The 72,089-nt window shown below is 45.7% G+C and overlaps 1 long non-coding RNA gene and 1 pseudogene across 1 annotated transcript; one reads left to right on the top strand and one right to left on the bottom strand.

The window, feature by feature from the left end:
- The first annotated feature begins 37,865 nt into the window (after positions 1 to 37,865).
- Positions 37,866 to 66,872, top strand: LOC142769079 (uncharacterized). The gene is made up of 3 exons (XR_012885643.1): positions 37,866 to 38,132; positions 47,380 to 47,593; positions 66,688 to 66,872. It is a non-coding gene; the product is annotated as an uncharacterized LOC142769079 (long non-coding RNA).
- On the bottom strand, positions 38,853 to 66,696 carry LOC142769078 (uncharacterized; annotated as a pseudogene).
- Positions 66,873 to 72,089: the final 5,217 nt, after the last annotated feature.

Here is a 72,089-nt window from a genome sequence, read left to right as displayed (position 1 = left end):
TTTCGTCAAATATTATGGTATCAGAAAGGCGATCTCTGCCCGGCATGACCTTCTTTGTCGGCCAACCCTTTTCGCCTCATTTTTAATGTTCCGACTCGAATGAAATGCTTTCGTTAAACCTGCAAGGAATATGCATACATAGATGATACTTACTTCTCTGACCATTGCATCGCTGAGAATGGCAATGTCCAGAAAGTCGAGGACCGCCGAAACGGTGTACGTAATGGAAAGCACGTGCTCCACCGTCCAGAACTCTTCGACGAAATTCAGGTAGATGCCGCTGCAGGAAGCCCAGAGGACCATGGCGCCAGAGACCACTATAGCATGCTGCCAGGTCTCGTTTAGACTTCGCTTGATGTGCGAAATCGCGCCTAGGTTCAACCTGACGTTTTCGACCAATCGTGCTCGCCTTTCCGGGCCGATGTAGTCGTTGCCGCCGCTTCGCACGATGAGCCTGAGTACCGCGTGCTGGTGCTCAATGTACAGCCGTATCACTTCGCAGCAGGGCCTGATGACCAGGAAGGGAGCCGCATCGACCACGTAAAACACGAAGTTACCGGCGATGCAAGTGAGCTTCAAGGTAGCGCCCAGCACTGGGCCGCAAGCCAGTTTGTCTACGAATTCGAGCGAAAGGTAGCTATTAGTGCATACGTTCGCAAAAAGTGCTGCCAACAGCAGGAAACGGATCAAATAACAGGCATTTGTCGCCTTGAGACCATTCTTGGGTGCAACGAACCGGACTCGCTCCTCGTACTTGTGCGATTTGTAAAAGAATTTCTGCAAGCTTCTCGCTTTGAAGAGCATGAGTGTTGCGTTCAGCGCCATCTTGGAACTGTCGAAGGCGCAAATGAGTACGTACAGGTTCGTTGTGAAAATTAGTTCGTGCACCAACACAGTGATCTAAAGCTCGTAAATATAGGCGATCTCGTTGATTGCGCACAGAAACATGCAAGCGGCGGAATAGATTAGGTAGAACTTGTTCCAGGAAGGGACTTCCTCTTCGGACTCCGAAGTCCTAGAACTGCGCAGGATCAGAAGGCCGAAATATTTGCAAATCCTTCCGTACCCCTTGAAGTGGCGCCTCATGAAGGACGACATAACGATGGCTTTGACAATTTTTAAAACGAGCGTCCCCCCCCCTTTTTTTTTTGCAGAGAAGTTGAGTGTGCAGTCGATGACCGTATAGCAAACCGCAGCTTTCTGACGTCACACTGGTACTCTGCCAAAGGAGAGAGAATGAAAATCTGAAGAACTCGTGACGTAATATGCTGCTTTTTTAGCACGATACCATACTAAATGTGAGGTCTACTGAAAGTATCAAATGTTTACTGATGAGCTAGTCTGTGAGCTATAATAATAACGAAGCAGAGCGCAAAAAAAGTTGTGCACGCACTGATAGATGGAGGACGCACACAAAAGCCCACTGAGTCAACTGTAAGGTACTTCTTTCGTTAAATAAAGGACAGTGTACAAATACATTTGCGTGAAATCATTTTCATTTTGCGTTCATGGAGCTTGTATACTTTTTAAGTATACTTATTACCTAACGCTTTTTCAGAAACGAAAGGCATCCTAAATAAATGAATGTAGCAGATAAATTATTCAGTAAAGGGAATTTCACTTCTGATGATTTATCTGTATTGGCTTTGTCTTGTTGCGAACGACGGACCGATCCCACCGCTGCCACCACTGTTGCGAAAGACGGACCGATCCCGCCGAAGCCACCACTGTTGCGAAAGACGGCGACGCCAACACGGTCCCGGAAGGCGCCACTGCTTTCAACTCCGCCGGGAAGGTCACCAGCCGTTTGGTAGCGTATGTTTCTCAGCTCGCGACTGCTTCTGCGCAGAGCTGATAAGACGAGCGGACGAGACGACGGTGAGTTAAACAAGGTTTATGTACAGCATATTTACAGAGGCGTTACAATTTCGGCACTGGGGCCGACAGAGACTCGAAGAGCCGAGCTCTCCTCTCTAACACATAGGTCAACTTTTCGCCTAAGACCCCTGACTCATACACATGTCGGCTCTCCGACATGGGGACTCCTCTCTCATAGGACTGCCGATCGCGACGTGCCGCAGGGCTTCTTTTATTTACACCGGGTCCAACCAAAATGTCCAATCAGAAGCGCCGCTGGTCGTCAGGGCAGATTCCTCCAATGGGGGTCGCCGCGCCATGCGTCAGACCACCAGACACGAGGACGCCGGCTCGCTGTCACGTGCGCAGCTGACTCAATGCACGTGGGCCAGAGAAGCGCCGCGCGTGTTCACGTCGTCGAGTTGATCGCGCCAGGCGGACTGCGGGCTGGCCTTGACCCAGATTGCCTTTTTCAGAGGCACGGACGTTTGACGAGGACTCGCTGGCATAACAGCACCCCCGCCGCCAGACAATGCACCGGAAAGACGAGCTGCTTCCACGGGGCTCGGATGTCAGGTGCGCTCGTTCGCCAGGTCCCTCCAGGTTCGCCTCCAGGGCCATGGGGAGAATACAGCTCCAGACTGTTCCGGGAACACGTCCCATTTTTGACGACGGATCCCAGCTCCACTGGCTTGTCGCCACAACTTGTCGACCAGCTTCACTCGTCTCTTCTGACCATCTTCGGTTTCAGCACTTGTCGATGGTTCTGCAACTTGCTAAGAACGGTTCGACAACAGACAACACACGACACACGCAAGTGCCTTCGGTCACCCGACAGAACACCAGACAAAGTATAGTACAACATATCCCTATCTACGTGTCTATCGGAATTTTGTTCCCTCTACATCAAGAGGCACATGTGGGACACAAGACTCTTAAAATGACAACTCAATTTTTTTTTCCCACGTACAACAACGTAACGAATTAGAATACCACAAAGTTGGCCCCTTGAGATTACTCTAAACGAGAGCGCTCAGCCCAGGTCGTGATGAGGTCAAAATTTTGCCCCGAATCGCCAGCCAGAAACCGAAAGGTTGAGAAGGTACTAACTAAACGCACTGCTCAATGCACCTGCATTAACGTTTACCATTCCTTTTTTTTCTTTAGCGAACGTCAAAGTTGCGCTGTGGAGCAACATGCTCCACCTCAGTAACCGGCCACTTTTAGGCGACGATACCTATGCGGCACCAAGAGCGGCTCACACTTGCGACGTTGCACAGGGGAACAACGATACGACTTGCTACTGATTGACTCCTCACCGCTTAGCTCGATATCGTGTTCGATCACCGTCGTGTCTCCGGGACGGTCCGACAACACATACCCAAACTCGGAAACAATCTTTCTCAGGTCCTCCTTCTCAGGTCCTCCTTCACTTAAGCTAGGCTCTAGGTTCAACTGCTCCCAGATTACTTTCGATCCCCCTTCGATTACCTCACTAGTACTCAAAACTTCTGCTCCCTCTTCCTCTGAAGCATTCAACAGCTGATTTACGACTGCTTTCAAGTTGTAAATTTTGTCCGGCCGCCTTCCTAATTTTACTTCATAATTTGTATCGCAAGGTTTCGATAATACTTTGGCGGGCCCTTCCCAATCAACATCAAGCTTGTTCCTTTTGGACGGCTGCAGCAGCATTACCTGATTATCAACTTCAAAAGCGCGCTTCTTCACCGATTTCTCGTAGTGCTCCTTCGACAGCACTTGTGCCGCGTTTTTCTGGCTTTCCACTCGCGCTTCAATTTGGCTTTCCACTAGCGCTTCAATCGAGAGATCCTCACGCTGCTCTCGAATGAGCGTCTCTCGATCAACTCTCGGCAGCTTGCTCCAACTTTCCGCTACAGGCGAGAGCGTTGCAGCCCTCTCGCTCTGACTCAATGGCGCCATGTCGTCTCCCTTTCCTACGGAAACCGCGCTGGTCGGTCCGGCGACGGGCCGCTCGCGTGACTGCTCACATGACTCATGCGGAAACTTTCCTTTCTGGGGTTCCGTCGACCCGCCGACAAGGTCACTTGAGAGTTCACCGCATGGAACCAGGTCCAGCTTCCGCGAAAGCTTTCGCGCTTGCGATCGCGTGAGGGCCATGCACGCAAAGTTGGGGAAGAACGATTTGCCCTGCTCTTTGAGGAGCTGCTCCGAGTTGTTGGAGAAAAGATAAGGAAAACGATCGTTCAGCGCGGCAGACACAGCCGCTTCGGTGCGAAGCTTACCGAACGGGCCTTCAATGACAACGGTGGCGATTGGTAAGCGAACACTCTGCTCCTCGGCGACTTGCCTGATCCACGCGCATTCTCCTGTAAAGTCATCCGGAGACACCAATGAAGGATGGACAACGTCCATGGTTGCTGCTGAGTCTCTAAGTGCTCGGCACGTTTTCTCATTCACCCTAATTTCTTGGAGATACGGCTCCAACAACCGCATGTTTTTTTCTGATTCTCGGATTGTTGCGAAGGCAAACTTTTCCTGACAGTTTCTCGCGATGTGTCCTTCCTTTTTGCAGTTGTAGCAGATTAGCGGCTTCCGTTTGTTTTCCGATTCAAATGCCTGTGTGGTAGAAACCTCACTCGATTTCTCCGCTTCTGTTTGCCCTTCCCCTACACTGTCCTTCGTAAGAGACGGGTCCTTTTTGAAATTGCGGTGCGGAACGGGTTTCCGTTGATCAGGTTTCCTTGAAAAGCCCTCTTTTCTCTCATCCTTTTCAACGCGCACTGCCCTGCTGTGCAACTTTCGGCGAGTATAATACTCCTCAGCTAACTCTGCTGCCTTGTTTAGCTGTACTTCCCCAAGTCTGTCCTGCAGCCAAAGTCTGACATTATCCTCGATGCAGCGGTAGAATTGCTCCAATGCAACGCATTCCACCACTTTATCGCGGTCGTCATAAACACCTTGGCCCTTGAGCCATTCAATTAAATCGGCCTTAAGACGAAACGCGAAGTCAACGTGTGACTCATTCCCCTTTTCAGCATACCGGAACCTTTGCCTGAAAGCCTCGGGTGACAACTTATAACGTCTCAAGAGCACTTCCTTAACCTCGTCATAGCTCTCAAACGCTTCCCTCGACAAGCAAGTTATCGCGTCGGACACTTCGCCGGGAAGAAGAGCTAGCAGGTTCCGCGCCCAAAGAGACTGCTCCAAAGCATTTCGCTCACAGACGTGTTCAAACTTGACGAGATACTTCGCCATGTCCTCGCCTACTACGAACGGTGGCAGTTGATCCCGAATTCTAATACCGCTGACCTGAATCGTCGGAGAAGCTGCGCTAGGCGCCTGCGAACACTGTAGGATTGCCAATTCTATTCGTTTCATCTCGAGGCGCTCCTGTCTCTCGGCCTCCTCGCGACGTTCGCGCCTTTCAGCTTCTTCACGTTCGCGAGCTTCGCGCCTTTCAGCCTCTTCGCGAGCTTCGCGCCTTTCAGCCTCTTCGCGAGCTTCGCGCCTTTCAGCTTCTTCACGTTCGCGAGCTTCTCGCCTTTCAGCCTCTTCACGTTCGCGAGCTTCTCGCCTTTCTTCACGTTCGCGAGCTTCTCGCCTTTCAGCTTCTTCACGTTCGCGAGCTTCTCGCTTTTCAGCCTCCTCGCGGCGTGCTTTGATATCCACCCAGGCCTCATCGACTTCCTCAGCCGACACTCCCTCATCCTTCATGATCTCAAGGATCGCTTGCTTTCGTTTCGCACGGCCCAAAGTAATGCCGAGTTCCTCACAAATTTCGATGAGTTCCTTCACTTTAAGGTTCTCCATCGTTCACACTAGCCTCTTGCTGTTTGCCCCTGTTAACAATTTACTTGCCGTACCCACTATAAGTCAACTAGCAAGACGCGCAAGCAATTTTTCACTCTCCCGTGTTTACCCCCTCCGCATTAACTTTGGTTTCAAAGCGCTTCGACTTGGCTTGAAACCATCAAAGCTCCCTTCAATGCTTCACACAGCCCTTCTCTAAACTACTACAACCTGAGCTAGAGTAGTCTGGTGAACTGAGGGGAAAACATCAGGCACTCACCGCATCGATGTCGCTGGCGCCGGCCGATCCCGCAGCTGCCAACCACTGTTGCGAACGACGGACCGATCCCACCGCTGCCACCACTGTTGCGAAAGACGGACCGATCCCGCCGAAGCCACCACTGTTGCGAAAGACGGCGACGCCAACACGGTCCCGGAAGGCGCCACTGCTTTCAACTCCGCCGGGAAGGTCACCAGCCGTTTGGTAGCGTATGTTTCTCAGCTCGCGACTGCTTCTGCGCAGAGCTGATAAGACGAGCGGACGAGACGACGGTGAGTTAAACAAGGTTTATGTACAGCATATTTACAGAGGCGTTACAATTTCGGCACTGGGGCCGACAGAGACTCGAAGAGCCGAGCTCTCCTCTCTAATACATAGGTCAACTTTTCGCCTAAGACCCCTGACTCATACACATGTCGGCTCGCCGACATGGGGACTCCTCTCTCATAGGACTGCCGATCGCGACGTGCCGCAGGGCTTCTTTTATTTACACCGGGTCCAACCAAAATGTCCAATCAGAAGCGCCGCTGGTCGTCAGGGCAGATTCCTCCAATGGGGGTCGCCGCGCCATGCGTCAGACCACCAGACACGAGGACGCCGGCTCGCTGTCACGTGCGCAGCTGACTCAATGCACGTGGGCCAGAGAAGCGCCGCGCGTGTTCACGTCGTCGAGTTGATCGCGCCAGGCGGACTGCGGGCTGGCCTTGACCCAGATTGCCTTTTTCAGAGGCACGGACGTTTGACGAGGACTCGCTGGCATAACAGTCTGTTGGAGTTCACAATAGTTTAAACAACCATTAAAGTTTGATGCCGATACATGCTGAGTTGTGTTTTTCAGTGTGCCGCGTACATTAGCAATCAATGCCGGGATGCAAATTTCTTCAGGTCCTACCTAAACTTGTACACCTATATAAGCTGCGTCGCACGACACGTTAAACAACTATAGTTAATTTTTCTACCATGTTGCCAATTGTGAGTTAAAATAACTTGACAACTGTTAGCTGGATCGGGTCACCACTTACCTGAGCACTGACTCACGACTCTGCAAGTGCCACTTGTGCGCGCTTATTTCATATTTGGCAGTTTCCAACACACCATCAACGATGCTCTTTCGGAAGTTTTCACCAGCATCAAACTGCCGCCCGATGTTCTCGTGCATGTCGGTCGTCCTTGACTCGGTTGCGTTACCGTGGATACCATACTTATGACTTCTTACGAGTGCTTTTTGAGTTAGCACAAGTGTTTCTCTCCCGTGGCTGCGCAGGCCAGACCGCAGGTCTTTCGCTGAGAGTATAGGATCTTTAACGCGCAAGAATCCCATCGATTTCAGTTGTCGCTATGCGTTTCGCGGAATGCGTTTTCTCGGCGCTCAATACGTGATGGGGACTGCACATTTTATTGCCTCAGGAGACGCCTTTTGTGTGTGTGTGTGTGTGTGTGTGTGTGTTTGTGTGTGTGTGTGTGTGTGTGTGTGTGAAACAGCTTTATTGCGTGCGATATCTGAGCGCGCGTCCGCGTTCGACAGTTCGAACACCTACTTACTCGTTAATGACGTCTAACACGCGAGGCAGTATTTGATGGGGCTCTCCATTATCGCTTCTAATTGTTTTGCCGATGGAGCTACATGTGCGCAAACGCACGGGTCGTACTGTCAGATTTGGCGTTAGTGAGGCGTTTACCATGTCTGCAAAGAAGATAGGCGCGTAGGTCAGATGCGATAATAGAAGAAAAGCGGCTGCTCCGCCACGTGTTTGTTGGGTAAACGTTCGTTTCATGCGCCGGTCGTAAGTCTCCATAATATGATGTTGCTGTATACAGGACGGGTCTGTAAAGAAAAAAACAAAAGAACACCTATACATAACGTGATCTTTTCAGACCGCTGGCATGATTGCTCAGTTTTGTTTCCCGCTAAAACTGGGCCAAAACGCTTGTGCTTTTACCCTCATCCCACCCAAGCCTAGCTCGACACAAGCAAAACGTTTGTCAAATCGGTGTATTTTTGATGATGCATGCGGTTTACCCGTTTTTCCAAACGTTATGCGAGCCTACCTCAGCGTTTGTCAAATCGTACGGTCATGAACGAGCGCTCAATCAAGCGCACGTCCCCGATTTCAAACGGTGGTGTGAAATCCCGGCGCAAGTTTGTCGCGACTGAGAGCGCGCAGCGAAAAAAAAAATAGTGACAATTTCTCAACAAGGGCGAATCATTGAATGCGATAGCAAGAAATCGTAATCCTATACGAAATGAGGCTGGCAGCTAACTCTTTAGGATTCAATCTCACGCAACTCTACGAAACGCTGTTTTAAGAAAGCACGACCGCTCCAAGGACGCTATTCGCACATTCTCCTCGCGTTGAAAGCGCAGCGCGTATACAAGGGTATGCGAGCCGCCTGCAGCCGAGATAGCTAGATAACGATCGCGCCAGCGTTACCACGCTCGTAAAATCAAAGGTCGCAGTTGGGGCTCGAGGGACCCATTCCCTCCGATCCCGTCTTTTCACGCTCGATAAAGACGGGCAAGGGGTTTCCTGTCTGCTTGAGCATTCGACCACCGTTTTACCAGCCGCTGGGATCTTATCGCATGTGCCTGAGAGTGATGGATATCGGCCGGTTCGTTTGATTTCCGCTTCAGTCGCACCCGCTCGCGTGCTATCACCAGCGTGTAGAAAGTACGATGCGCTGGGGCCCTGGGGGATCTTATCAATTTCGACTTTCTACGTGACATGACAGCGACAGCAACGGCAAAAAGCCGTGGAGATGGTACATGTCATTGCTATCGCAATAAAAGAAGCACCAAAATAATCGAGTGTGCCTCCTCTCCCCCTCAAAACGACAGCTGTGACGCTAACGAGAGCTCCCGCGTCAACACTGGGCAATTTCCAGAACCATTTTGAAGGGAAGCATGGTACAATGTCGAGTAGCGCCACGGTAAGCGGTAAGTGATGAAGGCAAAACGGAATGCAAAACTCAGCACGGCATACCAGTTATGACCAATAAAACATATTGTATATACCGTGCGCACGCGTTGTCACTCATTTACGTGCGCATGTGGACGGGTTATAAAGCTCCCCAGTTCTTTGCTCACTCGTCATGTTTCACTGCGGGGAGATGCCTGGATTACTTTTTTTTCTTACCTTGACTTTCAAGAAGCGAAAAAAAAACTGGACTCCTGGTTATCGAACCATGTCACGACCTCCTTTTCCTTACATAAGAGGTCGTGCGGACTAGCCCACTGGTCCCACGCCCTAGCTTGAGGAGTCTTTAATTCCACGCAACTGCAGTGTCGCAATGCTGTAGCACCATTAATAAGCATGCGTGCACCCATCGGAATAAACCAATAAGGTAGCCGGCCGACTCTCGGTACCGAATCCGGCACCTCCCGCAAGGGAAAGTGATGCCCGGCCACTTTGCGACCACCTTAGTGGAAATAATAATGAAAAACGTTGTGTCAGTCTAATCAAAGTGGGACGGCCCCTCAAAAAAATTTGGGTGTTTAGAGGTTGTATGCAGGGGTGTAGCCAGAGGGTGGCACACCGGGCACGTGCCCTCACCCTCCCCCAAATATTTTTTGATCATTGCATAGAGAGCGAAAAATGGCCATTTCAAGTGGGTGCCTCTTGCCAAATCAAGGTGGCGCACCCTCATCCCCCGAAAAACATTTCTGGCTACGTGCTTAGTTGTACGCATTCCTTTTTTTTTTTTTGCAAACTGAGACCGACAGCGGGAAACAAACACTTCACTCTTCCAGCACTGCACCAGCAAAGATAATTTCTTCGAGGTGGTCTGAGCATCCATTTTTGACCCGTAAGTGAAATTAAATGCTTCATTCTCATGTATGAGCCCTCGTACGCACAGCGCAACTTTCAGTTGAATCGTTACCAAAAAGATGGAGTTAAGGGAATACTTTTAAAGAAGTAAAAAAAGTTTACAAAAATTTTTTTATAGTCAGCTAAAAATTGCTCTAATCTCTCTGCAAATAAAGGCCACAAGCTCAAAAAGCACTCGTCACAGCCATTGGCTGTTTTGAGCATGGCGCGCTCAGTCATTACTGGGGCTGCAGCGGGAGGCCGCGACTTGCCCATGCGTACGTGCGCGATCGCACTGAAAAGCCGTGTGTATCGGAATAAAAACGAAGAGAAAAAGTGCTCATAGTCACTGGCGTGCGTGGCGTATTTTCTTTCCCTGTGCCATCCCTCCCTGCTTAGCTTTCAGCGCTTTCGTCAACTCTAGAAGAGAGAATACAGTGGCAGCATGCGACAAATTTTTTCAACTCCGCTCGTACTGGGCGGATTCTAAAAGTAATTTTCCGTTTTGCATTGCTCAATTACCGTTTTGGAATATCTACTGGAAAAACATTCTCGGTTACTAAGGGTATTGATATTGACAGATATGTGGAATTCAACGCCCCGAAACCACCATACGATTATGAGAGACGCCGCAGTGGAGGGCTCCGGAAATTTCGACCACCTGGGGTTCTTTATAACGTGCACCCAAATCTGAGCACACGCGCCTACAGCATTTCCGCCTCCATCGGAAATGCAGCCGCCGCAGCCGGGATTCGATACCACAACCTGCGGGTCAGTAGCCGAGTACCTTAACCAGTACCACCACGGCGGGGCGGTTACTAAGGGTATAGACATGCAAATATGTGTAGAGACAAAGAGGAAAATAGAATTGTTATATCTGCTTAGACCACTGAAGGTAAGCCTTCAGTGAAAATTTCTTCTCTGAAAGGGATGCTGAAGGGAAAAACGATTTTCCGTTTTGAATTGCTCAATTACTGTTATGGTATCTCTTGCTGGAAAACCACCCACTGTTATTAATGGTATACACATGCAAATATGTGTACAGACAAAGAGGAATATAGAATTGCTATACCTTTTTAGACCAATGAAGGTGGTCTACATAGACATAACAAACCAAAAGTTGCTATGACAAGACGAGTGTCACATGGCCCAAGGGGTCTATCAACATGCAAGGGGTTCAGATTTAGTGCCTACTTTCCAACCATAGGTTCTGTCTAGCAAGCGCCAATGTGTGCATGCGGTTTCCAAACTACTTAATACAATATCTACTTTTTACATCTGTTGAGACTAGGCTCGTGCGAATAGTGAATTTTAAGTTCGAAGCGAATAGTGAGATTGGTCGAATAATTTCGAATCGAATTCATGCAGTATATATGACATATACAGAAAAATGGGCATACTTATCAATTAACCTGCACAATAATCAAGAAGAATGAAATAAGGCTCCTATGCAAATTCTTTTTTTTTCTTTCGAAGAAAGGTAAAACAACTGTCAGTAGTACCAGAATTACACTTTTGGTAGATGTAAGTGATAACCTGTCAAATATGTAACATCAAAATTTTTTGTGTACTTATATGGAATATAAGCCGACATAACGAGCTTTAATATATATGGTGAATCGGTTTGTGGGCGATATGTTCATTTAAAGGAGCCCTGCAACACTTTTTCAAGAAGCCTTGGATTCACTAAGGAATCTTATTGCCTCACGAATTCACCACCGTAATCTTTTATAGAATCCGTCAAGTACGAGCGAAATTGCGAAAATTCGCGTGCTGCAACTGTATTCTTTCTTCTATAGTGCCGACGAAAGCGCTGAAAGCTAAGCAGGAAGGAATGACACGGGTAAAGAAAATACGTCACGCACGCCTCGTGACCTGGAGCACTTTTAGGGGCGAAGCTCCTCTTGGTGTGGGCCTGTCCATCCTCCGTTTGTGTATGTAGCCACTGGTGGCACATACCCGCTCCAGAACGGGTATGAGCCACAGGGGATGCGAGATGGCGGTACTTGGAGTGTTCACTATATGGACGCACGGACAAACGCATGGGCGGGCGGGCAGACAGACTAGCAGACGGGCGGAAGCGCGGAGTGGATATGTGTCACAGGGCATCCGACATGGCGGTACTCGAGTGTTATCTATATGGACTCACGGACGGACAGACTAGAAAGCGGACGGACGCGCGGACGGATAGACGCACAAACGGACGGACGCATAGATGGACGCAGGGATGGTCGCGCGGACGGGCGGAAGCAAGATCGAATGGACGAACGGAAGCACGGATGGGCTGACGGACGCTTCGCCCCACTCATCATTCACTCCGTGGATATGCTGCGATTTTTTTTCTTCAAGTACGCGGCTTTTCAGTGCGATCGCGCACGTACACATGGACAAGTTGTGGCCTCCCGCTGCGACCGCAGTAATGACCCAGTGCGCAATGCCCAAATCAAGCAATGGCTGTGACGACAGATTTTTGAGCTTGTGGCGTCATTTGCAGACAGAAGAGAGCAATTTTTAGCTGACTTCGAGGATTTGTTGTGAATTTCAGGCCGCGCGCTGTGCCAAAATATTAGGCTCGCGTGATCGGTAGCCTCGACTACCGATCGGCAGTGACCATGCACAAGAAGTGTTGCGCGGCCCCCTTTTGGTACTCGGCTGCTGACCCGCAGGTCGCGGGTTCGCATCCCGGCTGTGGCGGCTGCATTTCCTATGGAGGCGGAAATGTTGTAGGCCCGTGTGCTCAGATTTGGGCGCATGTTAAAGAACCCCAGGTGGTCGAAATTTCCGGCGTCCTCCACTACGGCGTCTCTCATAATCATATGGTGGTTTTGGGACGTTAAACCCCACATATCAATCAAATCAATCAATTGCAGGGCCCCATTGAAGTAGAACTACGCGGCAGAACGGATTTTTCTTAGTTAGATGCCTTCACGGCTTGTCACCTCTACACCTCAGTGAAACCACTTTTACAGGAGGTTACGTGCAAAATAATATACACTTATTTGTTCATTGCCAATACTTCGAAAGTTTCAATACTTCAAATTCGAATCAAAGCAGATTCGAATACTCTACTACTATACGTTCAAATATTCGCAGTATTTGAATATTCGCACAAGCCTAGTTGAGACTATGAAGCATAATATCTGTCTAGTGGAGGTGTACATCACTCTATTGATCACATATGCAGCATTTCATTCACATTGTAAAACACTTTGTTGCCCTCTGTCACAGAACGAGCGCTAAAAAATGGGCGCGCCGCCAAATTCTTGCGATAACGCGCGAAAGAGACGCAGCGAGGTCAAAAGAAAAAAAAGAAAACAAACATCCAAGGTTCCCCGGGGCGCGCGCTCTCCTCTCGGAAGCGTGGCTTCGCCGACGAACCTCCTCACCCCACAACGGCGGTCTAGCAAGCGCTGGAAAGTTCCAGAAGGAAATAGGCGTGGCCATACCGAGCTGAGTCATCTGCCGCGGAGGGCGTTCCAACCGCCTCGCCCTCTTCCCAGCCTTCGCTGCGTATCGCGCCGACGAAATGATGAGAACTTTCTGGAATGTCGCGCGGAAGGTATTTAACCGAGCAGCGGAGATGAGAGATGAGGAGGAGACGGAAGTTAGCGCCAGAGCGCGTAGGGTATACCGCCGTGTAGTCGGCGAAGGTTTTGACCGTAGAGACGAAGCGGGAGAAGACGATTTCCACCTGAGGGGTGAAGGCTCGAGCTACAGGCAAGAGCGTGTGTTTACCGCTATCGAGCGAAGACGCGTGGCAACAGCTGCGTGTGGGAAGCCGACGTGTTTCGGGCGAAGAAGTTTGAAGCTTGGAGAGTGGCCTATTGAAGACGGGAGGTTTCCTGGAAGAGAAACTTCGAGGGCGCGGAACGACAACAACGCTGGACTTTGAGTGAGTGATTTTCGGAAGAGTATCATCCAGACTTTTGTCCCAAGAACTTTGGACTGGATAGGTTTTCTATCTCTTTAGTCTTTAAGTGTCTTGGTTGTTCAATGCATGCGACTGCATTGTAGTGCGTATCGTTGTCTGTGTCCGTTGTTTTGAGTGTTTCTGATTGTACTGGGTAGTACGTTGTTTGATTGGTGACGTATTGTATGTAACTATTGTGGAGTGTGCATTCTTGTGTGTTGTTTTCGATCTGCCATTTTTGAGAATATAATATTTGTTTTGTTTATCAACTCTCGGCTCTGACTTGTTCTTTGGGCCACAGCCGGCGTCTGCTGGCGCACCAAAAAGGACCACTTCTAAATTGTCCACGCTTTCGTGGTGCGGTTCGGGGGGCCAATACTTCAGCCCTTGGAATTAGCCCGGCGATCGCCTCCCTAATTAACGGGACCCGTGTGTGACAATTAATCTGGCGTCCGCGACAGGACCTTTTGGTGCACACTGTGTCCAAAGTAGTAAAAAAGAGCCTCGAGTTGTTGATACTGCTATCGGAACGATTTTGTGTGTTCAGTGTTCTCGTTAACGAGTGCAGGGGAGTGTTCCGATAGACTGATTTAGGCAGATACTTTTTGCACGCGGCAAGGTTTTATTTGCGAGACACCATGGATCTCGAAAAGTTAGTAGCTCTTGGTGAGAAGATGGGTCTTTCTGGCGCCGAACTACGGAAGTGGGTCACCCAGAAGGAAAAAGAATAAAAAGAGAGGGCCAAAGAAGAAAAGGCAGCTGAGCTGGAAAAAGAAAGGTTGGCGGTCGAAAGAGCCAAAGCGGAAAAAGAAGCTGAGGTGGAGAGAGAGAGGTTGGCAGCTGAGAGGGCCAAGGAAGAAAAAGCAGCTGAGTTGGAGAGAGAGAGATTGGCAGCTGCGAGAGAGAGGGAAGAAAGAGCGGCAAAGGAGCGACAGCTGAATGAAGAAAGAGAGCTGCGATTGAAGTTGGAGCTGGAGAAAGAAAGACTGGCAGCTGAGAGGGCGAAAGAAGAAAGAGAGGAAAGGGAACGGCAGCGACAGCACGAGGTGGAACTCGAGCGGCTCCGTTTGCAACAGCGAAGTGAAACTCCCGTCCAAGCTAGAGTTGAAAGCAGCGAACGGGAGGACCACGGCTTCCGCTTGAACCCAAGCAAGCTGCTCGTAGCGTTTGATGAAAGGAAGGACGACCTTGACGCGTACCTTCACCGATTTGAGACGATTGCGAGGAGCCAGAATTGGCCGGAACATCAATGGGCAACTGCTTTGAGTGCTTGCTTGAGTGGTGAAGCGCTCAGTGTGTACGGTAGGCTGACGCCGACCGATGCAGCCAACTATGCAAAGGTGAAAGCTGCTTTGCTGAAGCGATTTAGATTTACTGTAGAAGGATTCCGGGACAGATTTCGGACAGGAAAGCCAGCTGATGGTGAGACGGCTACACAGTACGCCGCCCGACTTAGCCATTATTTCGACAGATGGATTGAACTTTCAGGGACAGCGCAGGAGTACGATGAACTTAGAGAGCTCCTAATTAGAGAACAATTTCTTACTAGTTGCCACCCAAGCCTGTCGCTGTACTTGAAAGAGAGGAGAGCTAAGTCACTTGAAGACATGCTTGAATTAGCTGATCAATTTTTGGAAGCGCAAGGTGGCACTAATTTGGCCAAAGTCAAGAAGGAGTGTCCCGAAGATTCGAAGAAATCGGCTCCCGAGGAAAAGAAGCGTGCACCGGAGAACATTCCGCGATGTTTTCTGTGTAACCGAGTGGGTCATCGCGCGAAAAACTGTCGAACGATGTTTACGAGCCCTACGGTAGTAAAATGTTTTAAGTGTGGTCAGACCGGGCACAAAGCAGATGCATGTCGAAACGGAGCGAGTCAAACTCACCAGGTATCCTGTGTGCAAGCAGCACCGAAATCCGATAATAATGCCGTCACCGACGGATTCGTAGAATTGAAAAATGGGGAGAAAATTCCTATTGTTGGTGCTGTAATGTCAAAACAGTCAACCGGTGTTACGAAGCGAATGCCAACGCTGCCTGGAAAGGTTGCGGGTAAGAAGATTACGGTTCTAAGAGACACCGGTAGCTCCACGGTTATCGTGCGGAGAAATTTGGTACGGGAAAGCGAGTTGACCGGCAAAACGAAACCGGTTTGCTTAATTGACCGTACAGTTCGGATGCTTCCCGAAGCAGAGATCGAGGTTGAAACTCCGTACTTCAGCGGGAAGGCTACTGCTTTATGCATGACGAACCCTCTGTATGACCTCGTCATCGGAAACATCGACGGGGCGCGAGGGCCGAATGATCCAGAATGTTTAGGAGAAGACCCTAAGATAGTGCCCTCGCCAACCCAGCGACCGCGAGATACAGTGGAGGAGCAGCCCGTGACGGATCTCACTGGAGCCCAAGGTGAAGCCGCGGCGCAAGAGACAGCGAATGAGAAGATGATCGTGTTGAATGAGTTCACGGGCCGAGCAACTGGACTTACGTCGGCACGACCTCAACCGACCGACAGTGTAAAGGAGACGGGGTTGGCCAGCCGGGCAAAATGTAGAGACATGATCAAGCTGGTAATTAAACAGACAGGACCCGTCGAATGTTATGACCCTTTAACAGTGTCATAACTGACAATGATGGCTGAGACGCCGCCTCAGATATCGTCGTTGGAAAGGGCTCGCCGAAAAAGAACGTGGAAACACAAGAAGAGATCGAGCGAGCACCGCAAGAAAGGGCGCAAGCGCCGCTCGGAATGCACCGGATAGGTGTCGAGGTCGAATCTGAATGTGTTTGGCAGTGCTGAGTGCCATATGTTGTGTTAATTTCCTTGTTGTCCTGTGTCGCAAATGTATGTTGAGTGAGTAAAAATGTTTGTTTCGGTAATATGATGTATAGTAATGATGTGAGTATAGTAATTGTTGTAATGAGAGAACTTTATACATTTGTATTGTTTGGAATGTGTGATGAAGTGTTGTAGTCATGTACCTATGGCTATATTTCATGTGTCGTGGAATTGAACTACAATGTACAGTTGTATTGAGGATCTATTGTGAATGTGAAGTGTCATGAGCGATGGTTTGTGTTACAGTCTTTCAGAGTGTGTGTTGACTGTTCGCGCTCGTTTGTGTGGTTTGGAATATTATGAGATAATATTCTTTAAGTGGGGGGCAGTGTCACAGAACGAGCGCTAAAAAATGGGCGCGCCGCCAAATTCTTGCGATAACGCGCGAAAGAGAGGCCGCGAGGTCAAAAGAAAAAAAAGAAAACAAACATCCAAGGCTCCCCGGGCCGTGCGCTCTCCTCTCGGAAGCGTGGCTTCGCCGACGAACCTCCTCACCCCACAACGGCGGTCGAGCAAGCGCTGAAAAGTTCCAGAAGGAAATAGGCGTGGCCATACCGAGCTGAGTCATCTGCCGCGGAGGGCGTTCCAACCGTCTCGCCCTCTTCCCAGCCTTCGCTGCGTATCGCGCCGACGAAATGATGAGAACTTTCTGGAATGTCGCGCGGAAGGTATTTAACCGAGCAGCGGAGATGAGAGATGAGGAGGAGACGGAAGTTAGCGCCAGAGCGCGTAGGGTATACCGCCGTGTAGTCGGCGAAGGTTTTGACCGTAGAGACGAAGCGGGAGAAGAAGACGATTTCCACCTGAGGGGTGAAGGCTCGAGCTACAGGCAAGAGCGTGTGTTTACCGCTATCGAGCGAAGACGCGTGGCAACAGCTGCGTGTGGGAAGCCGACGTGTTTCGGGCGAAGAAGTTTGAAGCTTGGAGAGTGGCCTATTGAAGACGGGAGGTTTCTGGAAGAGAAACTTTGGCGAGGTTTCCTGGAAGAGAAACTTCGGCGAGGTTTCCTGGAAGAGAAACTTCGAGGGCGCGGAACGACAACAACGCTGGACTTTGAGTGAGTGATTCTCGGAAGAGTATCATCCAGACTTTTGTCCCAAGAACTTTGGACTGGATAGGTTTTCTATCTCTTTATTCTTTAAGTGTCTTGGTTGTTCAATGCATGCGACTGCATTGTAGTGCGTATCGATGTCTGTGTCCGTTGTTTTGAGTGTGGCTGATTGTACTGGGTGGTACGTTGTTTGATTGGTGACGTATTGTATGTAACTATTGTGGAGTGTGCATTCTTGTGTGTTGTTTTCGATCTGCCATTTTTGAGAATATAATATTTGTTTTGTTTATCAACTCTCGGCTCTGACTTGTTCTTTGGGCCACAGCCGGCGTCTGCTGGCGCACCAAAAAGGACCACTTCTAAATTGTCCACGCTTTCGTGGTGCGGTTCGGGGGGCCACTACTTCAGCCCTTGGAATTAGCCCGGCGATCGCCTCCCTAATTAACGGGACTGGTGTGACACCCTCATAAAAAAATTTAATGCCTTCTTTGGGACGTATTGCACTTCCTATTTGGACCCACCCCTCCTGTTATGGGAAACGTGTTTTTTATTGGAGGAGCATAAATTTCTATTGTAATTTTCCTTCAGGTTTGCCTTCACTCTGTCCGTGTGGAATTCAAGCAGATGACTTCACGTCACAATTGTCTGTAGACACAAGTTGCACTGGAAAAGCTTGAGGCTATGACAATTCCAAAAAGTTGAAGCCTTATTCAGGTACTGAAACTTTTGCGAACAAAGTCCATTGGCACAAGACTCTTCCCGACTGTGGCAGGTGCTTCCGTATCTTCTACCGTGCAAGCAGAGTTCGCTGTTAATCTGTGTCTACCTTGAGCTTCTATTACGCCATCATCATCTGCTTCTTCATCCTTTCGACTGCTGGTCTTCAGTAAACTTCTAGAAGCTAGAGGCATCGCTGAAAAGAGGTCAAAAGACAAAATAAGCTTCACTGTTCCAGTGTCGGGAGACTGGAATGAGAGAATATAAAGTATCCGAGGAAGTGTAATACAATATTTTTGGTGTTTTGCATATTGAAACTATACAAATATGAGGCACGCTGTAGTGGATGGCTCAGGAAATTTCGCATACTTTCTTTAAGTACACTCAAACCTCGATATAACGAACGTAGATATAACAGATATCGGTTATAACAAAGTGAATTAAAAATAGTCTTGCAACAGCTGTAGTGTTAGGATTATACCTTTATAACAAATTTTCGGATATAACGAAGTTATTTTCGTGTAACATGCAAGTTTGTTATAATGAGGTTTGAAGTACATAAGCCCCTGCTATTTTCGCCAGTATAAAATATGCAACCGCTGTGGCTCGGATCAAAGATGTAACTTTCGGGTCAGCAGGTCGGAACGCTGAGGACACATGCCAAGGTAGTGGGCAGACTGGGAACGCTGAAAACAATCACACGGACCCTGGCGAAAGCTTCCAATTCTGCAAGTCTAGTAAGTCCTGGTGAAGACGAACCAAACTGCACAATCATCGTCAGAGTTGTGCATGCTCACCACATCATGACACACCAGCTTAGAAGTGCACATAAGCGCTGTCCTTCGTCTCCATCGCATAACGAACACCACCTTATCAAAAAACATAAATCTAGGATCGCCAAGATTGTAATAGCCACTGTGCACTGCTGTAACGTTGCTGTGGCTCATCACCGAGGTACTGATAAATGGAGTAATTACACAGTGAGGCATAGTCAGTCCCAAAACACAACCTCGGGTTTTGGTGTGTCGTCACTAAGGCACAATCTGCTGATGCTGAAGGCTTTCAGCTCTTCCTTAATTTTCCCTTCACATTTAACGGCCACTTCTAGGCACCTGTGGCTAACTTAAAATCAACAGAAGTCATGATCATGTGGGAAACTACTCACTGCATGAAGCCAAAGGTGCAGGTGCCCCTCCCCCTTCTTACCTATTCTAAATACGTATATCATCAATAGAGCTGTTCCCTTGCACCACAGGATAGTTGCCTGCGCATGCAAAACCTTTTTGATGTCACCAAGTGTTGCTTAAGTAAACTAAGCTTTATCTAAGTGATCGCCTCTGTCGGTATTGATGGCTAGTGATGTGGATGGCTGGACAATCCCACGTCGTGTCTAATGGCCTCTTCTCCTTTCTCATATTGTTGAGACCCACGGTTGATAAGGTAGTGTGACGTTGGACCAAACAATCTTTTGTGATTGGGAGAAAGATTTAAGCCCGTAGACTCAAGGTTTGCGTGAACCATGCTTCTGTGTTCTTGCGTAAATACTCTTCAATGTAAAGGGGGGGATGAGGGGTTATTGAAAGTTTGCAGGCCGCTATCCCATCTATTTCTATGGGAGCGTGGCCTGGTAGCGTGCCCCACTCCCCCCTGTACATATGAACATTCATCAACATTTCGAGACAGTCAGGTTTTCAAGACTTCACAGCGGTGCTCATAGCCACAACTTCAAAAACTCTTATGTAAAGCACATGTTGAGTTTCATGTTCCACGAGAAAACGACTTAATGACTGTCTAGTGATAAAATAGTGTATATTGTTTATATGAAATGGTTGTACTGTGGGCAAGAAATTTTTCGCATACTTTTTTTCTTTTCTGGCTTACCAAGACTCCACTTCTGGCTTACCAAGACTCCACTTCTGGCAAGACCTGGTTTGTGGTGGACCCTCAGTGCTAGTCCATTGTGTACGTTTGTTCGTCTTGTCTATTTTGAACTGTCTTCAGCTTTTGCAGCTGGTTTGTGGAATCTCACAAGTGCATTATTCCGATATGTAAAATGACTTAACGTGGGTTTTCTAGACAAATAAGTCGCCAACATTCTCGGCGGTCATTGTGGGTATATTTTCCCCCTAACATTTTTAATAGATTGCAGCAGAAGCTTTCTCCTGGAGATTTTTTTCAGACAGTGCATAGGCGTTGCCTGGAAGTTCATCACTTAGCACTTATATGGCAACACAAGCCATCGTTAGCTAATAATATTAATAAAAATATTCATTCTTGGTATTTCACATTTCAAAACGACGACATGGTGAGGGACGCTGTGGCAGAATTTCCAACACTTTAACCAACACAACCCCGCATTTAGCCATTGTTTATGCAATGGCTAAATAATATGATTATAATATTAAGCATCATAAAATAATATTAGCCATCATTATCTATCACTATGCAAGATCAGCCAACTCCAGTCAGAATTCCTCCACATTAAAATCATTCAGCTACTGTGTACAGTTTTCGTCATCTACCAATTGTATCCACCCAAAGTATGTGATACGATGACTTGCCAACCCAATTGTATGCTATGTTTACGTGGTGTGGCCACGGTGTACTGTCCTGCTTTCTTTTTGCAACAGCTGTGTGATTTGCTTACCACAGCAACACTAGTGGCTGACTTCTTTTTTGCACAGACCGTTCTTGGTGCCCCTTTCACACAATGACAAACACGAACGCATGCTTTTCTGTGGCACATGGATGTGACTGCTAGATGCACAGTGGTGTCTTACGTACGATTAGCGATGGCGGTTATGGCGATCAAGAAGTATCGTCACTTTCTTAGAGACCTTTAAACTGCGTTCAGCTTGAGACCTTGGGAGAGTATAACTTGGCCTCAGAGATGCCTTTGCACCATGTGGTCTTGTGAGCAACCTCTTTTCGAATGCAGCACTGTGTAAACGCATTGATCCCTTTCAAAACTTCTGTGGGTCCTTTGCTCCATGTGGTCTTGTCAGCAACCTCTTTTCGAATGCGGCACTGTGTAAACGCATTGATCCCTTTCAAGACTTCTGTGGGTCCTGTAGCCACTGATCTTTGTCCTCTACAATCCAAAGGAAACTGCTTCATAACCTACAGACAAAGAGAGGTAAGATGTCACAACAAACTGGCAGCACATTACAAATGAATCTCAATGCACAATAATAACTGTGGGGGCCTAAGGCTTAAGGTTACTAAGCCACGATATGGTTGTGAAAGATACCGTAGTGCATATGTGAATATTAACCGAAATTGAGCCAGGCAGAAACGAGCCTTGTCCGTCACCCTTAAAGGGCCACTCACCAGGGCCCTTACCAAATTTTAGGTACAGTGGAAGTTGTTGGTTGTCCGATGAGGAACATTTTGCCACAACAATTTTTTTAATCGATTCATCACAAGCGGAGAAAACGGGTTTTTTGAAGCGACGCGAAACGAGGATGAGAGGAGGCGACTTGAAACCCTTACCGCTCCTCTGTGTAGCCTTCGCAAGCCAAAGCTCTTCCCCACCCTCTCAGGCATCCGACCAAGAGGTCACGTGCGCATGACGTCCCCAAACAAGTCCAAACCCTGAGCACGCGAGGGGCGTTGCTTTGTTGACCAGCGTTATTTTGTGGTCTTCTGCCTGTTTCTGCGGGATGGTTTAGAAACGCTGGTTTAGACGCGGTAGGATAGATGAGCACAATGAGTGCGCAAACATGTAGGAGCGTTCCACGGCAGTCTTCTGCTCGATACGCTGAACGCGGGTACATGAACACATGCAAAACACTGACACATTAGCCTCGCATCTTGTTGCAATTCACGGAAGAAAAATGGAAAAAAGACGCTCACATTACCTTATTGCGTCTCATTATTTATCTAGAGCTTTTTAATCTCTTCAAGCAACAAATTGCACAAACTAAGCATGCCGTGTTAAATAATTTTCGCCATGTCATGTGCCTCTGTTTGCAACGTCAGAGCAGATTCGTCTACATAGAGGGCCAACGTCACTGCATTGACGTGTACGCAGGGCCATTCATACGCGCACGTCAAGCCCTCATTCTCTGGGCGCGCGCCGGCAGAAGGGAGAGGGAGCAGCTTTCATCTTGAAATTTGACCCATTTCCGTGGCGCATAGCGTTGCGAATTTTGACAGACGTGATCATGAACGCCTCGTCTACACATAGCGCTTGTCAGCTAAATATTGTCAAACCTGTTGAGTGGCTCTTTTAAACAGATTACCCTCAACACCCCTTATGAACTACAGCGCAGCACAAGGCATGTAACAACGCGAGCTCCGGTGGTACCTTCTACCCAGGAGACGCCAAGCATGTGTTAATTCCCTTGTAGAAGGAGAGATGCGGCAAGGCTGAATAAGTGCCACTTCAACATGTACATCCCTAATGCACATTGTCCACTTCAGCACTGGTTTTACTATGCACAATTGTTCTTATTCTAGCAATAAAGTTATTCACTGCACGAGCCCGACTCGAACACACCCGCCATCCTGCTTCATCTATGGTGATTGCAATGCAGTATTTTAGGCAAAAAAACTCTTCTTTGATGCAACCAGACTTTAATCAATACTTCCGATACGCCATGCACTGCCTAGTCAACCTGTCATATGCTTGATGTACTACTGAAACTGGACCTCGTAGCTTCATTACAAGAAGTTAGGGTAGTACTTCACAGCATTTGAACTGGGGACCTGGGCTTGCATGTCCTTTCATTTGCAAGATGTACTCGCCCCTCCCGCTTCGCTTAATTGCGTCTCGTTCGAGTGAAGGAGCATTCGTATGGCAACCGCTGATCTGTTTAAGAAGCTGATCTATGGTGGCTCTCCTGAAGAAATAAAAAATCTTGAACAGTTAGCATTTTCATCAATTTCCCTCGCTCAAGACCATTTCGTGTGCCATTGTTCACGCTGCAATAAGAACAAATATTACTTTCAAAAAACAATCTATCTAATCAAATGGCAAGAACTATATCTGCATACGAAACTTCGGAGATCCGCAGACCGTACTCACGTTGGTGCTAAGAGCTAGAGCATCAGCTTGAAGCCTATGTTTCGTTTTTTGTTTAACAAGTAAGTGTGTATATATAACGAAATTTTAACAGCGAGTTGAATTTAAATAATTAAAACGAAATGCCAATATGTTCAAATTTTCATTCATTATTTTACAGAATACTTAGACTGCCTTGAAGGCATCATGGCAAGGGAGACAGTTCAAGTACAACACATTCCATTTCTTTACAGTAATAAGCATGAAAACTCACAAAAACAAGGTAAAGAAAGTGGAAAAAAACCACAGGTTAACATTCACAAAGCTCACAGAAAGTTCGAGCAGAACCAATGAAATATTTAAACAATTTTACCTACAAATTGCACAACTGACTTCTGCAAGAAAATTTTTTTCACTAACCAAAGATGAAAACAGTTTATCGTACAGCAAACAATGTAGAGATACTCCAAATGTAATGCGGAGCACGCAAGCTGCGGCCAATCTACGTAGAAGTGAATGTCAGTGCACGCTATAGAAGAAGACGTTCTCTATTGTTATGCGCAATGGGCCAGAATATAGTGCAATCATTTCTGTATGAAAATAAGGAACCACTTCTTTACTGGAGCGTGGTGGTATTCACTCTTGTGTAATTTGGCCACAGCTCGCGTGTTCCGTATTACTTTCGCAGCACCTATACAGGAAATTTCGACATTAGATGGAACTATGTATTAACAGAATACTATATGCAGCTATATGCCGAGTTGACTGGCGGAACATGGGAGAGGCCTTTGTCCTGCAGTGGACGTAGTCGGGCTGATGATGATATGAACTTATTTCAAGTTGTCACAGAGGATGCCTAGCTGCTTGACACGTTTGAGAAGCAGTGACACTGTCATGCCTGCTACCATGCCCACACACATGAAAACAAAGACTCGCTAGACACAGTATAGTACCGACGTGTTGATCTTGAAGTCTCAGTTTAGTCCTCTAAGCTTCCTTTCTCAAGTGGGTGGAGCAATGAAATCTCGTCGGCACGGTGTTCACAGTGGGTGCATCCTTTCGGGATAACTCTGGAGAATGCTCACATATTTCTTAATTTTTTACAGTAGCTTGCCCACTTGTTTCAGTAGTTCTCTTCAGTATGATTTCATCGCTTTAATGCAGCTCACTCGACCGCACACACAATGCCATGCTCTATTCGTTGCACTAGTAGACTGGTACGACGTTTTCGACAGAGCATCGGGTAGGGGAGGGGCGTTGATTTATGCATCAAATTCTTCAAATTTACAAAAAGTATGCAGTTTTTCTGCAGATTTTAATGCTTGTTATGTAGTTCTGGTTCTGTATTGTTTGAATTCTAGAAGTGCGATGTAAATCAAATATTTTAGTATTAATTGGCACATCTGAAGTTCGAACCGTAATAATGCGGAGAATCATGTCGTTAAAGGTATGCAATTATGATGCATACCTTATGATTTCACTCCTGATGATGATAATACTAATATGCATAAAGATGCACCTTTGCTCGTCAGTGCCACTTTCGGTGATGAGAAGGCATCGTGGAAACCTTGCACCTCTTCGTACTGCGTTCATGCAGGAATCCTGGGAGTGACTATGTTGGCTTGCGTAGGTTTGGACACACCCTTCACACACGATGTGGGCTGGTCACGCTATATATATATATATATATATATATATATATATATATATATATATATATATATATATATATATATATATATATATATATATATTGTAAGATGGCGTCCAGCACCCTCAAGACTCTTCTTTATTGTCTCGAGTATGTGCCCCACAGCCTAAGCTTGTCTAGTGATGATGAGTATGTACAGATGAAAAGATGGGACGCATAAACAATGCTCACACTTATTTTCCCCGCGCACGTGAGCGGCCGGCCCGGCCGAGACTTAGGCGGGAAATGTACGGCGAACAAAGGGTTTAAGACGTCAAACGTGGACTATCTCGGAGGCACGGTAACGACGGTCCGAGGAACCTTCGACGGGAGTGACAAGGTAATTGACAGGAGATGTCCGTTCAGAAATAACGTAATGTCCGAGAAAGCGTGACTGAAACTTTTCACACAATCCTGGAGTGCGAACAGGCGTCCAAAGTAATACTTCATCTCCAGGACGGAAAGTGACGTCTCGACGAAAGCTGTCATAGCGTTGCTCGCGGTCTTGTTGACTGGCCTCCGTGTTGAGTTGAGCACGTTGCCGTGCCTCAGAGAGCCTGGAAACGAAATGTTCTGGCGTAGTCGTGGACGTTTTTGTCGTTACATTGAAGAAAGTGCGTCAATGGTGAATGTCGGCGCACGACCATAGACGAGGAAGAAAGGTGAATACCCGGTGGTTCGTTGAACAGCGGTGTTGTGTGCAAATGTTGTGAACGGCAAGATTTTGTCCCAGTTATCATCATCATCATCATTTATTTTACCCTTAAGGGCCTCTTTCGGGGCATTACATAAGGGGGGGGGGAACAATCCAAGTACAAATTTCAATGAAAATGCAGTTCATGGTTACAGTTTTTGAATTACTAAAACATACAGGTAGCAACAAAAAACAAAAAGAAAACAGAGCATGTCAAACGAAATATTCAACAGTCAACTCGCGGTCCAAAATATACAGGCGGCAGAGAAAAAACAACAAAGAAAGACAAACAGCGATTAAGAGTCAAGGGTAGCTAGTAATAAATCTCTAAATTTAAAAGCAACTTTTTCGCTGACAATAGCATCCGTCAAACTGTTACACTCATCGATAGCCGTAGGAAGAAATGATTTATTAAAAGCGTTAGTAGAACCGAACAGACGTTGGATACTCAGGGAATTAAATAGGCGACGAGATGTTCGGACAGGCGGAAGTAAAAGTGAGCCATGTAGGTGAGGAAAGCTGTAGTAAAGTTTGTGGAAGAGACAGAGACGTGAAATTTTGCGTCGAGCTGACAAAACAGGGAGACCGAGGGATGATTTGATTTGACTGATGCTTGCTCGTTTGTCGTAATTTGCGGAGATGAATCTGGTGGCGCGATTTTGGACGAATTCAAGAATGTTAATTTGGTATATCTGATGAGGGCTCTAAATTGCAGATGCGTATTCCATTTTAGTACGAACAAAAGTTTCAAAGGCCAATTTGCGAAGGGTTGCAGGTGATAATGACAATGATCTCCTAAGATAGCCAAGAGTTTTTGAGGCATCGGCAGCTAGTTTGGTAATATGCTCGGTCCAGGTTAGTCTGCTTGTAATTACAACGACCAGGTATCGGTAAGAATCCACTTGGGATAACACTGTTGAGTTTAATGAATACGGGTGGATGACGTTAGTGTGTTTTCGTGAGACAGGCATGAACTTACATTTGGAAGTATTCGGCCTCATCATCCACTGGGCGCACCAGTTATCAATGATGTGTAAATCTTGCTGTAGTATTAGCTGATCTTCGGGAGTTGATATACGACGGTAGATGACGCAATCGTCAGCAAAAAGCCGAACCGTTGATGAAATGCCGGAAGGAAGGTCATTTACGTAGATTAAAAAGAGGAGCGGGCCGAGAACCGAGCCCTGAGGGACGCCAGAGATTACTGGAGTAGTATCAGAATGGGCACCACCAATAACAGTGAATTGCGACCGGTGGGTTAGGAAGCACTTAATCCATGATAAGGTCAGGGGATCGAGGGAAAGTGAAGAAAGTTTGTTGATTAGTCGTTGGTGAGGGATGAGATTGAAGGCTTTTGAAAAGTCGACAAAAATAACATCAGTCTGAAATGACGAATCAAGGTTGAGATGAAGATCAGTCGTAAATTCAAAAAGTTGAGTTTCGCATGAGAGCCCTGAACGAAAACCATGCTGCTTATGAAAAAAGAAAGTGTGATCATCGAGGTGACGAGCAACATGTTAATATAATATGTGTTCCATAAGTTTGCAAGCGATGCACGTTAGTGAAATGGGGCGATAATTAGATGAGTCAGATCGCTTGCCAGACTTGAAAACTGGTACAACCTTCCCAAGTTTCCAATCATCTGAGATGAAACCTTCAGAAATGGACTGTTTAAAAATTATCTCCAAAAATTTGCTAGAAATGCTATTAGTAGCCTTTAAAACTTTGGCAGGAATATTGTCAGGTCCGGGGGAGCTGGATATTTTTAATTTCTTTATCAGATTGCTGATGCCTTCGGAGGTAATGTCAATGGGCGGCATTTGTGAAAAATTAGATCTCGGCATGACTGGAATACTATGAGGTGGTTCAGAAGTGAAGACTGAAGTGAGGTAAGTATTCATAACGTCCGCCCGCTGTGGGAGAGGAACGTGAGAACCATCGGAGTTGGTTAAGGATATATTGTGCGTGTTATTTTTAGGGTTGAGAAGTTTCCAAAACTTCTTTGGAATAGTTCGGGCAATGTTAAGCAGGTCATCATGAAAAAATTTCTTTTTGGAGCGCGTCAACAAGTGAGTGTACTCACGAAGGCATGCGAAATATCTGTTCCATTTTGATATTGACTCAAAGTTTTTAGCAGCGCGAAAAAGACGCTTTTTCTTTTGAGATAGTTTCTTTAGGAGATTAGAATACCAGGGTCGCTGAGCATCGCCTGGAACACGAATAAGGGGGACGTGGTTATCGATAAGGGTTAATAATTTCCGCTTGAACAATAACCAGTTTTGGTCAACTGTTCGAGTAGAAGCAGACAGGGTGAAGGAGACCAAAAATGTGTTAAGTTCTGAGTTAATCGTCGAGAAGTTGGCGTTGTTAAAGTCGCGTATTAATTTTTTCGAAGGTCTTCGCGAAGGTAAGGCAATGGACAATGAAAACAATACAACATTATGGTCACTCAGACCGGGAATGCATGACACTGACTGAATTAAATCTGGGTTGGAGACAAGAACAAGATCAAGAGTGGTTGTGCCACGAGTTGGCATTGTGACTGATTGCGATAAGTTAAAAAGGAGACACAGTTCGAGGAAATCTCTGGATTGTCGTGAATTAGCACACAAGTTGTCCCAGTCAATATCAGGGTAATTAAAGTCCCTGCAAAGCAAGAAGTTTGCGTGAGGAAACCGGGATGTCAGATCAAAAAGAACATTTTGAAGGTCATCTGTGAAAGAGTGGTCGCAGTCGGGTGCGCGGTAACAGGCTATAAGAATGTTTTTGCACGTGGGAAGGATTATTTCAACGCAAAGAATTTCAAAATTCGTAGTGATTGTCACAGTTTGGGAGGGTAGGCTGTCTTTCACGAAAACTAAAATACCACCCCCTCTGCGTCTGTTCCTATCAAGTCTGTAAGACGTGAAATGGGTGTTGCTGTGACGTAATTCATTGTCGTGAATATCAGGGGTTAGCCATGACTCAGTTAGGATTGCGATGTCGGTGCTGGTGTCCTCAAGGAGAGTTTGCACAGCTTCCTTTTTGGGCATATAGCTACGGATATTCGTAAGCAGGATAGATGTAGTTTGATAGACTGGAGGAGCGATTCTAGTTGGAATGGACTCGAAAGGAGGGGAGGACGGAACCCTGGAAGCACACAGTGAACGCTATGCTTTCAGTTCTATAACTCTGTCCGATTCAGCATCATAAACGAAAGGCTTTTTGTCAACGATAAGCTTGTCAAAACGGATTTTGAAGGACACGAATTTGCTTTCCTGCGCATACAAGAAAAGCTTCTTCCTTGCCAATCTTACACGCGCTGAATAATCCTCGCGTAGAGAGAATAACGAGTCCTTCAGTTCCGGGCCAGCGGAAAGTATTCTAGCCTTATCCTTAAATCTGGACAGGGTGACTATAATCGGGCGGTTTTTATTGACCAGAAAGCGGCCTAGTCTGTGTGCTCTTTCAATATCTACGGAAGTAATTGGAACTTCAAGTTTTTCGGAGCAAAACGAGATTATACGCGATTCTGATTCGGTCCATGTTTCGTTAATGACGTCGGGTATTTCAAAAAATAGCAGGTTGCACCGGCGGAGGCGATTCTCTGAGTCATCGCATTTTTCGGTTAGCGTTTTAATGCTGGAAGAAAGGTTAGATAGGGTATTACCATTCTCGGTAGTGGCATCAGCGGCACGGGCTGCGTTAATTTGCTCAAGAGCGTCAAGACAGGAGGAGAGGCGATCGACCAAGCCTTCCATTTTTGATTGTGTTGCTCGGATAAGGGCCAATTCAGAGAGTACTGTGTCTTGCGATTTTTCAACGCGAGCGATGGCTTCAGCAATACTTTCAAGTGTGGGGGAAGGACCAGAGTTAGATTCAATGTCTCCCGCGAGCATGAGCAGAAGGCAAACCAAATGGGCATTCACGGCGAAAGAACACAATGATTGACACAATGATCTACGCCACCTACGCCAGCAATCAAGGATGTCAGGGGGGCACGACACCGCAAGTTGAAAGGAATCACTTGATCGAAAGGAATTAGCGTGTTGCAAGTAACTGACCTGCATTAGGAAGGGCATTTTCATGATCGCGTTCGATGCGGTGGCATGCCCCAACTGGCATCCGGGCGAAGGCGGCTTTTGTAGGGCTGCGGCGCTAGTAGATGTCCGAAGTTGCCAGGCGATGAAGTGGTCGGCGACTGAAGGTGGCGGATCCGGTTCGGCTTGACATTTGTCGTTCTCGTCGGTGAACAAAAGTGGCGGCTTGTTGGTGAGGTAGGCAGGAGGTAATCCGGGAGGACTTTCGGGCAGCCGGAAAACGCAGGATGTAGTCGAGATGAACCCGAGTAGAACAACCTGCATTAGGAAGGGCATTTTCATGATCGCGTTCGATGCGGTGGCATGCCCCAACTGGCATCCGGGCGAAGGCGGCTTTTGTAGGGCTGCGGCGCTAGTAGATGTCCGAAGTTGCCAGGCGATGAAGTGGTCGGCGACTGAAGGTGGCGGATCCGGTTCGGCTTGACATTTATCGTTCTCGTCGGTGAACAAAAGTGGCTACTTGTTGGTGAGGTAGGCAGGAGGTAATCCGGGAGGACTTTCGGGCAGCCGGAAAACGCAGGATGTAGTCAAGATGAACCCGAGTAGAACAACCTGCATTAGGAAGGGCATTTTCATGATTGCGTTCGATGCGGTGGCATGCCCCCATCGTGGTTCGGTCCGATGTACATGGATATCATGTTGATTAGAGTCCGGTGGAATTGCTCTGTGAGGCCATTTGTCTGCGGGTGGTAAGCGGATGTGGTCTTATGAACTGTGCCACAAGTTTTCAGGATTTCATCGAGAATTGTGGACAGGAAGGCCTTGCCTCGGTCACTCAACAACGCGCGAGGTGCACCATGACGCAACACAATGGCTTCTAAAAATAAGGCGGCAACGTCTGATGCAGAGCTAGTGCGTAGAGGAGCAGTCTCCGCATATCGTGTGAGGTGGTCGACAGCTGTGACGATCCAGCGACGGCTCGCTGGCGTTACGGGAAGTGGCCCGACGAGGTCTATTCCGACAACGACAAAAGGTGTATTGGGACATGGAATGGGTTGTACTAATCCAGCAGGAGAAGTTGGTCGTTTCTGGCGTTGACACAGTGCACAAGAAGCGACATAATTAGTCACAAAGGTAGAAAGAACAGGCCAGGAGAAACGGCTCCTAACGCGGTTGTAGGTCTTCTGAAATCCCAAGTGTCCAGCTGATGGATCCTCGTGGAGTGCTTCGAGAACTTGTTTTCGCAGTGAACGGGGAAGTACTGGCACCCACCGATGCTCATCCGCATTGTAAGTATAGCGCTGCAGGACATTGTTGTCTAGCTTGAACTGCCGTAGCTGACGACGTAGTCTGGAATTAGGTGGAGAAGGCGAGTCATTCAAGTACCCGATGATGCGGTTACAGTATGGGTTGTCACGTTGGCACGCGGCCAACTGAGCGCTGCTGTTTAAAGATAGTGGCCCAGCAACTTCCAGGGGTGATAACGTGAGTGCAGAGGAAGCCGCTTGTTCACCTGAGGGGCATCGAGGATGCGTGGTTGGAGATGAAAGTGGCAAAGGCCAGCGAGAGAGAGCGTCGGCATCCTGATGCTGTTTGCCAGACCTGTACACGTCAAAAGTGTACTATTGCAAGCGGAGTATATATATATATATATATATATATATATATATATATATATATATATATATATATATATATATATATATATATATATATATATATATATATATATAGAGTGGGAGTAATAATTCAATGGGCCAGTTAGTCTTCGTGAAGGTATGGAATATGGCACAACGGGAGCGTTGTCAACAAGGATAAATAAATATATTTATTTCCCAACAGTTTCGGGAGGGGTCCTCCCTTCATCAGGGGATGAGTTATACTGACGTGAACTTCCAAACTTCGTTGCTGCCGCGTCCCTCTCGCCTTGAAAGATGTTTGCGAGAGTGAGAGGGAACTAAAAAAGAAATAAAGAAAAAAGGGAAGAAAAAAAGACGAAAAGAAAAAAAGAAAAAAAGAAAGAAAAGAAAGTGAAAAAGAGGAAGAACCACTGTCAACACTGAGAACGAAACCAACTGTCCGTGTACGTTTGGTTCTTATCACGTGCTGGTCAGTTCTCGACGTGTGTCGGGCCACCCAAGATTGTCGCAGCGGTGGCGGGGAGGTGGGGGGGGGGGGGGGCCGTGAAGGCGTGCGTAAAGAAAGGGTTTCCCCTTAATGGGTCGGTCGGCTCTTTACCTTTAATCTTCGTCCGTTTCCCTTCAATGGTCATCAAGTGGTAGGCGAACATAAACACTTTGTATGTGCCTGTGAAAAAAAGGAAAAGAAGAAAAACAAAAAACAAGAAAGGACAGTGTACACGTACGAGTCAGTCAACAAAAAGCATGGTCTCCAGCTATCAATCTTTGTCACCAATTTCCTCCTGGCTTACTTCTCGGAGGCAGGAGAGTTTTCCGGGGTCCTCGTCGATGCCGGCTACTAATGTTCGAAATTTGAAAATAAAATATGCCTCACGCTGTTCACACTCGCATCTGTTTGAGAAACCGGACAGCAAAAGAGTTACGCTGATATTTTCAAAACTGTGGTTTGGCAGGCGCAGATGTCTAGATAAAGGTAGCTTCGGCAGTGAAGTGGCGTGGTACCGGTGATTATTGAACCGCAGCCGAAATGGCGTGTCTGTTTGGCCGATATATTCTTGTCCGCAGATGTTGCAATGTAGCATGTATATTAAGTTACTGGAGTCACAATTAAGACTTTCAGTTATGCAGAATTTGAAATCCGAGAAATTCGCTTTGGATTCACGTGTTGTGACCATCTGTGGGCATACCTTGCATTGAGCTTTTCCGCAGGCCGGATGGCACCCTGATTGAATTTTGGGGGTGTTTATTTTTGCTCTGACAAGAATGTCCTTCAGATTTTTATCCCTGCGGTACACCACGTGAGGTGGCTTCGCGAAAATAGAAGTTAGTTGTTTGCTTTGCCTGATTATGTTGAAATGGCGGGAAAGTATGTTGTTGATTCGTGGCGCTGATGAGGAGTAAGTTAGTACAAGGTTCGTTTGGGAAGTCGTTTTAGATACTTTGTTTGGTCCCTTAATTATATCATTCCTGTTCACGTTGCGAGCACGTAGTATGGCATCGTCAATAATGTCTTCCGGATAATTTTGTTTCAATAAGGAATGCTTTAGGTGTTCCACGTGTCTGTCCAATTCCCGCATATCGGTGCATATTCTTTGGTACCGGTAGGCCTGAGAATATGTAATATCCGTTTTGCAATGCTTTGGATGGCTGCTGTTGAAATGTAGGTACATTTGACGGTCTGTAGGCTTTTTGTAAAGATTTGTTGACAAGCGGTCATTTTTGACCATGCCAGTGACGTCCAAGAAGTCAATGCTAGTTTTGGAAACTTTGTGCGTAAATTTAATTGACGGGTGGCACTTGTTAAAATCCTCTATGAAGCGGAAAAGACTTCCCTCATCATGGTTCCATATCATAAAAATATCGTCTAAGTATCTTCTGTAGTAGAAAGGTTTCAAGGTGCGTCCCTCAATGAATGGGATTTCAAGTGAAGCCATAAAGGTGCTCGCGAAGTTTGGGGCCATTTTCGTGCCCATTGCAGTGCCACTGACCTGAAAGAAATGCTTGCCATTAAACTCAAAATGGTTATAATTTAGTACAAGTTCAAGAAGTGTAAACAGTACCTCGCCACTTACACTAGTTGATGAGTCAGATTTTACATATTCAGAAACCATAGCCGCTATTCCGTCATGGTGGGGTATGTTGGTGTACAGTGAGCAGACGTCCATGGTCACCAGAAAACTACCGCCTGGGATGTCGAGACTTGAAGTTTCGCAGCTGAAGTGGTTTGTGTCCTTTAAGTAATAGGGAAAATTTGGGGGGATGTTTTTTATTAAGGAATTGATGAATTCTGATATATTTTCTGTCGATGTGCTGTTACTGGATACTATCGGACTGCTTGCCTTGTGTATTTTGGGAAGCAAATAGAATCGACCGGGAACAGAATGGGCCGGTAACATTGCTTTTAACTTGCCGGTAATTTTCTCGTCCCGGCGGAGATTGTTTAGGGTTACTTTTATCTCCCTTTCAAATTCGGGAGTCGGGTCCGTTGGAAGATCTTTGTAGAATTTTGTGTCTGATAGTTGTCGTTCCCCTTCTTTAAGTAGTCCGACGTGTTTAGAATTATTATGCATCCCCCTTTATCAGCCGGTTTGATGGTAATTTCAGTGTTTTTTCGTAGTTCATCGAGTGCCCTTCGTTCTGACTTTGATATGTTGTTTCGAAATGGCCGATTTTTTTCATACGCTCTGATGATATCTTTTTGAACTGCTGATATATACATATCGAGGTGTTTGTCCCCCTGCTCACCTGGACACCATGATTTGTCACCACCAATCAATCTATTCTCGTCCGTACAGTCCTTGCGATCATGAAAGTATTCACGGAGGCGGAGATTACGCGCAAAGTTATCGAGGTCGTGGTACAGTTCAATTTCATTGTATCTACCGGATGATGGACAAAAGGTTAAGCCTCTCGACAAAAGTTGAAGCTGAGTGGGTGTGAGCGTTGTGTTGGACAGATTGAGGACATTTTACTCATAAGTTTTTGGCTGCTCTTGGCTATCACGTGGCACGGGAGTGTCAGCGTCATATTGGAGAGTAAGGATGTTTTGATTAGGATTGCACTGTAGTTTCGAGTTCCCATTTTTCTCCTCAAAGTTAGGTTGTGGTACGGGTGGTCCCTGGCGTTCTTGTACGGTCTCATTCCTATTTTCCTGTTGGAGAGCAGTGGAGCTTCTGCAGTCCCGCTTGAATTTTCTATCTTTTACTACTGAAATTTCGCCTCTCTTTTCTAGTTCATATCTTTCCAGTTTTCTTGCCTCATGCTCTCCGAGATTAGATACCCATTTCTGCGTGGCCTCCGTCACACTGTATTCGGCGGCCTTACGCTCACTATGGTCCGCAATGACCCGAGTCAGTTGCAAGGACGCTTCTAGTAATATTTTTTCCCACTTCCCCCTTTCTGCTTCACTTAGTGTAGACATTGAGGGGTTGCAGGCTAGGCGGAGGCCCTTAGGTGCAATTTCGTGAGATAGATATTTGCTTAGTTGTTCCGCGTGTTTTTCGTATTGCACCCGCTTTTCAATGATTTTCCTCATCGATAGAAATGAGTGGGACCATGCATGTTTAAGACTGCCCGTACCTTTTGTTTCCCCGTGTCATTTGGAAGCCGCCGCCTTGGTCTTCGCCGCATTCGTCCGCCTGGTGTTGCAAGGCTTCGCTGGTGGGAGTGGCGACGTCGTCACTGCTGGGACCCTGGATGGCTCTTTGTGTCCCTCGGCTCCCTGTTGTTGAGTGGGTTTGGCACTGGAGTTTGCCGTGCAAGCAGTTGCCGCCGATCTCTGACTCACTGGTGGGAACCGCTGGCTCGCTGGCCTCGCTGGTGGTAGTGGCAACATCGTCACTGCTGGGGCCCTGGATGGCTCTGTGTCGCTCGGCTCCTTGTTGTTGAGGGGGCTTGGCACTGGAGTTGTCCGTGCAAGCGATTGCCGCCGATCTCCATGCCGCCGACGTCCATCGCAGCTGCACCCTCGTGTGCTGTGCCAGCAGCGCGACTCCCTCGAAACTTGCATGCAAGCCGTCAGCAGCCAGGAAGCGGCGCTGTTGGGAAATAAATATATTTATCCTTGTTGACAATGCTCAAGAATGTATTAAGCTGTAAAAGTAATTTTCACAAGCTGAACTGGAAACAAATATGCCTGAACCTTAGCCTTTAAAGGGGCCACAAACCACCCCTTGCACTTGGCAGAACAACATTTTGAAATGAGTTGTATGCCTTCTAAAAATACATAGGCGAAATAATGTTTCATAAAACTATAGTAGTACTGGAGATACAGCGATCGCTATATGTGCCTGACTCATTTCTCCTCAACTCACTTCATTGCACAGCGCCATTCACTGTGCTACGCATTACGTCATGCTCCCACTGCATTACATCACCTCGCTTAAATGTTATGTGGTTTCCTTTCTTCATAACGTGGTGGTGCTGACGGTTGCTGCTGTCGACTCATAGTTCCGATTAGCTGCTTATCGCTGCGCTACAGCAGCTGTGCGGTCTGTTTCGGTGTCTCCACTCGGGGAACAAAATGGCGCTACAAGCGCGCGCGGGTGACCTTGCTGTTTGGTCCCGGAAGTGACCGTGCGACCACTCGTTCGCTGTTGGTGGGCGATTGTTTGTTTTCTTTAGTTTTAAACAATGACTGTTTGTAGTGCTGAGAAGTGCTCAAGCTGACTAAGAAGGTCTTCAAGGAAGACATCTCACGAGAAGGTACCCCAAAGTTGCATCAAGTTTCTTGCTCGCACTACTAGAAAATAGGCAGTTAGGTGTAATTGGCAATTGCCTGCATTTTTGCGAGATCCCCTACAAATAAACTCTAAGTGTAGGCTGAGCACAATCCTTGGCTGTCACCATATGTTGGCAATATAGCTGGCTGCATCGCAGGCATTTTGTGTAAGATTCTGCAGCAGTGGATCATGTGCGCAATGTGCCACTGGTGGAGCATCAACAGCATCGGCATTGCATGAGTCAAGAAATACGTTCAAGTTTCCTCACTGTCACAGGTGACACGACGCATGCACTTATTACGGCATACTCTATTGGAAAACCCGGTGGCACTATCCCAGTGCCAGATATAATTATTGTACCAGTGTGGCAGGATGCTTGGAGGCTGGCACACTCCGCGATGCACGCTCAACGCTGGCGCATGGCACCCCCGTATTGGGCCAAAATCAAGCTTCCTAATTGTTTTTGAAAATTGCGGTCATTACCTGATCGTAAACAAGCACTACAACAAGAAAAAACACAAGAAAAGGAAAAGAATTATGAGCGAGTGAGGCTCGAACCCACGACGTTGAGGCACATAGCAATGCGAAGCTGACATGCTACCGCAGCTTGACAAGACAAGGTGAAACAGCAACTTCACGCTCCGCTTATAGCCTTTATGTGCACACACGGCTGTAATATTTGGCTCAACAGTTCGTAGCAATGGCGGCTTTTTGCAGGATGTATTTTTTTAGCAAGCCAAAGGGGTGCTTCATGACCAGCATTAAGTATAAGAATGTGTCAGCATCTACACAATGACTGAGAAATACTGCAATGCCATTTGTCAGACGCACTTAAATGAGTCCAATGGACAGAATCAAATAATTGTTTTGGCTTAACATCCACAAAACAACATTGGCCACATGCATGCTATGAGGATGACGAAGCATATATGCACTATACAGAAGCCAGAAAGGGAAAGGAGAATGCTCTGGCATGCTGTTTTAAAAAACCAACCTGCTGCTTTCTTTGTCGGTGCATTACGACCTCTGCCTTGACGTCGCTTCAATACGATCATGAGGGACGCTGTAGTGTCGGGCTTTGGAAACTTTGACCACCTGGGCTTCTTTAACAATATGCGCCTAAACCTAAGTACACAGGCTCCCAGCATCTTTACCTCCATCGAGAATGTGACAGAGATTCGAACCCGCGACCTTTGTCAGCGCAGTAAAGCACTATAACCACTGCGGAAGATACCCCCCCCCCCCCCCCCCAAAAAAAGAAACATTCAAGCTTAAGGGACACGATTTCTTGCTTTTCTGATCTGGAATTATTGCTTACGCGAAGCCACAACCTTCGAATCGGCGGCAGTTCTCCATTTGAAGAGCATTTCCCGCTCAACATTCTCCAGAAATCCTCGCGAATTATCCTGCAAGCAAATTCGCAAGAAACATGCGTCGAAGAGGCCCCAAGCGACGCGATCGCGCTAAACGCTGCCAAAGGATACAAGTACCACGAACATGCCCAACACTTGAACGTTGTAGTAGGTCAGGTAGTTTATTTCTGAAAAAAAACAAAAAACTCGGGAGCTTTCGCTAAATAGCGCAAAGTTTAGGCGCAACGGTCATATATCACACACATTGCACGAACGGCCAAACTCCAACCAACGCCTCGTTGCTCCAACGAAAGTTAACCCACACTGAAACCTGACGCCGGCAGCCTCCGCTAAAGCACAGACCCGGCGGCGAGTTTACAAAGGCGAGTGGATAGAGCCACCCACAATGCGCCGCGGCCCAGCGCTCTTGGAGGCTATGCATTTCCGCCAGCCTAACTGTGTCATTGCGCTGTCGCTCCCCGCACTTTCGTACTAAGTTAGATACTCGTGAATAAAGCGTGTGCCCCCCCCTCTCACTGTCGCAAAGCCGCGTTAATCAGGACGCAATAAAGCCGAGTCGCCACTACGCCTGTTGCCAAGTGCTCGGAAGGAAGCCCTGCGCCGAGTAGGATACTCGCGAAAGAAGCGTGTGCCCCACCTTTCACTGCCGAGTCGCAAAGCCGCGCCGTTCAGGGTGCATTGAAGCCGAGTCGACTGACTACGCCTGATACACCTAGGCCTGCTGCGAAAAACGCCGCACCGGAGATTACTGAACTCCACTTGGTGAGTTTTTGTTGATTATCAGCATGCTGTTATTGAAAGCGCGTTTCTGATACTGTCGTTTTAAATAAGGCTACGAACTGAGTTCGGGCAGCAAGGACAGAAATGTAGTGGTGATACATGCGTGCGATCGTAAAATCCTTGACAGCATGCTGTTATTGAAAGCGCGTTTCTGATACTGTCGTTTTAAATAAGGCTACGAACTGAGTTCGGGCAGCAAGGACAGAAATGTAGTGGTGATACATGCGTGCGATCGTAAAATCCTTGAAAGCCTGCGCGCAAAACCTTGTCGTGCGTCACTACCACAATGTCGAAGCTAAAAGTAAAGCATGCAGCCTCAAGACATTGTCTTTAGTCGAACTAATTTGAGACAAGAGAATTAAACTTATTGGAGAGCTCTTCGCGGATGTTTTTTTTTTTTTTTTTCATGGCTTCACTGCAGTACGGCCCCGTGTTCAGGTGAAGGCAAGTTAGATCGCAGTTATCCTCGACCGTTTGTGGTTGTCGCTCTTTTTTTTTCGCCCCACTGTGTTATTATGTGAGCTAAAAATAATCTGCCACCCTTCTCTATGAAACTGTCGAGTGCACTCCATGCGGCTCTACTCTGCATGATGTCTCCTTTGAGAGGCTTCTTCAATAAAAGAATGTATTAGGGCAAAGCTTACTAAAATCACAGCTGCCAACGGTTGTAACCACTATACCCATGCAAAAATAAATATACAATACATGAGATAATAATTTATTAACATGAAAACTGTCCCATGAGAGAACACTGAAGGTATTCACAGGAGAATGGCACAACAAAGATAACACTTCATGCGTCAAGCATAGACATACGTGAATGTATACATTGGTGAGTTCATGTATGAACAGTCATGGTAATAACTTTGAAAAGCAAAATGAACTCTGCTTGCAGTGCAAGCTGAAGGGAAAATGAGAAGGGAGACAGGAAAGAGCGTACTCTTTCCTGTCCCCCTTCTCGTTTTTCCATCAGCTTGCACTGCAAGCAGAGTTTTCAAGTATGAAACCAACTAGTCTGCAAAGAAGTATTGATTCAAAAAGCACAAAGTCTTTGTTAGAATTTCAGTGGAAGCGGCATAGCAGGCACGTATATTAAATGGACACTATCGACACGATGCTGTCATGCCAATGTGTGTAAAGTACACAGATGAAGCATGGTGCATACACAGGCAATATCAATTTCACTTTCTGTTGACCAGAAAGCACTATACTGCACTTAGGCTCAGCCATCTTGAGACTAGAGTAGGGCTCTGTTGTTTTGAGCTAAAATTGAAAATGCAAGTGGCACATCGGTACTAAAAATGTGGGCTCGGTAGTTGGCCATCATATAATGATGCACTGGATGATGTGGTGTTCACAGAAGGGCATACTATTGCTGACAGCACAGGTAGTTTGCCGGGTTAACACATAAGTGTGCATTGCAGGGAACTTGGTGGTGACAAGCGGTGTTCTGGTACCGTTTTATACATTGAGTGATGTGGGCCGACAGCACTGAGGACCAACCCACCACATCTAGTGGTGACCTGCAGGTTACGGCATTGAAATCCCGGCCGCGGTGGCAGTCTCGATGCAGCACATTGGAATGAAAGAAAAAGGATGAGTGCACTATACAATGGGACGGCGTGTCATAACGCAAAATAGCTCAATTGGCCGCTATCAAGCAAGGTATCAAATAAGAATAAAAAGCAAACAACAAAATGGAGAAGAATAATTAAAAGAAACCATGCTAAGTTGTCAATACACTGTAATGTTGCTAATTAGACGAGTCGGAGCAAGAAAAATACGGTTAAAGTCTAGAAACGTGCGCGACTACACTTTCTGGAAGCTAATAGCAGTTTCTTGAGGTGCCTTCTGGGAGAACCTCATAGGGTACTTCAGTATTTCGCTGTAAAACCTTGTAAGGCCCGAAATAGAATCATAGCCCAAAAACCTTCTCCGAAAATATGTCTGTGCCCAACGGGTGTTTCATAAATGATATTGTTACTGGTAGATGACTTAAAACAGGTATATTTACAATATATACAGTCACAGTAATGCGGGTAAAAACAACTGCGATAGCGAGAGCAGGCACCACCTAGTCCTTCACTTTTTCGTCCTCTCTATGTGAGCGGCACATATTGTTACCCTCCGGCGGTGAAGGCACCGACTCGGTGCAGTCAGAGAAAGACGGTATAGAGGTGGTTATTATACATGTGCGTTGCGGCAGCCCGGTGTATGACATGACTTCAGACGTACAACGTAAACGATGTTGGTACGGGGTTGAGTCGACGAGGACAAAGACAATTCAATTTCTTAAGTCACGACGGTCACTTGGTGGTGCATAGGGTACGGTCCCAGGGTGTCTACCAACCTGGAAAACCTGGAAAACCTGGAAAAGTCAGGGAATTTGAACACGCCTGGAAAAGTCAGGGAAAAGTCAGGGAATTTCTGAAAAATCCGGCCAGGTCATGGAAACTGACTGTAGTCTTTCAGATCGTCACGAAAATATTCATTAGCATTAATCAAAGCTTTAAAAATCGCTCCTTAAACCACACAGAACAGCTAAGCAGAAGCATAGTTAAAAAAAAAGCAGTGCATAGCTGGCGCTTCTACTTTCCGAGTACAACGTTACTCACGCGAATAAAATTGTGCATGTTTGTCTTGGCCGCGATCTCGGCTCGGCTTGAGGGTTTTCTGGTTAGGCTGGAAGTGCCATCAGCAGAGGGCAAGGTGCACAGAATATGCGAGTCGTAATTATTTTTTTACTGAAATGTGTAGTTTACAGGTGCGTAAATTGGACTGGGATACAAAAACAGTAGTAGAGCAAATATGGTAATCCAGATCGGATCCAATCCAATCCAATCCACATATCAAGATGCCTGGGCTGCAGCCATATTGCCATTCTTCTTGTGATGCCATGAGCATGCAGTGAGTTGCTATGCCTCTTGCTACAGTTTACTAGAATAGAGGCAGTGTGCTCACAGGCGGCGGTGGGTGACCCACTTCGTGTCGACGCCGAGAGGCGGCGCGGTTCGCAGCGTCACCTGAAACTCCTTTGCGCTCCGAAGTAGAGAGCTACAGCGCAATTGTTGAAATGCCAGAAATTATGCAACGTTCGCGACATGCAATGCACGACACTTCTTTTGGGGCATCTTATCAGTGTGCAGGGCGTGAAGCAACTGATATTGTATTATTTTCCGGCCGTTTAAATGTTCAAAGTGGTTTCGCTAATGCAGCGGTCATGTCGACTGCGGTTCCGAGGTGCGAAAAACACTACGCACTTTTTTTTCGCAATGTCAGAATTAAAATTTTGGAGTTTAATGGGCCGAAGCCACACTTCCGCTATGAGGTGCGCCATAGCGGAGGGCTGCAGGTTAATTTAGATCCCTTTAGAATTTTTAACGTCAGCCGAAATGCCAACACACGGCTTGTTTCGCTTTTCTCCTCCGTCAGGAGAACAGCCACCGCGGCTAGGATCGAACACGCGTCCTTGGGTTCAACAGTACAACGCCTTAGACAGCCTCCACGCCGGGTTTTTCTTGATTACGTGCCTGCAGCAGGAATGCGCGCCCTAAACCCAAACTTTAACCACCATGACAACCACGCACGACGTTTAACATTCTAGCATCGCTGCTTCGAGAATTTAGGTGATGATTGGAGTGTGGCGTGATTCTTGCTGTAAACAAGACGTAGCATCATTATTATCAACAGCCTGTTAGGTCCTGCAGGACGGAGACCTCTTTCATTGATTTACACCCGCTCCTGTCCTTCACTGCCAGAGTCCATTCCATTCATTGCCTCTGAATTTTCATATTTCGTGTATCCATCAAGGTAATGACGTAGCAAATTAAAAAGAAATGATAAAAATCCATGTAAATTGATGAAATAATGTTTATTTACAAATAAGTGATGAAAGAATTTGCACAAGAAATATTAGGGTAAAAGAAAGGCTGAATAATGGCAAATCGAGACATTTACACATTTATATGCACCATTACTTGAAAGGAGTCTTTAAACAATAACAAAACGACAAGCAATGCTCGGGCTCCGCTGGAACGTCATCCTGTGTGAAGTCGCAGTCCTCCCCTGAATCACCAATAGCAGCCCGTGGAAATTCAGTACAGTCAGTCTCGAGAGCACTTCGGCTCTTTTTCTTTGCGGCTGCATGGTCATTTTCGAACATCTTCCTTTTAGCTCTCGGTTTTGGCATCTTCTTCGTGAGGTACTGCGGCAAATTTGGAAGAATCGTGGGGACAGAGTTTTCCGACAGCATCGGTTTATCACGAGGAATGCGTACCTCTTTGCCATCTATATGGTGCACGAACTCCTTGATAACGAACCTCGGTTAGAAATGCAGTTCGCAGACCACAGAAAACTCATCCAGTTTCTTATCTGTACGGTGGAGATTTCTTTCCCACTCCTTCCGCCGTTCTTCATCACGCGGGACGCTGAACAAAGACGCCTGTGGCGCATCCTGCACACGACTGTACCCGGTTCGACAACCGGGCGCAAAACAGTAATTTCGACGGCGGTTAGGCATCTTCACGAACACATACTACACAATGATCCAAGCATAAAGCACAGAACACGCACACGGGGTACCCACGTTCATCCAATCGAACCGATCGAACTGAACTGAGCGAACCAGCCCCATCCGCCAACACGGCCAACACGAACCAAGAGAAGTTTTTCAGGTGCGTCAAGCGTCAGCGACCCTGGTGGGCATCGTGAAAGTCGACACAGAGTGCGCTACGGCGGAGCGCCGCAAGGATAGGGCAGTGAGCACACTGCCTCTATTCTAGTACACTGTACCTCTTGCGAAGAAGTGTTCGTTTAACCCTGATTGGGTGAACGCGGAAATATCCGAGCACGCCTCATGGATTAGAGCAGTGCCGAACGATACAAGTAAGGCTCACTGTGCAGCATGCCAGAAGACTTTCTCGCTTAGCAATATGGGCATCGCTGCTGTCTCCAGTCACGCTGTGAGCAAGAAACACCTAACTGCTGTGAGCATTGTGCAAAGTGCTTCCCAGACAAAAATCCGCGCGTTTTTCGGTGCTGGACCCAACTTGCCGTGTTCCATGACTGCTACGTTTACGAGTGAATGTGTATCGACTGTGCCAAGCACGAGTGCTGAAAGCGTGCCTGCTAAACCGGTGGCCGTCGCGCCTGACGGGAAGGCATCCTTAAATGGGTTTCTGGTCAAAAAATGTGTCACGAAAGCAGAAGTTGTTTGGTGTCTGAACACTATAGCGACCCATGGATCGTTTCGTTCAGCAGCAGCGTCAGCGGCGCTTTTTCCCATCATGTTCCCCCCGTGCGACGTCGCGAAGAAGTTGCAACTTGGTAAGGACAAAGTTGGCTATACAATTTGTTACGGTATAGCCCCGTACTTCCGAAACAGGCTGCTATCAAAGCTGCATAGTGTCCCACACGTGGTCGTGGCTTTTGACGAGTCCCTGAACAAAATTGCTCAGAAAGAGCAAATGGACGTTTTGATCAGGTTTTGGGACCCAGCTGACGACGTTGTCAAAACCCGCTACCTGACGTCCTGTTTTTTAGGACACACTCGCGCAGAAGATTTAGCTGCCGCTTTCAAAAAGGCCACTGAGAACATTGAGCCGGCAAAAATACTTCAACTTTCGATGGATGGTCCAAACGTCAATTTGAAGTTGTTGAAGTCGTTAAAGCAAGAGCTTTCTGCGTCTGCTGGAAATCAGAATATTGTGGACATTGGAAGCTGCGGACTGCACGTTGTGAGTGGTGCATTTAAAACAGGCCACAATGTGACAAAGTGGAACACAGTAGTGTTTCTTAGAAGCTTGTACAATTTGTTCAAAAACGTCCCTGCACGCCGAGCCGACTATGTCAATTTCACAGGGAGCATACTGTTTCCGCTAAAGTTTTGCTCAGTGCGCTGGCTGGAAAATGGCAAGGCTCTTGCTAGGGCACTGCAAGTCCTCCCAAATGTGGTCAAATATGTTGAGCATGTCAAGAAAGAAAAGAAACTTCCAGCGTGTGGCAGCTATGCTCATGTCGAGACGGCTGTGAAAGACGAGATGCTGCCAGTAAAGCTGGCCTTTGTGCTTTCAGTTTCAGAAGAATTGGAGCCATTTTTGGCTGAGTTTCAGACAGAAAAGCCGATGCTACCTTTTCTTGCAACAGCACTGGACGGCCTGTTGCGGTCACTGCTGGGACGAATCTTGCTAAAGGAAAAGCTGGCTGCTGCAGGCACATTTTCAAAACTGATAAAAATTGATCTGGAGAACCCAAACAACATCATTGGTATAGCTGCCTTTGACATAGGCCTTGCCGCCAAAAGTGAGTTGCGAAAGATCACTAAACCATCTCACACTGCGGTGGTAAGTGTCAAAAAAGAATGCATCTTATTTATTAAGGCCTGTTCAGCAAAGATAATCGAAAGATCACCTCTGAAATACAAGCTGACAAGGGGGGCCAGTTGCTTAAACCCAGCAGTTTGTGCCGCTTCTGTGGAAGCTGGCCAGAAGCAGCTAAACATTGCACTTGAAGTACTTATAGAGCATGGGCGCCTTACAGGCCTACAAGGAGAGAGAGCAAGTAGATCATATGTACAAGTGTGCTCGAACAGCACTGCACAAGTGCGTTTGCGAAAATTTGATCGTGCAAGAGAGCGCTTGGAGAAGCTGTGGGTGGAACTCTGTGCAAGTACTCATGAGGAGCTACTGCTGTTTGTGAAGATTGTGTTGTGCCTTTCACATGGAAATTCTTCCGTGGAGCGGGGATTTTCAGTGAACAAGGAATGTCTTGTGGAAAATATGGAGGAGGAGTCACTTGTAGCACAAAGGTTAGTGTACGATGAGGTGTCTGCAGCAGGTGGTGTTGCAGAAGTTGACGTAACAGACAAGATGATAGACATGGTTCGAAGTTCCAACATCAAATGGAAGGAAGACCTGGAGAGGAAAAAGAAGGAACAGTTGGACGTATTGGATGCTGAAAGGAAAAAGAAGAGGACTGCGGCTCTTGTGAAAGAGCTTGAATCAAAGAAGCAAAAACTGATGGAAGACGCACAGCTTCAGGTCTCCATGCTGCAGCAAGAGATTGAATCCTTGAAACAGTGAAGGCATTGCCGATGCAAGTAAACAAGCTTTTCTGTTTGTCGAGGGACAATTATATTGTCTTTGAATATTTTATTTATTGTAAAAAATGCTTTCAGACAAGGGAATGCAATAAAGCAGCATGGTTTCCATTTTATATGAGCGCCTCATAATTTCTTTTTACCGCCCAGGAGTTTGTTTTCCAGTGCGCAGTTTCTTCCAAGCAGACGTACCGGTCATAGAATTTGCTTGAAATGGTCATGGAAAACCTGGAAAAGTCAGGGAATTTGGAAAAATGTAATTGGTAGACACCCTGGGTCCGGAGGGCGAGAACAGTAGCTTTGTAAAAAGCCCAATACAGCGTGCTGGAGACCACAGCACAGGAATCCTGGAGGAAAGTGAGTGTTTATATGACTGCTCTCGTAACGAAATCGTTGGCCCGCTTGCGAGTCGGTTAGCCGAATGCACACAAGTTGACGTGTATGGTCGGCATGGGCTATAGCTTATTGAGCGTACTCAGTGGGTGGACATGTTGAAGGAGGCATCATTGGTGTCCATAGGCAACATTGGATTTCAGTCAGATAAAATAAAGGCGAACAGCCAGCTGCCTCGTGTTACGACGTATATGTTGCACAAGACTAAGACATCTTGTATGTAAACCATGTGCAGCTCCTTTGAGGTTTGGGCACGGCACGAGAGTTCTTTATGTTGGCGTGCAATGGGCTTTCCAAAAAGGTGTTTCATGTTTTTTGTTTACATACGTCCTTTTTTTGTTACGTACGTTTAAATTCTCCTCGTGTGTCGAACCACACGCTGGCCCTACCCCTGAGGTAGTACCTGACGTTTGCAAGCATCAAAGTCGAATCCCAGCGATTGGTCTTGCTGCTGCACTCTTAGTTGGCCAGCCACTTCTCCACCTGACTGTTATCAGCAGTCCCGCAGAAGGGGCCTGGGCCTCGGAGGTGGGTCACGACAATGTGACTGGGTGCATTCGGCATAGCGGGGGCTGAATCAGCAGAATTGTCTGCCGGCATGATGGACTGTCCAAGAATACGCCCGCTGCGAAGTTCTGTTGTGTGCTCCTGATGTGCCCAGCACCTCCACTAAAGATATTACGGAGAGATGACAGAAAACGAGTGTATTTACAATATTCATAGTAACAATACTGCGGTTAAAAACAACCATGATGGCCAGGACAGGCACCACCTAGTCTTCTAACTTCTTCGGTTTCTAGGTAAGCGGCACATAACAATACTGTCAGTGGCGTGGTTTTGGGACATTAACCCCCCCCCGCCACTCAAAAAACGCAATTGAAGAGCTCGTTACTCCTGACGGTAAGGCGAAACAAAAGTCGCTCATGGTGGAATGGCACAATGTTACTGCACAACATTGATGAGTATCTGATTGTGACTTGTGAGGGCCACACCTGGTGGATCCAAGAGACTAGTGGGATTAGTGGGCACCATTCTTTAACATTAGCTTTGACAAGGCTGTATGCATGATGCTGAGATAGTAGTGCAGAGCCAAATGCTTCTGCCTGTGGCTAAGGTGACTAATTGTAAGGTTATGATATTACAGCTAGTGCGAGGAGTCGTTCTCGCTTTGGTTCAATCAAAGATGAAGCATCAAGTGCAGCGGTGGCGATGAGCTGCTCCTTCGCGTAGATTTAGGTTCACTTTAAAGAATCCCACATGGCCTAATTTGATCCGAAGTCACCCACTGTGGGCCCCGTCGCGGTGGTCTACTGGCTAAAATACTTGGCTGCTAACCCGCAGGCCGTGACATTGAATCCCGGCTGTGGTGTCTACATTTCCGATGGAGGTGGAAATGGTGTAGGCCAGTGTGCCCAGATTTGGGAGCCCGTTAAAGAACCCCAGGTGGTCGAAATTTCCGGAGCCCTCCACTACGGCGTCTCTCATAATCATATGGTGGTTTTGGGACGTTAAACCCCACATATCATCAGTCACCCACTGCGGTGTGCTTCACAATCATATCATCGTTTCGCCACATAAAACCCTAGAAATGATGTTTGAAACAAAGTTGGCTGTGTGCCTAGAACTGTCGTGAGCCCAGTTGGTGGGAGGCAGCTGCCATTCAGTGCAGCGTTGCACCAGGCACATTTTTCTCTATTCTGTGGCTCAAAGAATGGGGCCTCTTCTTTGCTCTCTTGGCAGCTGGCTCAACTGCTGGGAGCCCTGTAGGGACCCTCTTGGACCCCCTTGTAAGCCCTGGCCTACGCCTAGCAGTGCTGGTCGGTTGCACCCTTATGTGACGGGCCCGGCGACGTCTTGCTGCAGCGGTAGCCTTGAATGCCAGCATCAGTCCTGTCCCATCGCTGCTGTTCTGAACACGAGCAAGCTCCTCTGCAAGGCCCTTCACGTTATCAAGGTAAGCTGGATTGTGTGCATTCATAGAATGCACACGCTGCAACTGGACCTCCAGGAACTCATATGCATGTTCTTGGGCCTGCACAAAAAGTGATGAAAGAAATATACTTCAAGTGTACAGCACACCAACAAGAACTGCACATTTATTTTGCTCCTCTCTAACTGCAGACAACTGCTCGAGAATAAAGTTCAAGCTGAGGAGTCAGTTTAAGTTAAGGTTTTCCTGTCACCTGTTTTGACTATTCTGTTAGTGGAAGTGCTGCTAATACCAACAATTGGTGACCTGTAGTCCCAAACATGGAACAATACGACACTAATAGTGTTGAAATCTTGAAATCGCCCTCAGAATGATGACATCCACCAATATAAAATTGTAAATTCGTGAGTGCGGTGGAGCACAATAATATGCTTACAGGAATAAAAGAAGCCTTGACTACTGTTCAGTAGCATTCTCTATGTTTCATTGAAAAGTACTTCAGGGCCCTTTCAAGGGGCTTGTCCTACCTGGGCAAGTTAAGCTGCATCAGGCACCGACGGTACAGGTGCGAGGTGTGTGGCCTCTTGCGTGCTGGTGCCTTGCGTTGTTTGGAGTTCGTCTGGCTCCTCCTGCTGGGCACTGGTACCTGCCGTGGTTCTGGAACTACTGCTGGGCTCCTCCTCTTGGAAGGGTTCGAAAAATATCCTGGGGGGACACTTCTCGCCCAGGGCCAGCTGTCCCAGTTAGTACCGGTCGTCAGTACTCAGTGCCGGAGCATTCGGAAACAGTCCTCCGTACTTTTTCTGCACCAAAGCCTGGTGCTTACAAAATGCACCTTGTTTACCAAAAAGACACGTACATAGTCCTATGTCAGCATAAACCTCATAACTGGAGCTGGGGTGGGTCGCACTAGGCACAATGTACTGTCCCTGGCCTACGACTTGGATGGCCTCGGCTGCGTCTTTCGGCATTCTCGACAGCAGCCGCTTGTACAATAGTTGATGGGCTGCAACACGGCTGTAGGGGTGGCGGAGGATACGGCTTTCAAAGTATTTCTCCCACACCAGAGCCACCGAGTCTACGAGTGCGACTGCATTAAATGCTTCGACTCTGTTCAGGATAATGTCTTTGAGCACGCGTATGGCTGCCTCCGCAAAATTGTTGGTGTTGTGGCCCCTTGTCAACACGTCCAAACGGTAGAGCTGCACCCACTCTTCTTGTCGGCGCAAGAATGTCAGAACTCTAGACACGAAGGCATCGTGTTGTAGGGCCTTCACTTCGGCAGTGGCAGCTTCAAGTTTTTCTGCTGTGTCTGCATACATGACCTGCAGATAGCAGGAAATTTTTCAATGAGGTGCTCGTATTTGGATATTTTCGCTTTTTTTAAACTACACCATAAAACAGATTCATGCTTCACTGTCTGCATTGAAGTCACTTTGTGATCTGCACATGCTTGCCCCAGTTCAAAGGGCCAGTAAACAACCCCCAAGGACCAAAAATCAAAAATATGTGCACCTTTGCTCCGTGAACATGCTGCCTCCTCAAGGATTTTGCAAATACTTTATTAAGGAATTCGCAGGGGTTAGAACATTGGTTTCAGCTAGTTTCAAATTTTCGTGCGGTCTCGCCACCCTTCTCTTTCAAAGGGAGGAAAAGGCGTAGCCTGCCGTCGTGACTGGTTTAACCCGATCGATGAGCTGCGTGCTTCGTCAAGTCGCCGATCGACGAATTTGTGTCACTGCTCATGAAAGGAGGATTGGTCAGGTGTAGGAAAGGAGCGCAGGAATTGTTTTTCGAAATGGAGGCTGTGCACGGTGCGCAGCGCTGTAATCTGGAAATTGATTGCCGCGGTCTGCTCTACGAATTGCCAAGCGGTGGTCCATAAAAGTTGATGCTGCTGACATTTTCTGTACGCTTGTGCAAATAGGGAATTTTAGGTTCGAAGTGAATTCGAAGCGAATAGTGATTTTGGTCGAATAATATCTAATTGAATTGTAATAGTGTATATATTGCATATTATAAACAAAAAGGGGCATATTTGTCATGGCCAAACAAACTTGCACAGATCTTTAAAAATTGAAGCAGGGCCTATGCAAAGGCCATTTTTTTTTCATCAAAGGAAGTGGCAACAACTTCGAATTGTAGCAGCATTCGACTTTTGGTGCAGTCCAAGTAATAGCCAGTAAAATATGCTGCGTTTCAATTTTTTTACTTAGAGCATATAAATCTGTGTAACGAGCTTTTAAACTGAAAACAAAAAAAAGCAGAATCGATGTCATTGTAATTCTTTATTAAAACCTTGAAGTAGGGCTTTGCTGCAGTGCGAATTTCTCTTGATTACGTGTTTTCACGGCTTAGCACCAATTCACTGCTGTGAAACCACTTTTACATGTGGTCTAATATGCTTGGGTAAAAGCTTTCATGGTTTAGCATCCCTCCACTGCCGTGAAACCACCTTTACAGAGTGTTACATGTGGACTAATATACACCTATTTTGTTCGGTTTCAATAATTCAAAATTTTCAGCAATTTAACTTCGATTCAAATCAAATTTGATTACTGCATTATTCATTTGAATATTCAAAGCATTTGAATATTTGTACAAGCCTCATTTTATGGCATTTGAAATCATTTGAACCCACCAGACGTTTACTGGTGTACTTCTTAAATGTGATTAAAATGGACACAAATACTGTCTGCGTTGTCATCTGCAGATTAGGGCATCTTGTGCGGCATACACTCCAAATTATATCACGAGGAAGTGAAGGTAATTCATGCACTAGCCTTGCAGGACAGCTGTGCTTTTTATACACCTATGCTGCTATGCCAGCGCCATCATCTTGGAAACATGAAACGAATGCTAAAATAGCAGACCATTGTGAATTTGTTCACTAAGTGCAGATGCAACGAATGCACCTCGTATCTTAGAGCTAGAGTTACAACTAGATTGCAAAAAAACTTGCCAGTTCAAGGCAGACATGAATCGTCTCCTCTGGTCTTTGTCGACAGAGTTGTGAGATGTCGTCAGCCAGCGCCACTCCGCTTGTGCCACATGAAAATGGCACAAAAGCTGCCTTGCTGACGGCCATGTCTGCTGCAGGGCGGCCTTCTCAGCACTCGAATTGTCACTCATGAGTACCTGTGGGGCCTGGCAGACAATGCAATAAAGTTGAAAGCTGTCCATATAGAAAAGTCGTGGATGTTGTGAGAACAATTTTCGTGGGTGAATCTAAAAATATAAATAGCCTTGGCTAATAATTTTCTATTGAATTTGAGTTCGCTATTTGCTTTTTAATAAACTATAGAGAGCAGTAACATTTATGATAAGTTTCAAGGTTAAAGACAAGTGTAAGTTTGCATCTGTTACCGGTATTTTAAAAAGAGGAGAGAGTTCGGGCAATAGGTCCACGAACTCACTCATTGGCCAACTCACACGAACTCGCTCAGACTCACATTATGAGTCTGAGTCTGGATAAGCACTATTTTTGTGAGTCGAAGTTCGAGAGAGTTTGTTTGAAGAAAATTTTAGTGAGTGTGAGTCCGAGCGGGTTCGGCTAAGCAAAATTTTGGAGAGTCTGAGTCCGAGTGTGTCTAAAGCGCAAAATATATTTCTTGAGTGAGTTCCACTTTCTTTTGCCGACTTGAGGTTCCACCTAGACATTTTCAGCATTACTCAGCCTTACCTAGATTCACATTTATACTCACATCTATTCATTATTCTAAAGCAGTGTTTTTCATACACCGTTTGAATATTTATTAATTAGACGTTTTAATTATACAAGGGGGCACCTTGGCAGTCCCAAACTAAGTCTTCCAGGGAATTTCTCGACTATTATATTTTAACATCTCCTCCAAGAAAAATGACTTTACTGTTTGGAAGCACTCGGAACTCGTTTTCGAAGATGCTGTGTGAAGCGGCACCAAGAAGAGCGATTACATCAGATATTGGTGTTAAAGAGCATTGACACCACAATCAAAGAAGCTAATTCCATTCTGATGAACTCATGAGTGGACTCAGTAGTACTCACTCACACTCAGGTCCAGCCGTGAGTCTGAGGCTGAGTGTGTGCGGTTAGTAATGTTTTGGTGCGGTTGAGTCTGAGTGAGTCCGGCTTAAGAACCTGTATGGGCCTGTACAAAGGCTTACAGTATTGTTAAATAAATAAATATGTGTGAACGAGAGTTTGGGTGAGTTCAGCTCAGAAAAAATTTTGTGAGTCTGAGTACAATGAGTGGAAAGTTCAATATACAAGGTGCATTTGATTTACCTGCACCAACTGAAACCGGTTCACGGCTGTGCATGCAAAGTTCAGAAATTGTGAAGCGCAAGTTCAGTGGTGCAGGCACAGTGCAACACCCAAAACGAATGACGATGTGCTGATGCAGGCCTTATTTCTGTTCACTTAGTTAACACCGTTAAGGTAACACTGACTGATGGCCAAATGATTATGCATACAGTTTATGAGGCACAAACTTCTTAGCAAAAAACACATCGTGTTAGTGGAGGCAGGTACGGTTCCTACACCAAAGTATAGCGTCGTCTGCTCAGCTGCACGCGCGGCTGCACCAAGCCGGCACTGTCAGTGTGGGAGGGGCGGGAAAATCGTGAACCAGTGCTGTACCTCTTCTGCACCTTTAGAAATGAATGGCAGGGTTCAGAGGTTGTTAATGCTGCACCGCTGAAACGAATGGCGAAACGCAAAACATCTAGAACTGGTTCACGTGGTGCAGGCAAATTGAACAGACTGATATATTTCATGAATAAGCCTGAGAGAGTTCCACAAGCTATGCCGACCTATGATGCGGGCACATGTTTTAGCTTGAGAAACACTTATCTAGCCTCAGTGAAATGCACAGAACAGGCACACTTCACCCACAATGATGGTGTCACATGGGAGATTAGAATTCATAGCCAGATGTGTGATGATGATGATGAGAGCATGTAGGTGATTTCTATAAATGCCCACAAGAACCACAAAGGCCCTCTCCTGTGGCTTAGTCTGTGCAGTATTGTTTACTTTTGTTTTTGTCACAAATAATTTCTGTCCTGGTACAACTTTTTTTTTTGGTCCAGCTTAATGGAGCTATTTGCTATTGTGTCATTACTTACACTAAGCAAATTCAGAAATGTCTTCAAAAGTAGTTACATAAGTTCCATAGGAAACTACAGGTTTTCCCGCTCACTTTGATCCAAGTGGCAGCTTAGATAATCTGCACGCCATTGAAATAATCTGAGCACCAACCTCTTTAATCCATGTGCCAAACATTTAATCCAAGCCCCAACATATTTAATCCAAGTGTCAACTCAATCAGGCCACGTGCCAGTGATTTTAATCCAAGTGCCACCATGTTTAACCCAATCGCCAATGGCTTGAATTCAGGTGCCAGTCAGTTCAATCCATGCACAAAAAGCACAATACGGGGCGTAAAAATGGCAATGCATTTGAAATGCAGTTTCTACAATATAAAATACTATAGTCGGAAAGTAGAAGAAATCATTATTATTAGTATTCGCCGCTAGTATTCAAGGAAACAAAAATTCCGTGGTTCTCTTGAGCCATGTTTGCAGTGCTTATACTGTGCTATGTACAAGTTTGTAGATTAGTGCTTGGCCCGGGTGGAGTCATTTTAATAGCAATGAAAGAAAAAAGCAAGGATATTTTGTGTTCGTCAACAAAGCTCATAATTAGATTTGTATAGCATTACATGTCTGGGCCAGGTCATGTAATGCGGCAGACATAATATTGTTATTGGAGTGCCGGGATGCATAACAAGATATGAAGAACTTGACTGTGGGCAGTGATGAGTCAGAAACAGGTACATGCTCAATAAATTAGGGCAGAGCAAATTAGAAATCATTTAAGAGGCTTTCGTCCTGCAGGGCACATAAGACGCAAACTCGTGACCCTGATGTGGAAAACAGAAGTCATATTTTATATTCATATTAGTTATCTTTTATTCAAACAAAATTATGTGTATTCGATGAACGCGTGTTTCAAGCAAACACGCTTCAGGAATACTAGCGTTGTCTTTTTATATGAAAACAGGAGTTTCTCTTTTGATGCTTTTATAAAAAAACTTAATTCCAAATGAACCGAAACAAATGCAACTTGAGTTTTGAATGGTTGTTTCTGATTTCAAGAATGAATGAATATCAAATCAAATCAAATCAAACTTTATTTATTTACTAGACAAAAACTGGAGGGTCGCCAAGGCTAAAAGCCGCGAGAAGGGCTTGACAAAGGCCCTGGTGACCATCTGTCTATCACCGTTATCACCGGGCTGAGCAGACAACTGCGAATGCATCAGCAAATAAGTAGCCGAAAGCCGTCTGCTTAGCAGACGACACGAATCTATGCATATGGGATGGTGTACATGGTTAGCCAGAATTATGCAGTAGCGACGAACCATACACTGACTCTATGAGCAAATACTCTTAGTACCCATAAATGTAATTAACACACACTGTTCTTTTTTTATTTTGAAGCTATGATACCAAAATGTTAGGAGGAAATAGCAATGCGCACTTCATTTCATAAGCGCAAGCATGTATAGGTGAAAGAAAAGTTCTTCCTGTGACTTCATGTTTACGTTATTTTCACATTTATACTGTCTAAAGCGGCAAACTTGTGTTTATAGTGCGTGGATTAAAATGACTGGCACTTTAATTAGTCATTGGTAATTGGATTAAACTCACTGACATGCGGCCTCATTGAGTCGGCGCTTGGATTAAATAGCTCGGCGCTCAGATTATTTCAATGGCAAGCAGATTATTTAAGCTGGCACTTGGATTAAAGTGGGCGGGAAAACCTGTAGTTCAGATACTGAATTATAGTCAAGCCACGCATTGAGCACTGGCCTCTACAATTTCTTCACTAGTTGCTCTTGTAAGTTTGTGTTAACAATGCTATTGTAGAGAATTGGGATGGCATTAATATATAGCAATTCACTGTGCACAAAATTTACAATTTTGTGCCTACTTCCTTACTTACTGGTTGGCCTCCAAAGCAGAGAGGATGAGCTTCCTTGAGGAGCTTGAAAGCAGCCAGGTAGCCATCGGTGCTCTGCTCCTTGTGAATTGGTACTGCGAGTGGGACAGCACCAGCCTTGGTCGCAGTCAGCACCACTGTTACTGTGGATTTGGTGGTGCCGCATGAGGCAGTCGAATCAACAAAGACGATATCCCTTGCCAGCTCGAGGTTATGAGCTCGTCGCATGATGGGGGTAACCACGACCACTGCCCAGCAGGCACTGCTGCCACCACGAGTCACACTTATGTGAGTGCCTGGAAAGTTATGTGGAATGGCAGGTGGTCTTTTAAGAACAATCTTCAGGCGCATGACTTTTAATGGCCATTTTGCTCTCTGTACAGTGCAAAGTGCTCCTGCAAAGTAAGTTTTAGTTCTAGCTTCACCTTGTCTTTTAAAAACGTCCTGCAGGCTTTTTTCAAGCGATCATAACATTACCTCAATGTTGGAGTTTGTTGCCTCACAAATCAATTGCAGCAAAAATATTTTGACTCCTTGAAGTACGAGTGGAGTTCAGGTTTACTGCAATCTTTTTGTACTTCATTTATTGATTCTCCACGAGCACACTGTCAGCTACATAGCGATTAATGACAAAGGGAAAAAGGCTACATCAGCGAGCATTGTTACATATTAGAATCAGATAGAGCAGGGAAGATGAGCAAAATCAAGAGAGCATGGACCCGTGCAGGTGCCCGCATTCCCTTATGAATGCGGAGCATTTCTTTGCGTATATATATATATATATATATATATATATATATATATATATATATATATATATATATATATATATATATATATATATATATATATATATATCTGTATATCTACCTGTACATCCATCCATCCACCCATCCATCCATCCATCCATCCATCCATCCACCCATCCATCCAAAGCCCTGCCGCGGTGGTCTAGTGGCTAAGGTACTCGTCTGCTGTCCTACAGGGGGCGGGATCGAATCCTTGTTGCTGTGGTGGCATCTATCTATCTGTCTGTCTATCTCTATTTATCTATCTAGCCGCTTACGTCTGGGTGCTCTCGTGATAATCTCCTTAACTTGGTGGGAACCTAAATTAATATGAGAGGGTTTGATGATTATCACACGCTGGTCAAAACACAAATAACATTATATGCATTGTTAAACACTTCTTGTTAAACAGTTAAACAGTGGCACATACCTTGCCACAGCTGTTTGACACTTGGTATCTACCCAAAAACGACAAGAACACACATGGGCCATTGTAACGCATGAACGTTAAAGGGACTCTGAAACACCTTTTTAAGTAACCATGGAATGGATTCACTAAAAGAGCTTATTGCCTCACGAATTCAACGCTGCAAAAATTTTAAGAATACGTCCAGTATGAGCGGACTCGCAAAAATTTGTCATTCTGCAATCGCATTCGCTCTGCTCTCATCCCGGCGAAAGCTCTGGGAGCTAAGCCGATGGGGGTATGGCATGGGCAAAAAAAAAATATATATATATGTCACATGTGCCTTTTGTCATTGAAAACTTTCTTTTTGTTTTTTTTTTCGCTTTGAATACATGGTCTTTTCTGTGTGATCGCGAGCGCGCGTGGGGACAAGTTGCGGCCTCTCGCGGCGATCCCTGTAAGGACCGAACGCGCCATGTTAAAATCAGCGAATGGCTCATAGATGGCCTTTGAATGATTTTTCAGCTTCCTCCGTCATTTGTTGAAACGAGAGAAAGCAATTTTTAGCTGACTTTGGTCATTTATTTATTGCAAATTCCAAGCCGCGTGCTGCACTATAATATTTGGCCCGTGTGTTCTCGGGAGCCTCTTCTACCTAATGGCAACATTTTCTGGCCATGCTCAAAAAGTGTTGCAGGGCCTCTTTAAGACAAAACTGACAGCGGCAGCGTTTACTCGACAAACACAAAGAAAAATGTCAGGGTGCGAGCAGGGCCCCGCCGCGGTGGTCTAGTGGCTAAGGTACTCGGCTGCTGACTTGCACGTCGCGAAATCGAATTCTGGCAGCGGCGGCTGCATTTTCGATGCAGGCAAAAATGTTATAGGCTAGTGTGCTCAGATTAGGGTGCACGTTTAAGAACACCAGGTGGTTGGAATTTGCGAAGCCCTCCACTACAGCGTCTCTCATAATCATATGGTGGTTTTGGGACGTCAAACTCCACATATTAATCTATCAGGGTGCCAGCAGGAGTCGAACCCAAGCATAATGCGAGGCAATCAAGAACTCTACCACATAGCCATGCTAGATCTCGGAACTATTTTTCAAATAGACCGTAATGTTCGTAAAACGTCAAATTTGGTTGCAGTGCTGGCTATGCAATCTCATAAAGATTACATATTTACTCCAATGCTACAACCTTTATGTTGTGTAAACGTGCATTGTAGTTAGGTGCCATGCGCAGAAGTGGATTTATGTACCAGTGTCCAGGGCTACCATCCTTGCAAGCACAAACCCTTCATATCAGCTTATCACTTCTGGTGTTGCTAATACTCATGTTACTGATGGCACCATTGTGCAAGTGCAAACAACTGGTTATAGAAACATCTGCAACTGTTCAATATGCATCTGTTCCTGCAACATTTGTACATATATTTAGCATCATTTCATAACATGTCGCTGAATAAAAAAAATACAACACGGCCACCTTCCCTCCGCATGCTTCACATAATGTGAAGTCCCAAAGTATATGGGATCTGCTGAATTTTTTTTTTTTGTTAGTTTCGCATCTGTCAAATAAGGTGTTCTCTGTTTCGGCTCTACTTCTCAGTCTTCAATGGTATGGCGCCAGGACCAGGATAAGATAGGTTTAAGATACCTGACCATCTTTCTGAACAGTGAGAGCAATCGGTGCCACCAAGCTAGGCGGAATGTGCCGCCATGCGAACGAACGGGAAGGAAGCAGAGCAAGCTGTTCAAAGAAACATATCAAGCCGTTCATCCAGTGATCAATATATGTCATAATTCAGTGTTCGTGCGGCTGTGTGTCTGTGGTACAGACTGGGCGGTGCATCAGTTATAGGCCTCGCAAACGTGTCAATTCATGTAAAGATTGGTGTTTGTAGTAATTTAGCCACACATTGTGCTAGGCATGGCTGCAGCATGCCTTCGTCTGTCGGATGTTACAGTCCTAAAATGCTGTTGTCAAAGGATCGCACGGGAGATATTTGAGGCTTTTGCCATCCACCAAAGGGGCCATAGATGTGTGAGCACTCCGCTACTTAATCTGTTTAAAAAAAATCAATTTGATGTGATGCACATGACTGAAGATTTGTAATCTAACCATTTTTTTTTGTATCCATGTATCCTTGATTTTGTTGATTAAAATTTCAGTTGGCAGTCAGCGCCCATTTTTGTATCGCCTTCCTTTGTCCCGTTCTTGCGCTTTACGCTTCTTTTCTTTTTTTTGTTTTCTCCCAAGTTTAAATGGCCTCTCTAGATTGACCTGTGTGGCTGACACTCTGTACAGCTCTGGTTGCTGCTGCTGTCATGCTTTCCAAAACTTCAACACTTCCTTTAATGACATTTACAACTAATCCTTTCAAGTAACAGCCAAGAAGGACAAAATGCCTTTGACGAAGATAAATACTTGCATTGAAACATAGGCCGGCCAGTATGAGGCATCTCATCTCTTTTTTTCATGTTTTATATTTCACAATTTGTTTCCATGGGCTGACTCGCGAGCTTCATTAATGCTGGTTCCCTGTGAATTGATGCTGATGCGACGTGTCAGTTGGTCTAGATTTCCAACTTATGCCTTGAACCAAAAACCTTTTAAAAATAAGTCAGTGTCACTTTCAAAGAAAATAAATAACGTTTTCGTTATTTCTTATATCTGGTCATGTATATGTTCTTCTTCCCCCCTTTCTTTTTCATCATTTTGGTTTTCCTATCAATCTGATCTGGTTTTCTGGTTTCGCCACTTGAAACTCAGACTACCTGTGCACCTCTTGGGCTTTAAGTTTGCCATACTCAAGGTTACTCCAAGTATTTGATGTTTCTGATTTCACAGGGACATAAATTCATCAAAAAGTTGTGGATTTCAAAGTAAATACATCATTTCTTACTTCCCAAGAAAATAATGGTAAATGTATGCTCTGACTGGCAGGTGCAGTGTACAACCAAGCCACTGGCATGAATCACAAGTAGATGAGGCTTTGTGCTGAATGTGTCTGTAATTTGTCATAGCTACAACTTCACCATTCACACATTGAAAATGAGTGCTTATGAATACTGTTTTACGTAGAGGACAGATTCTCCCACAAGTTTAGACATACCTTGGGCTGCATACAAAGAAGCCTTTTCCTCCAGTTTCAGCACTGGGTCGATGTAAGTACCACCAAAACAGGCCTCCCTCCAAACGCTGTGCCAGTGGTAGACCGTTCTTTGAGGCGGATTTAAAGCCGCATTGGCCAGCTTTGCAGGGCCATCATCTTCCATAGAGAGCTTGCTCTCATGCAGTCTCCTTGCTTCACTAGGGGTCATGCCTTCGCTGAAGTAACGGAGGAATGTTTGCCTTGTTGACCTGGTGCCGCGAAGTAGCCGCAGAGCATCCGCTGAGTCGGTGCTGTGGCTGTGCCTGTCGTCGATTCGTATCACTGCAGAAAGAGGCACCTCTTTCTGCAGATACTTGTCCCTGCGTTTGGTGTCAAACGTGGCCAGCTTTATTTTTACATCAACTTTGGCCATGCACTTGGCATTGCGTGGGCCACTCTTGTTCTTTGTGTGATGCTGGCAGCGCCAAATTTTATGAAAAGCCATCCTGCATGACACACATGGGTGCAAATGGGGATAAGCTCTTTCATAATGCACTGCTTTGTAAAATATAATTATCTAAGTAAGAATAACTAGAAGTACAAAACTCTTTTCACAGTTGCACTGCTGTAATAGCTATGCTTTTATCACATTTGCAGCTGGCTGCTCGTATGTTGTATTCTGTGCAATGACATGGCACCGTACGATTGTATGAGCCCCATATGAGTGGTTGTCACACATTTGACTGGGGTACCCCAGAGGTGCTTCAGCCACCATGCCATCATGAAGATGATGGTAGTGTTGAACAATCGTTTGGCTCGGTGCACGTTAGGAAAGGACTCTGTCTATACAGACTGTTGACTGAAAGCAACAAAGAATTATTCAATACTCACAATAACCTTTAACTTCACCAATTATGACATATTTTGGACTCCACAACTTAGTGAATATTTTTTTGCCAGACCTGACAATGTCTTAAATAAGTTGTAGTTGGTATTGTTTGCGACGGTCCCCTCTTCCCCTCCCGAGCCAGAAAAAAAAAGAGGCATCTAGAATTTGTGGCAGAATCGCATAGAGACGGGCACTATATGAACGTGACATTAACATCAAGTTGGGTATTTATACCAAGAGCCTGCTACAACACATGGCAATTTCAGCTATTACCCTTTTCAGCATCGCTGGTTAGGCCAATACTTGTAGCTTTTGCAGAGCCTGCTAGGTGAAATGACACATCATGTTGCAATCTATATGCACCAAGCAAAGTTTTATGGTAGGGCACATGCTTCGGTGCTGAAGTTGCCACATTCAAGATACTGCAGTGTGCGCATGTCATTGCAGTAGTGCAAGACCTGTTGCAGCAGGCAAAGTTTCCGAACAGATGGTGGTTATACATGAATATTGTGAGCTCAACCAAGAGCTAGGTGGCTTTTGTCAACTGCCTCTTCATTATCATTAGCTCAAGCAAATAATCTCTGTTGAGTATTCAGTTATTGAGTTAAGATGGCTTGTTGGGCAAGTTGCTATATAGTCTTGGTGGGAACCCCAGCAGCATGAACAGAATGCAGAAGCAACCAAGGCAAAAAAAGACAGGGACAGGAAGGACGCTAGGCTGCCAAGTGGCGTGTCTACTACACTGTTGGTATTCCAACCTAGATGTTATTGGCCTGGAGAGATTTTAGGACTATGCAGCTCTTATCTGTGTTGTTCAATGAGCACTAAAATTTACAGCAGTAACTTAGAGACCCTGCTACATTTTTCAAGTAGTCATCTAATGGCTATTTAAAGGAGTTCATTGTCGTACGAATCGACTGCCGCAACAATTTTCAGTGTCAAGTATGGCCAGAGTTAATGGGGTTGATCGCGTTTTTAAGTGCTTTCTGTACTAGCGAGCGGGCTGAAAGCTACACAAGCATGTGTAAAAAAAGGCAAGATTAGGCACACCTGTGCGCCAGCGCGCGTCGTCTTTTTTTTTTTCTGGGAATGCTAAGCTACTTGCAGCGCGAGCGAGCGAACATCGCCGCATTTTGTGACGGCCGCGGCCCATCACGGGGTGTCAAATCAGCCAGTGACCGTCCACTTTGAGTTTATGGCGCGGTTAGGTTGACGGCATCATTGGGGGGAGAGAAGAGCGAACGATTTAAAGGTGTTAAGGAATTGTAAATTCTGTTTCACGTGCTGCGCTATGTTTGGCTCACATGCCCTGAGGAGCCTAGACTACCGATTGGCAGCACAATTGAATATGATGCGCAAGTAGGCACGTAGAGGACACGGGACAGAGCGCGTTTTTTCGCCATGGTGAAAAATGGTCGAGCACTCGTGTTTCGATCGCCTACCACTTTTTTTTTTCGGCGAAAGACCGTGAAAACGTCTTGGCGCACGCTCAGCGTCAATTGTGCCTCTTCTGTCAAAATGTTTCAGTGTGTAGCAGTTTTCACATCTCGGCGCAATTGCCGCAGCAACCTCATCACCGCAAATGGAGCTGCCGCCATGACATCAATAAAATCGCCTTGTAGCGCGGCGCGGAATTCCGAAACTATGATTTCAGCTGTAAGCCCTGTGTAAATGATCGCTCAAATGGCTGTAGTGCAGTAAATGGCATCAACAAGGCAAACCCACCTTTCCCCAGCACTCTGGACGCGCCAGATGATCCAAGAAGTGTTGGTCCGTACGCTGCACGCTTCCATCCATTCATTGACGGCGTCTTCGTCGGCCAAGTTCGCTCGGAACACGGACTCGTGTTCAGTAGACTGCTGGTCATCTCTTACGACCTCAAGTGGCTGACGCATCTCCTCCATTGTGCCTCGATATTGTGCAACAACACGATCGGCACTCGTACAAACTTGACGGTCACAACCACAGTGGTAGGACGAACTTCGTGGAGCGATCGCCTTCCTGGACACCACGTGGACACGACCCAGTGGTCTGACGTCACCGCCGATTCAGCATGTACACTGTGGCCAGTGATGTTTCGTTCTACGCTGAAGAATTCGCGGTCATAGACATGAAAATTCACTATTTCGGGAATTTTTCCCTGTTAACGTTGACGAAAGTTCCAGCATATTTCCCTGCATAACAGTACTCATTTCCGTCCTCATCTACGCAAACACTATAATTATATGTGTATGACGTACTGGCCACTTTTGAAATCATGACTAGCCCATCCGCTGCCGCACAACAAAGCCATGGCATATTCATTCATATAGTGAGAGTACACTGCACATTGCGGGCTTCAAGTCTAACACCAATAATGAACCAGAAATCGCTTTGCGTATATCAAATCTCAAGGGTTCTGCTAGCGTGGTGCATGCACCAGAACCGATAACAGCAGATGAAGGCGCACTGTGACCGCTAATTATCGGTCGTCTTACGAGAATTTAACCATTCCTGAAATACCCTGCAATATTGCGAAGATTTCTTTTGTCTCAAAATGACAGGCGAATATTCCCCGATAAAACAAAAATTTCTTGCACGGAACATCACTGAGTGGCTGCGCCTGTGAGACATACTTCACCGTGTGTAACTGCTTTGAAAGGCGGTTTCACTGCCGCATAGGTTCTCTGTGCGGTGAAACCAACCACTTTGGGGATATTCGCAATGCCGTGAAGCGACCTTTCAAGACTGAGTTAGGTTATAGTGCCTGCAACCCTGTTAATTTTAAACAGCGAAGTTCATTGGACATTTGTATTTATAGTGGGATCATATCATAACATCCATCTATATTAAAACACTTGTGGGCTCTTATCACAATAAGAACAAACATTTATTGAGAAAACTGAGTTCATGTGTGCTACAAAAAAAAATCAAGCAGTGCTTTATACCGCACGGCACTAGCAATGAGGTGGCACCTCGCTTCCAATTTTCTTTGTCTATTTGAATAGAACCATCATATGCATCATTTATAAATTTGTTGTACTGTTCTTGGGTCATTTATTCTCAAATTGTATATTCTGAATTTTCTTTGTTTTGGAAATTTTGGGTATACAGTGTTTTTATTTCATAACTTGATAAGACAGATGCTTGGGCTAGTTGGTGATAGGGGTTCAACATATTTGTACAGCGCAAGACTACGAGTAGTTACGATGTAACTACAGAAGAAGAGACAAGGACAGAAAGAGCGCTGACAACTGAAATTTTATTAACGAAAATGCTGGAAATATATACTCATGACGGAACACCACCGCGCAATGTATTGCATCACAGCAAGACAATCATCATCTCATTATATGGTTACAACGCCACAGCTCAGCACAAGTTCACAATCAATTGTGTCAAAGCCAGAAACTCGCTTTCTTTTTTAGTCAGAGCAAGCGAAGGCATGCTGATACATCGATCACCCAGCATTTGCATTTCATTGGCCTCCATAATCTCTCGTGTTAGCTGCTGACGGTGTTTGGCTACAACAGTGCACTTTTCGAAGTGTTGGAGGGCCCTATTAAGTTTAAATAAAAGCTTGTTATATGGACCAAGTAGGAAACCTTTAAACACAAATATTTCACTGTGTACAACTTGCAATGTAGTCATATTTAAATCATACATTTAATAGAAACTTGCTTCCACTTTGCTTCAACCCAAGGTAGTGTAAGTCAGAAAAACTTGTGGAGCTTGCTCAGACTCGGACTCAATAAACATTTTTGGGAGCCGTACTCACTATCACAAAAATTTGTTCAGCTGGACTCGCTCGGACTCACTGTCTTTTTCGACCACAATGCCAGTGCTTTTTAACACCGAAATTTCACGTAATCGATGCTCTTCTTGGCACCTTTTCATATGGTGCCTTCGAATACGAGTTACGAGTGCTCGTAAACCAGTAAGGTCGTTTTTCTTGAAAGAGATGACAGCGCAATATATATTCATCACCAACTTTTTTTTTTATTAAATGTATGTAAGGAGAGGTTATCACCAACTTCCTTTAGTTGTCAATGGTTAGGGAAAGGTCGAGGCCTTCCACCATGTAATTTATGCCACTGATCAATAAATATTCAAATGGTATATAAAAAGACACGGCTTTGAAATATGTGAGCATTGACGCGAGTATGAACGCTGATCTAGGTAAAGCAGATAGTAATACTGAAGACGAGTAGGTATGACCATAGCTTGGCAAATAAAAATCGAACTCAGATTCCCTCAGGAAATGTATCTTGCACTTTGGACTCGCTCGGACTCAGAAACACCAAAATTTTCCAGAGACGGACTCATTTAGACGCACACTCACAGAAATGTTAACTCATTCTGAGACTAGCGTCTCCATCCGAGTTAGAGTGAGTAGACTCTGAAGTGAGTTCACTGATATCTACAAGAAAGAGACATTCCTGGTATAAGAGCAAAAAAGGACACTGCTAAGAGGCGAGGAAATTACACAAGCGCATGTGATATTCGTACAAGCCTAATTCTTATTCGTAAAATTTTTAATGTTATTGGATCATAATAAAAATGCTTGATTTAAATGATTCAACCAAATTACTACTTTTTCAACCTCACATAACTATTTGCCCATCACTAAACCTTGCAGTTCTTGCTTCTTCTGGCTGTTTTGGACAGGTGCGTGGAAAAAGTTGTGGCCGAAAATCACATGCATGTTTTCTGACAGGGCGAACTGTTGGAGGCCTATATTTTTCAAATGTTGAATGGTAGAACTGAAGATTACCAAGCATATACAAGCTGTCTTGTCAGGTTTCATGCATATTCGGAATTCGCTGCAAGGAAGGCTCGTTATATGTAATCAATTTGCAGTATTTCTAGTGCAGTGAAGCTGTAATATTGTGGTACAATTTTTTTAAAGGGACTGTCTACTGCACAGAACTTTTTGCTTATTATGGTGAAAATGAGAAGATTGTTAATCTCATCAGCACCAATGAGCATGTTTTTGTACCATATAAAAGGAGTAATTTTGTTGAAAATCTACAAAGCAACTGCTGGCATCACCCAGCAGCTATGTGGTTCTATTTATCCACACAGAAATGCTCGCAAGTAGGCTGATTTTGCTTAAAAACAAACATGGTTAACTTGAAATTGCATTTCATTCCCTTGAGGCAACTTTAGACTGCACAAGAGAGTACTTTTGCTTGTTTTATCACGCGTTCAAAGAGGCACCGTGGCACTGCCGGCAAGACGGTCGCGTGCTTGCCTACGGCGGAGAAAAGCGAGTGCTGCGTCTGGCGCCGCTCTCAACAACAACAACAACAAAAGTCTTTGGCAAGTATTAGCACAACTGATTTCAGTAAACTTTCAAACCTTGCCCGTGGGTCCAGTGTCATCTAGTAATGTTGCGCGAGCCTTCGTGCTTAAAGTGCACAACAGTACTTACCAAAGTTCTAACATTGGAGAACATTTTGCCATCACGTTTCGCTTAATCATGTTGCCCATGCTGGCTCTCATCCCATATGCAACGCAGAACACCTAAACACAACTGCAAGACAGCGGGGACATTCTGCTGTTTTGTGAAGGACATTTCATGTTTGTTTTAGTTGCATGCACACTTGGCAGGAGTAAAACCACTACAGTTCGTTTCACAATGCTGGCCTACCAGTGTTGTTGGAACAAACTCTTCCCCTCAACTGTGGTGGTTTTTGAGGCTAACTAAACAAAGCTGGAGAAACTTCGGTAATACATTATCTGACAATTTCCATGCTTTATACGACCAGAACGGTGTATGTAGTATTATTGGTGAAGGCCTTGCAAAAACTGCACACGGTTTCAGTTTTAGACTTTCACACCACTGTGATCACGTCCACCAGCCATCGTTCCGGGCGTTCATCGCTCCGATGGAAGAAGACTGAACGCAGAATAAAAAATTTTTTTCCGAGAATTTCTACACACTGGCCAGAGAAGCCGTTGGAATGTTGGACACTTCAGACGTATGCTTTTTATTGCGATACAAAACAGCAAAGCATTGGAGGACTATCATAGTCACTTGAAAGTGAAAGACTTACTTGGGGTGCTGCCTTGCATTCTGGCCATCAGAGCTTGCATTTGAATGACTAAATTACTTATAAGCCCAGACTCGGAGAGGACACTGCACTTGTTTGGGCTTGTTTCATCATGAACCTTTACCAACACGCCCAACTGGCAGTCATCCTATATACTTATGAGCGCTAAATAAAGCTAGAATAGATTTATCGTCATTGTACCCTACCCACCAGAAGCTTCAGGTGGTCTCGTCTAGCCTCTCGATGCCCGTGGGGTGTGTGAAAAAGGACGCAAACAGACAGTCTTTATTTCACTTGTGTATTTGCTTACTTGTAAATAATAAAATCACCAATGTTCATTTTCATGAGTTTGGTACAATAAGGACATAATAGTAACACGCCGTTAATACAAAATAATTGAACTCTCTTTTTTTTTCTTGCAAATGGTGCTTTCATTCCTTATTGAGCCACCTCTGCTGCTTCTCAGCGCACAAGCTCCACCATCCATTGCCGCGCACCCCCACAAGGCAGTCCTACATGCCCATGAAGCATAGAAAAATGTGAGTCATGTTAACTCAATACTGTGTGCCCACAGTTGACATGCATCTCCATGTGCAGTACCCTATAGGTGTACTGCTTGCCGAAAATATATCTGGTAAGCTTAGTGATCAAAATATGTCATCGACAATGCACTTCTCATGGTGTTGTATGCATTATGTCTTGGGGTCCTCTTTATTGTGCTGCTTGTGTGCTTCTCTGTGTGTTCAATTTCCTGCCTTCTTTTTGACTTGTACTATAGTTCTGATACATCTAGGATTGCTGACTGTTTCCATTTCCTCATATTTCCTTGCAAAATCTGCGAAACTAGAATAAAAATTGATTTGAAAGCAGGTCACAGAACTCGATACCTAAAACACTTTGGTATCTTTCCTACTTGCAGGCTGGCCAACAAAAACAGTGTGAACCTCGGTGCTAAGGGCTTGAATGCCACTGGGTTGTAGTGCCACCAACAGCAAGGGGATCGCGTCGTGATGGAAGAAGGGGATGCGCGCGATCACGTGCGATCCAGCAGCAATACTGGCGTGAGGGGGACAGAAAATAAAGAAAACATTGGTTGTGTGAAAACCTGTCGAGTCTTTTTCTTACATGTGCTACACAATGTATAATAACGTTCTCCTCATTGTGGACATGTACTGTGATAGGGACAGCAGCTGCCTTTGTGTAGTATTTCTGAATGCTTTGTTGTTGTTACTAACACAAAGCTGTCACATAATTTAACCTTTTACTTCACTAAAATTAAAAATTAACTGTAATAATTAAAAGAACAAGCCTAAAAATGTTGATACCTCATGTTACTTTGCCTGAAAAATGTTAGTTTTTGAAGCATGAAGTTGGTTTTGTTTAATCCCAAACAAGCGAACTCCACTTCTTAAAGGAGTGCCAACCCCTGATGTCCGCCCCGCCGCGGTGGTCTAGTGGCTAAGGTACTCGGCTGCTGACCCGCAGGGCGCGGGTTCGAATCCCGGCTGCGGCGGCTGCATTTCCGATGGAGGCGGAAATGTTGTAGGCCCGTGTGCTCAGATTTGGGTGCACGTTAAAGAACCCCAGGTGGTCAAAATTTCCGGAGCCCTCCACTACGGCGTCTCTCATAATCATATAGTGGTTTTGGGACGTTAAACCCCACATATCAATCAATCAAACCCCTGATGTCCGACTAAGTTGGCATAAAGAGGACTGAATCATCAGCTTTCAGTGCTTGTAAGGAATGTTGGGTGAATGTCAACCGTTTGACACGCTATGTACACAATTGTGTACACCACTTTATTTTTCTATTTATATATGTAGGGGCTAAGAAACATCAAAATATATTGACTTTCTAATCTCTTTATTTAACTTCGTTTTGCAGCATACAATTGCATATTTATTTTTATTTTATTTACTCTCGAAATCCTTACGGTATTAATAGAGGGGACTGGTTACAAAGTAGACAAGAAAAATGCAGCATGAAAAGTTACTAAACAAAGAATAAACTCATCATTACACAATGTTAGCTGTGTAAGGACAACAAACACAATACATAATTCAGCCTGTAAATACAGAATGTTAGTCTATTTTGGATAATTACAGAATACTGAGTAAAGTTGATTAGAAAACAATTACTAATAGTGACATGTCTTCAGGTAGTTGGTTTCAATGTACCAATGTACAAGATGAAAACACTGGGAGTTGCATTATGCGATGCCAACCTTATGACGAGGTCACTGCAATGGAATATGTACTGAGGATTCAGGATTAGTTGGTCATGCGGGGTGGTATGACAGAATAATTCGTGAAATGAAGCCAGATAGGATATTTTCCAAGGGGGTGCAAAAGAAGCAAGGCTTCGGCTGGATTTCATTGAAGTTATACAAGCAATGCAATTACAGTGAGAAGGTTTCAAGCGGATGGAGTTATTTTGTACAAACAAGTGAATCAAGTTGTCGTGGCAAGGGTCTCGCACAGAAGAGGCACATTCAAGTTTGGGACGTAATAATGTTTCATATAGGAGTAGTTTTAGTGTATATCGGGGTTTTGAGAAGGTGCAATGTATGTAGCCTAACTTGTAATCGGCATTATTAGTAACATATTCACTGTGAGGTGCGTGAGGTAAGTTCAATGTGATAAGAACACCTAATTATTTATATTAGCTGACCCGATTGTGTAGGACATTTACCTAATATGTTAGCAAGATGTCTGCATAGCTTCTTACGTACATTTGCTTAAATTTACGCATGTTTAAATCTATTTGCCACGTGCTGCACCGAGCTGCTACAGTGTTGAGGTAAGATTGGAGAAATGAACTGCCATTACCACTACTTACTTTGTTGAAAATTATGCAGTAATCTAAAAAACATTAATGTTTAAAGAATTTGAAGATTACAGGCTCAAGGTCGGCGTAGGGTATCTTTTTTGGCACTGGAGCTGGGTTCATGGCTTGATGGGGGTGCCCAGAACATAAAAGAAACCACCTCCACCAGATGTCGCATAGTTGTGATATGGACTAAGGCAGCAGGCGGCACTTCCAAGATGAAATTTTTTGTTTGGCCATACTTGTGGCCGAGAAACAAAGTCAAAGACTACAGTAAAGCACAAGTTCAGTTTCTTTTCAGATGCACCTCGTGTTATGCCGCTATTTTTGTTGCAATAGAATATCGAGTGCCTTGAAATGTCAGTTTCACACAAGTACATACAGTTCTTCGTAGGTGGCATCTGAAAGGGCTAAGAGAGCAGTTCACTTTTATTACTTTTTTTGTTCTCGCAAGAAACCCTTGCACCACTTGGGCCGTAGCCCAATCATTCGCAAAGTTTGAGATTAGCTAGTTTGTATGACGAGACCTCAATGTCGAGGTGTTTCATGCATTTGGCACTGTAGTCACTGCCTGCAATGCTTCATTTATGGTGCTGGCAACAGTGCTGTCACCAGGGATATTTTAGGGGGAGAGAGGAACACATGCTCAGTACAGTACTTGCAACAACCCTGAATGGCAGTGAAAAACTTGTGCAAATACACATGCCAGTCATGAGGCATATGAACATCGATACTTGTATAATGCCTTGCTGAATCGAAACTTCGTATAGAGATTAAATAAGAGGTGTGAGCATAACATTTCACAGCTCTGCATTTGGATATCCTCGCACTTTTCCAAATTTATATTTCGGGCTTCTGGATTTATAGATGTCCACATCTCTTTGAGAAACATAAACTAGTATGCCAGTAGTCGTCAAGCTTCTAATCTTGATAACTGCAAAAATATTAGAAATGTATGCAAAGGAATAAGCTATCTTTTATCCTCAATGCCAAAAGACATAATAAACTGGGTATATTATGCTGTGTCTATAGGTGCCATTATGAATATTTTCATAGCATTACAAAGACTTAGCATCGATGTGTACAGCTGACTGAAATGCGTGGCCTCCACATTAGACCAGCAGCTTATGTTGGCAAGTATCTTTACATTTTCAAGGCCAGTTGTGGCAGCCTCGGTTGGTCTAATTTTGTTCAGAATGCTTCTTCAAAATTGAGAAATATATTGCTTTTTTTTTACAACAGCTTATAAGTCTTACAGGCGGTGCGGTTTACTATTTCCTCTGATTTTAACATTACATTGCAGTGAAACGCCAAGTTCATAGGCTGAAGAGGTGTATAGGCATTTTAGACAACTCGTGCAAGAGCTTTCAGAGCTTCGCAGAAAATAGACATTGCTGGCATTAACCGATATATTTGCCACCATGCCTGTGAAGGCTTTGCAAAACAATTTCCAGAAAATATTTGCCTTTGCTGCATTTTCTACCTGGCATATGCTGTGTTGCAAAAGGCAGTTGAACTATTTGCTGCATTGAGTTCAATATCTGTTTCTAAAGTGTATACCAAAGTCTTATTGCATCTTATAATCCTTGCACAAATCAGGCAGTCATATGCACGGATGTTTATTTGAACAGGTACATGCGTAAGGACTGGCTCTGACCTATACAAGGTTGGATGATGAGGGGTCTAAGCAAGCAATGATCCTGTGATACTTCGAATGACATTTCACCAGCAAAGCGTTGTTTTTAAATTATGCAAAATAAAACAAGGTGTAATTGCAAGATCCTGGGTGACTTTTATGGTCTCATAGTTTCCTAAAAGTAACTCTGGCACTGCAGTCGTTTAGTTGCCATGGGAATGATGGGTACTTCACAGATTTGCCTAGTTTTCGTGTTTGCAGGCTTCCCATGCACTTGTGGCTGTGTTTATAGCTATGCATTTATTTTAAACCTTTGCTAAACTTTGTCTTGTGGCAAAGCAAATTCGGGCCACACGGAGCTAAAAGAACGAACATTAGACACATTCGTGTACTACCCATCCCTGCCATGCTAGCTGAAGTGCTGTGCATTGCAGCTGCCACAGACACTAGCATCAAAGTTCTCTATGTTTCATTCAGAGCATGGTCTATGCTTTAGAACATCCTCCAGTGTATCTCTATGCATGGTCTGCACTCCTGCTTTTATTTCAATTTCATGTCACGGCTATGTGGCACTTGTGGCCAGGTATGTTTTTTTTTTACTTGCCATCAAGTTTGCATGACTGCTTGTTGGACAAGGGCGGGTTGTAGAAAAAAAAAAGAGAAAAACATCATGTCGAGGTGCTCGGTCGCATATTATAAAGTTGCGCGTGCCCTCACAGCTTCACCGCATTACACATGCATGCTGCACTGAAGCGCCAAAAATGAAAAGAAAACACGGGCGCTTTTTTCTGCAGGACGCACCAGAAAAATTTTGTTTTTGTTCGAACCTTACTTGCGCCGATAGGCAATATTTATTCAGCGGCGTTCTTTTGCCTTAACGATGGCGTATTAGCTTGTCCGTGTAATATATCAAGGAGGCGTTGAATATATGAACGGGCGAGGCCGGAAGCTTCACTTTTTTTAAGCCGCACAAGGGTGTTTGGAAGGTCTCCGTGTGGCATGGCACGTTCCTATTCATAATCCGTAGCTTAGAAGTCAGTGCTGAGCATCAGCTAAAGCTAATTAACCCTGAAGTGACGACCGCGACGTAGCGGAGTGTGATTTTTCCTAAACCCCCTTTCTGACCAGCGACGAGGCAAGGCTTGCACAAGTACGTGATCGCGTCGTTTTGTGTTGATTGCATACGACTTAGTAAACATCCAAACTTACATCGTTGATAACAGGCCGGCAAAACGTTGGGCAGAGCGAGGAGCGCAGCGCAGCGGCGATACAAGGTGCGCGCACTGCTTGAAACATGAACGATTGCGAGATGTCAATCGTAGAGGGTTTTTCTTTTCTCTATCACATCGTTCCAGTGCCCACTTGCGTCATGAACGAGCCGGCTTTCGGTTGCGAGAGGCGACAGGTGGGCGCACACGATTTCTTCGCGAGTATCCAACTCAACTCGCCGCAGGTCCAAAAGCCTTGAGGGGTTTCCTTTGCGAGCAAGGCGGCCCCCGCTAGCTGCAGCAGCAGCCTCCGGCAACACTATACGAAAGTGCGGGGAGCGACAGCGCGATAACACAATTAGACCGGCGGAAATGCATAGCCTCCAAGAGCGCTGAGCCGCGGTGCATTGTGGGTGGCTCTCGACCCGGCGACCTTTATTTTCGGCCGCCCTGATGTCTGGGTCTTCGCGTAGCAATCGCTTTCTCGCCGTTTCCGTGGCCTTCGCTCGTCGAGCGCATTCCGGATCGGCACGTTGCAGCCTGTTCGGCCGAGTAGGGCGGGTGCCTTCTGAGCCAGCGATTTCTCTCCCGTTTCGCAGCGCGTTGAGCCTCGTGATAAGCGGTCACTTCTTCGGCGGTTCGCACTTTTG

Source organism: Rhipicephalus microplus, chromosome 8, assembly GCF_043290135.1.
Source record: "Rhipicephalus microplus isolate Deutch F79 chromosome 8, USDA_Rmic, whole genome shotgun sequence".
NCBI lineage: Eukaryota > Metazoa > Arthropoda > Arachnida > Ixodida > Ixodidae > Rhipicephalus > Rhipicephalus microplus.
This window is presented reverse-complemented; position numbering and strand designations above follow the sequence as displayed.